A 61,951-nucleotide genomic window follows, 5' to 3' on the forward strand; every position below is an offset into this window, starting at 1 on the left:
GAAAATGGGAACAAAATTATTATGATTGTTTGGTTTACTTCCTCCCCTTCACACCAAGGTTACAGGGCAGGTCACAGCGATTTAAAACACAACATGAATCACAGTATCATAGAATTGTAGAGTCGGGTCATCCAGTCTAACCCCCTGCGATGCAGAGATCTCAACCAAAGCACCCATGACAGATGACCAGCCAACCTCTGCTTAAAAACCTCCAATGAAGGAGGTTTGAAATAAAGTACAATCAACTGAGCAAGGGACGCGGGTGGCGCTGTGGGTTAAACCACAGAGCCTAGGATTTGCTGATCAGAAGGTTGGCGGTTCGAATCCCTGCAACGGGGTGAGCTCCCATTGCTTGGTCCCTGCTCCTGCCAACCTAGCAGTTCAAAAGCACGTCAAAGTGCAAGTAGATAAATAGGTACTGCTCCGGAGGGAAGGTAAACGGCGTTTCCGTGCGCTGCTCTGGTTTGCCAGAAGCGGCTTAGTCATGCTGGCCACATGACCCAGAAGCTGTATCCCAGCTCCCTCGGCCAATAAAGCGAGATGAGCGCCTCAATCCCAGAGTCGGTCACAACTGGACCTAATGGTCAGGGGTCCCTTTACCCCTTTACCTTTTACAATCAACTGAATAGGGTGAGTCCTTAAAAAATGGCCTCCCAGCCTCCTCCTTTTCCTTCTTCCAGTTGCTTCTTTAGAGTGTGAGATTTGTTCAAGCAATGGCACCGACTGTACAGGACCTAAGAAGACCTGCTCTCTGGAGAAAAATGCCTGCATGATCGCATACACTGAAAATACTGTAGGTGAGTGGGAGAGAGATTATTGAAGCAGAAGTGGAGTCAGATCATTGGTACATTTGGCTCAGTACTGTCTATGTTGGCTGGTCCCATGACCTCAGACAGAGAATCCCTCTCCCAGTCTTACCTGGAGATGGCAGGGGCTGAACTTGGGATGTTCTGCATCCACAGCAGGTGTTCTAACACCAAGCTATGGCCTTTGCCGTGATGGCAGAGGGCAAAGGACAGGATCAGTCAAAGTCACTTACTACTAGTATTGTATGGGCCCTCCGCCTTGTTAATTATCTCTAGCAAACCACCCCAGGGAACAAACTAATTGACTCATGCCTTCAGTCTGACACAAACTAAGGTGATTTAAGGGCCAATTAAGTGTAGCTGCTCTGCTTTAATAGTGGGTTTCAGTGGGTTTGATGCTACCCCGCTGGGTGCCACAAGAACCCATTGCTACCAGATTCCAGGCAGCAAATGGAGTAGGTGGCTGTGGCGATCACACAGGGTCCCCAGACGTTTGACGGTCTATTGATCCCTGTGCCACCACTATGATCACTTTCCCGCTGCCACCAACCTGTTTCTCTAGGGTACACACTGAGTCCAGACAGTTGTTAACATCAAAACAAATAATCAAGTTTATTTTATAAGCGTGAACAAGTTTATGGTTTCAGATAATTTTTCTTGTCAGTTTCTTATCCTTAGTTCCTATACCGGCCTATACCTTCCTAATAACCTTTAACTGATTATTCCAACTGTCTATCAGACTCCTCCTAACAGTTTCTCTCATTCTCACACATCAAAACTAGACCAACCCACAGACTTATCCTCCCTCTTCCTTCTCCAACTCCCAACTGACTTCCAAACAACTCCAACTGTAACTCTAACTCCTCCCCTTGGGTTCCCACTGGCCAATCACTTCACACTCATGTAACCCTTTCCTTATGACCCACCTAGGAGGGCAAACGCCACAGTGGCGTCTTAGAAAATGAGGAATAGAAGGTGCCTTACAGCACCCAGATTGGATTGGACATTGGTTCGAGAAGGATTAGGCTTCAGCACCAAGATACACAATAAATAGCCAGTTCCTCAAATCCAGTCACATCCTGAAGTGACTAACAGACAAGATTGAATACAACATAGGACTACGCTGGAGGAATAGACAATACTAGCCACAGATTTTTCAGAAGGATCAATAATGTCACATGCTTTTCTTAGCTTTGCCAAACCCTGCCTACAGCCTTGCAGGCAGCCATGAACAATGTGATGTCTTCTGGAGGCTGTATAGGTCTTTGCAATATGACTTTCTTTTTTAATCAACCAGTATTTATTGATATTTTTGATGATGTTTTTATGGATGCTTTTGCCGATTTGCTTTTAACGTCTATCGTTTATCACCTTTGTATATTATAATGAAACTGTGGTTTACAAACAAACAAACAAACAAACCAATATTTTGGACAACAGCTCCCATCAGCACCAGCCACAATAGCCAATGGGCAGGGATGACTGGGAACTGTGGTCCACAATATCTCAACGTGACCGTGCTGGGGTCTGCCCCTGTTTTAAGGAATGAACTAACTCTGGGAATCATTTGTAGGAGTTGTGAAACCATTCCCGCTTCCCTACCCCCACCCCGCCTCAGATTTAGAAATCTTAAGAACTAAAGAAAAAAATACTGAAAAATCAATTGTGCTTTTTATTGTGAATTGGCCAGAACAATTTTCACTCCTTTGGGAAAATATAACACAACATGCTACATTTGGAAGACACTATATCCGTCTCTGATGTAGAAATGTGGAGAACTGAATAAGATTCGGAAAAGGGAGAAAAGCCAAAACCGACATATTCACCCATTCCGAATCTTTACATCATCCTTCCAAACACAACCCTGCTCATCATCTTGATGACTGAATAAAATGGAAGCCAGTCTGGCATGCTGGTTTAAGGTGTTGGATTACGGCTGGGGAGACCAATGAAGCTGATTGGATGACCTTGGCCCAATCTCACAGAATAACCAGTCCTGGGGATGGAATGGGGTGAACCATGTCAGCTGACATGCATTCCTAGGAGGAAAGGTGGGAAGCAAAGGTGGTAAAATGAAATTAACCATCTCCCTCCCCCCCATCTTCCATTGCAGACGGAAAAAAGGAACATACTATAGACAAAGACTGTGCAACTGCTAACATCTGTACCAGTTCCGCCATTGAATTGTACTTTGGATCTGGAAGATTCATGAGGACAGTTGTGTACTGTTGCATCGAAAATTTGTGCAAAAAAATTGAATCCAAATGTGGGTATATAATGGGGTTGGGGGCTAGCTCCTCTCCCCAATCTTCTTCCCTCGCCATGTCCTTCCTTCCACCTGTTCCCTGAAGCCAGGTATGCACATGTGATGTGCCCCTGAGTCTCTGATTTTTGCCGTATGGTCTGTAAATGTGGAAGTGGCCTTTAACCTTCAAAGCTACTAGCTCCCTTCCCTATGAATATATCTCGCCCTTTTCACAACCACCTTGAAGGTAGATATAATTAGCGGTGCTTTGGCCTAGTAGTGGCTGGTGCTACTTGGGACCTGCAGGGAGTGCAAAGCAGAGAGTTATGGTCCTGTTCCTTCTCACTCCTTCTCAGCGGCAATGTTGAGAATAAGGAGGAGGAAGCTGCCACAGCCAGTTCCACCTACTGGGTGTAAGCAGGAAGGTTGGGAAATGGCAGATGGCTGAAGGCTGAAAGAGTTTGGTCAGGCAGCAGACCCTCCCTCTACAACCAGGGCTGGGCTGTCCATGAGGAAACGTGAAGTGACCGCCTTGGTCAGTGGGATCCACAGGGGCACCAAAACCCAATGTAGATCTTCCTTTCCCCCTTGTTCCCGATCTAGATATTCCCTGGTGGAAATGGGTGCGCCATTTTGTGGCTCCCTGTAAGGTGCCAAAACGTCTTGGGCCGGTCCTGTCCATAGCTGTAAATGACCAAGCTGCTTCCTTCAAACCCTTAAGCGTTTCCACACCTTGTTTTCAGTTCCACCGATTGAAACCAGAATGAACGGAAAGCAGTGCCCTGCCTGCCACGTGTGGTCGGACACGTGCAAAGAAGAGATGGTGAACTGCACAGGACACAACGTGTACTGCTTTGACGTGTCTTCGCATTCACATGCCCGTAAGTGCTGCCCCAGACATTGTGTCCCTTGAAGCCCACATCCTCCCCATCAATTTTCTAGGTTACGTATCATCATCTTCTTCTTTGGCGATCACTCGTAGCCGAGTAAGGTTGTCTTCCATAAACACAGTTTTAACAATGAGTCCGTAAGTGACTGTGGAGGCCAGTTCTGGATTGTTGGTGTTTATACTACATTTTTTAAGATTTGCCTTGAGACAGTCTTTAAACCTCTTTTGTTGACCACCAGCATTACGCTTTCCATTTTTAAGTTGCTTTGGAAGACGATATCATCACATATAATCTGAGCCATGCTGAGTTCAGAGGAAGAGGCAGGCTGCCACTATTCACTTCCATAAGATGCGTTTTTAAAAAAACAACAAAAAAAATCACCTACCTCTTATCTTCTGAGTTAAATCACACAGGCTTCTTCTTTCAGCTGTTTCTCATGTAAATGCTTTGGTTGCATATTGTTAGAAAGCTGCCTGCTGAAATTTGCATCATGCCAATTTTTGCTTTGCTGTTCTCCAACCCGGGAATGTCTATGAAAATGCATTTATTGAGTATAAACTATGCAAGAAGAAATATGCATATTAGTAAAAATCACATACAAAATCCATTCTATTAGGTAAATTTCCAAAATATAGAAAGGTGTATATTTGGCAAAATTTGCCTACAACCCAGTGTATATTGGAGGAAAGACTGAAATGGTCATGAGTTTTCATGGGGAATATTTCATGGGGAAAATAGCAATCTGATGTGCAAATGTGGAGAACTGAATTTAAGACTGGAAAAATGAGAAACTGAGATGGACTGATTTGCTCATCCTTACACTGGATCATCATTGAACTCCACTATCCAGGAAAAATGTGCGATTTGGAGAATAGCTAAAAGGCGTTATGATTCCCGTAATCCCCTCTCTTCTCTTCCATTTCCAGAAACAAGCAGTGTGGACAGAACCATGAAAGGCTGTACTACTAAGTCTGTTTGTACCTCAATAAGAAGTGGCCGCAGTCCCATTTTGGGAAATTCTGATCTGATTAGGAGAGCGACATGCATTCCAGAGGTTTCTCGCGGATCTCGATGCTCTGGCTTTCTCCTACCAACCTTCTCTGGGCTCCTCCTGCTCTTGAAGATCCTCGTGTAAAGGGACCTGCATGGGGTTGCATCAGCTCTGCCTTCAATCAAGCCTTCCACCTATCTATAGGCGACTTTTTCATGCTTCAATTGGGCCTTCCAGATGGATTTTCTCTGATTCACTGAGTGAAAATAAACCTCAGGTTGAAATCAATTGCAATTGGAATCAGGGGTTTTCTTCTCCTTTATACGTAAAAAATGTGTTTTGTGTAAGGAAGCTATTCAGTGAAGCATTCTGTACTATTGCTTTTCATAGGTTCGAGGTCCAAGCAATAGGGCTATATATTCACGTTGAACAAGGCAGAAGCAAATACCCCCACTTTGGGGGTATTCACAGACCACCTTGGATTCTGAGGTGGTTGCCGATGAAGCAGGGGTGGCAGCGATGTTTCAGAATCAGCCTTCAAAAAAGTTTTGTGGCAGGGAAGTCCTTCGGGCTCAATTTGATCCACTTTTAACCCCTCTCAGGATTTTCATAAATGGAAAATGATAGGGAGGGAAAGAAGGGGTTAAGAACACAGGACAAGCCCTGTTGCATCAGCTCAGGTGCTCATCTCGTCTTGTGCTCACGTTTACCAGGGGAATTTACTATGGGGAAAATGCAGAAAACAACATTATCATTATTATTATTCATTAAATTTGTATACTGCCCTATACCCACGGGTCTCAGGGTGGTTCACAAGATAAAAAGACATTATATTAGGGGAAATTACTTCAAAAATGTGTACATTAGCTTCAACTGCATACAAAAGTGTGTTTATTGGGAGAATTCTACCCCCAAATGGCAAAGAGTGCTTTAAAAAAGGGAAATCTGCCACAGAAATGTGGAGAGCTGCATTTAAGACTGGGTAAACAAAGAGACTGAGAGAACCGATCTTAGCTGATGTTCCTATCCCTAGTTTGGGTGGAGGAAAGAGAGGGGTGAGTGGAATTGGCAAAGGTGGAATTCGCATTCATGGCTCTGCACAGTTTCCCCTCTGGCCTCACCCACCACTCGCAGGTGTCCCTGAAAGGTTGGCTCAGAAGGTATTCCAGCTGTTGGGCTGAAAAAGATTCCTCCCCTCCCCTACTTTAGATACTCTAAGCTGATTAGGGCAGGTGTAGAAAAGCTTTGGTTCTCCATATGTCACTTAGCTATAGCTCCCTGTATCCCTAGACTTTGGCTATGTCTGCCAGGGCTGATGAGAGTAGTCTTTCAGCATCATGGAGGGCCAAAGTTGCCTCACACTTGATTTCGGTCTTTCAGAGTTGTCCCCTATATTTTGGACTGGAAGCCAAAGGAGTTTTTTTAATACTGCCAAAGCATGCTTCCGACAAGTTGTCTCAGTGAGCTGTGTTCAGTTCTAGCTTCAGTTTCAAAAGCACCTTCAAGGAGAGCCCCACGTGCAACACTAGAAGTTACGAAGCATGGATAATGGATGACTTCTCCAGCAGATGATGATGATGATATTCATTCATTCATTCATTCATTCATTCATTCATTCCCTGTCCATCTGGCTGGGTTTCCCCAGCCACTCTGGGCGACTCTCAACAGAATATTAAAAACACAATAAAACATCAAACATCCCTAAACAGGGCTGCCTTCAGATGTGTTCTAAAAGTCAGATAGTGGGCATTCCACAGGGCAGGTGCCACCACCAAGAAGGCCCTCTGCTTGGCTCCCTGTAACCTCACTTCTCGCAGTGAGGGAACTGCCAGAAGGCCCTTGGAGCTGGATTTCAGTGTCCGGGTTGAACGATGGGAGTGGAGACGCTCCTTCAAATATACTGGGCCAAGGTCATTTAGGGCTTTAAAGGTCAGCACCAACACTTTGAATTGTGCTTGGAAACGTACTGGGAGCCAATGTAGGTCTTTCAGGACAAGTGTTATATGGTCTTGGCAGCCACTCCCAGAGACCAGTCTAGCTGCCGCATTCTGGATTAATTGTATGCCACCATTACAGTCCATGACAGTGCCATCTAGTGAATGCGCATAGAATGATTTCAATGGAAGAGCGATCTCATTTTATTTTATTTTTAAATTTTTAAACTTCAAACAAAATTAAATGTTGTAATCCAACTTTGTCCGTTGCTACAATACTATAAAATGATCACAAAAAGCATTAATTATACCAGAGCCTTTTTTCTTACAAAATGTTTAAGGGTGCTCTCATTTTGACTCAAGAAAAACACCATTTTATAAGCCGCCATCGGGGGTAGCAACCGAACTGACAATTCACCATGCTAGAGAAAAAACTTAATTTTTAAAGTTTCTTCTCCTGTTAGATTCACAAAATGTTTAGGGGTATGTGTATCCCTGCTTCCCCCCAGGAAAAAAAAAAGCGCTGAATTATACATTACTGCCATGTTGGCTCATTTAGTGTTTTCAGTCGATATCTAACTCTACTTCCTCAGATGTTTTTAAGCAGAGGTTAGATGGCCATCTGTCATGGATGCTTTTGCTGAGATTCCTGCATTGCAGGGGGTTGGACTAGATGACCCTTAGGGTCCCTTCCAACTCTACAATCCTATGATTCGAACTGCCACAGTGGCTCCTTTAAAGTTTTCAATCAATATACCCTGTCCATAAGCATTCTTCCAATGTTGATGGCATTAAAACATTTTTTTATTATTAATAAAAGGAAAAGGAGACAAAATAGTGCCAAATGTATCTTTTTTGGAAATGCCTTGGACTACTCGACGTGTGAGGTGTTCTGACAGAGCTATGTTCCAGATATTGTCAACCTAAGCCTCAATTAGTCTATTAGAAGCTTCCTTCCATTGCTGGGCAATAGCTTGGCTGCTGTGAACAAGGAGGAAATAAATTCTTTAGATGTGAGAGTAGAATTTGGAATCACTTCTGGCTTCTATGGAATCTTAGGGGGGGTTTCCTAATAAAAGTCACGATGATAATGCTCCTGTCACCTTAGGAGGCATGGAATCTTAAAGGCTTATACAACTGCTGTTGGGAGGTAAGCTGAACTCTGGTTTAAATCCAGTTATTTTCTTTTCACAAGAACAGAAGGACCTGAGAAGAGCCTTAATGAATATCTAGTTTGGCACACTCTTTTCCACTGTGGCTATTCTGTGTGCTCCTGGAAACTCAAAAGTTTCCCGATAGACTCAGCCCAAAAGCAGGGCACAAGCACTTTATCCTTTCCCCATCCCCAGATGACTATTCAAAGGTTTGCTGCCCTGATACTGGAGGAAACATGTGACCATAATAGCTAGTGGCCACTGATAGCTTTAAAGGTAAAGGTAAAGGGACCCCTGACCATTAGGTCCAGTCGTGACCGACTCTGGGGTTGCGGCGCTCATCTCGCTTTACTAGCCGAGGGAGCCAGCGTACAGCTTCCAGGTCATGTGGCCAGCATGACTAAGCCGCTTCTGGCGAACCAGAGCAGTGCACGGAAATGCCGTTTACCTTCCCGCCAGAGCGGTACCTATTTATCTACTTGCACTTTTACATGCTTTCGAACTGTTAGGTTGGCAGGAGCAGGGACCGAGCAACGGGAGCTCACCCCGTCATGGGGATTCGAACTGCCGACCTTCTGATCAGCAAGTCCTAGGCTCTGTGGTTTAACCCACAGCACCACCTGTGTCCCTTACTGATAGCTTTACCCTCCCTGAATTTGTTTAACCCCTGTTCAAATCCATCTAAATCGATGGTTATAGCCACATCTTTTGGCAGCAGATGCCATAGTCTGATGACACACTGTTTGAAAAAGGACTTCTCCTCTTGTCTTTCCCCGAATCTTTTCTTCCTCCAGGTACTAAAGGTTAGGTGTGAGAGGAAGAAAAACCTCTCTCGGGATGCAAACATTTCTCAGTTTTCTTTCTTCTCCTTTTGTACTGCTTAGTTATTCCTGGGGATGACACGTACTTACAATCAGTGGTGATGGTTGTAGCTCAACGTTAGAGCTAGAGGTGGGAAGGCCTGGAAAAAAGCCTGGAACAATTGGGGGGGGGGGACAGGTTTCCCCCTGTTTTTCCCCAGAAAAATTGAAAAAAATAGTTTGATATAGTTTGAATATTCCACACACTCTCCCCCCCCATTTTTCCTGGGGGGGGGAATGGCTTTGGAAAAAAATACAGAATAAAACCTGTCCGCCCCCCAATTTTTCCGCCCCCCCGGCCTTCCAGCACCCACACTTTGAAGCTCCCTGCCAACTGATACAAGGCAGGTGCTCTCACTGTAATCTTTCCAGCAACTGCTCAAAACATTTTCATTAGGGCCAGCCCATCTGAACACATAGAAGCTGCATGCGATTACTTCCTTTTAACCACTGCTGACTTTAATCATCTTTTGAACACTCTTAAATACTTGCTTTTAACTGTGTCTTATCAATCATGTAATGTTCTGTTGTATATTTTTGTAAAGCGTTTAGAAGCTCTCTTAGCATCATGCGGTTTATAATATATAATAACAAATTCAATTTAAAAGACACTTTCAAACAGAGTTTGAGCCTTAGTGCAACATACTACAGTACAGTGGTACCTCGGGTTAAGTACTTAATTCGTTCCAGAGGTCCGTTCTTAAGCTGAAACTGTTCTTAACCTGAAGCACCACTTTAGCTAATGGGGCCTCCTACTGCTGCCGCGCCGCGGGATCACAATTTCTGTTCTCATCCTGAAGCAAAGTTCTTAACCCGAGGTACTATTTCTGGGTTAACGGAGTCTGTAACCTGAAGCGTATGTGACCTGAAGCATATGTAACCCGAGGTACCACTGTAGTACCACCGTTCAGCCTTGACACTGAGGTCCAGCTCCGAGGGCCTTCTAGTGGTTCCCTCCCTGCGATAAGTGAGGTTACAGGGAACCAGGCAGAGGGCCTTCTTGGTAGTGGTGCCCGCCCTGTGGAACGGCCTCCCATCAGATGTCAAGGAAATAAACAACTATCTGACTTTTAGAAGACATCTGAAGGCAGCCCTGTTTAGGGAAGTTTTGAATGTCTGATGTTTTATTGTGTTTTTAATATTCTGTTGGGAGCCACCCAGAGGAACCTCTTCAAGATCCTCTGGGCATTTTACCCAGGTCAGCTGACTGGGCTCCCCCCCCCCCCCTGTTGTTTCAGGTCCTTTCAGCCAGGGTATTCAATTCACCTCGGACACAGTTTCTCTGGCTCTCCCCTCACCATCACCATGCAGGATCTCCTGAAACTCTCCACCTTCTTTGTCCTCCTTACAACAGGTATGGAAGGACGGCTCACTCGCGGGAGATTTATTCCATTGGGGTAGCTGGGGTCAGATGCAAATTGGCATCATGAGACTGGCAGGAGTATCCAAGATCTTTTTAATCTTTAATTATTATTTTTTAAATTTGATTTATTTTTAAAAGAAACAGCTTTGGAAGCAATTTAGAATATGGCATTAATAACCATTTTCAATAAAGCGTAATCACACAAATAGGGTTAGTCATTTTTTTTTTTAAAAAAAGGCCTGCAACCTTCCTCTTTCTCCAGGAGCTTCTATAACATGTGAAGTTTGTTCGGCTGAAGGATTCATCTGCAATGGCACGTGGACGACCTGCCCTCCCGAGAAAGATACCTGCATGATTGCATACTTCGAAAATACTCTACGTGAGTGGGGTCGAGGTTATTGAAACATAGGTAGAGTCAGAACGTTGGTCCACCTGGCTCAGTATGGTCTATGTGGACCTGTCCAGGATCTCAGACAGGGAATCTTTCTCCAAGTCCTACCTGGTGATGTTGGGGAGGGAACTTGGGATCTTCTGCATCCACAGCAGGTGGTCTACCACTGAGCTATGACCCTTGCCCTCAGGACAAGTGGGCACAGGACAAGATCAGCCAAGGTCACTGACTGTTAGGGCAGGGATTGCGTGTTGGACGGGTCCTCGCCTCATGTTATCTTTAGTAACCACCTCAATGAACAAACTGATTGAGTCATGCCTTAAATCTTGGCATCTACTGTTCTAACGGCCCATTAGTTTTCAAGTCCAATTCAAAGCACTGGTTTGGACCTATCAAGCCTTAAACAGCTCAGGACTGCAATACCTCAAGGACCACCTCTTTCCATATATACTGATGCAGACACTGTGGTCATCATCTGAGGCCCTTCTTCATGAGACTCCTTTGCGAGAGGTCTGGAGGGCGGCAACATGGGAACAGGCCTTTTCTGTGGTGGCTCCCCACTTGCGGAAGTCCGCTCACTCTTCTTGTTTAAATGTTTCTTTGGTTGTCCTTGACTCTTCACGACATGCTTGCTGCACTGGTTTAGAGTATTGGAAGGGACACGGATGGTGCTGTGGTCTAAACCACTGAGCCTCTTGGACTTGCTGATTGGAATTTCAGTGGTTCAAATCACCGTGACAGGGTGAGCTCCCTTTGCTTTGTCCCAGCTCCTGCCAACCTAGCAGTTCGAAAGCATGCCAGTGCAAGTAGATAAACAGGTACCACTGAGGCGGGAAGGTAAACGGCATTTCCGTGTGCTCTGGCTTCCGTCATGGTGTCCTGTTGCGCCAGAAGAAGCTTAGTCATGCTGGCCACATGACCCGGAAAGCTGTCTGTGGACAAACGCTGGCTCCCTCGGCCTGAAAACGAGATGAGCTCCACAACCCCATAGTTGCCTTTGACTGGACTTAGCCGTCCAGGGGTCCTTTACCTTTTTACCTAGTGTGTTAGACTAAGGCTGGGGAGACCAAAGAAGCTTATTGGGTGATCTTGGCCCGATCTCTCAGTCTAACCATGGAGGCTGACTTGAGTTCTTTGGAGGAACAGGTGGGATATAAATGTAGGAAATGCAGTGAAATCAAATTGACCCACTCCCTCTCATCCATTGTAGGTGAAAACGTTGAACGCAGTGTAGACAAAGACTGTGTCACTCTGGAGGAGTGTGCCAATATTGCCATGGAATTATACTTTGGACCTGGGAAAGCCTTAAGGACAGTTGCCTCCTGCTGCAATGAGAAGATGTGTGGCATAGTTAACCCTAGTTGTAGGTCTATCATTTGTTGCTGTGTGTGTGTGTGTTTGATCCTCTCCCCATGCTTTCCCCCCCATCATGGCATCTCAGATTCAAACCCTGACATTTCCAGATAGGGAGCAAAATATCTTAGAAATACCAATTTCTTTATATCTAGAGATGAAAGCAAAGCACTGCCTCTCCAAACCACTTGCATTGCAGCCTGAGGCTGTGCTCTTAGAGAGAGAATGGCTTAAACATTCTTTCTCTTCCGTGCTTCAGAACCAAGAGCTAATTCGCATGCCCAAAATGGAGACCTGTAACACAATCCTTTCTCATGTGATCTTAGTTAAACACCTCGTTGCAGAGCTAGCAGAGCTGCATTCTCAGTTAATTAATCATTTCCTGTTAGGCTCTCGGCAGCTCTTTTGCTTAGCTTCAGTGGACAAACGTTTCCACATCGTGCTTTCAGCGGTACACAGACAGACATATATAGAGAGTGATTTTCTATTTCAACTGTTCAGTTAAACAATTATGCCTAACGGTAGAATGCCGGAGGCAGGGACCCTGTGCAAAAATAGTAAGGAGTCCTCAACCCTCTGCAACCACAGACCGCAAACCACAGATCGCTAACCTCTGACCCTATCCCATGAAAGCACCTCTGATGTGCACTGTCAATGAGTCCCTCTGGAGGTTGTTTTGGAGGAGTGGTATGGATTCGAACTCCAGACAGCTTGCCAGTTTGCAGGGGAAGAAATGTCCATTTGCAGGCACAGTTTGAATCCGATTGAAACATTATTATTATTATTATTATTATTATTATTATTATTATTATTCATACCCTGCCCATTTGGATGGGTTTCCCCAGCTGCTCTGGGTGGTTTCCAGCAGAATATAAAAACATAATAAAACGTCAAGCGTTAAAAACTTCCCGATACAGGACTGCCTTCAATAATCTCACTCGGCTACGAGTGATCGCCAAAGATCTTCTAAAAGTTGCATAGTTCTTTATCTCCTTGACATCTGATGAGAGGCCTACCACCGAGAAGGCCCTCTGCCTGGTTCCCTGTAACTTCACTTCTTGCAGTGAGGGGACGGAACAGACCTTCTTCATTCAGCTGATCAGTGCTTACTGCAAGGCCTTTTGAAAGCACGTTGCCAGTACCAATCAGCTGCTTGGTGAGCCTCTTTGATGGACAGGTGATGACAGGACTGTGGCCCAGCCCACCTAGTAAAGTTGGCTTATGGTGATCAGGGGTAGGTCCAGTCCGCCACTCTTACCAACCAGCCTCTAAACATGGAGGTGGCATTTAATCTGGGAGGTTACTAGCTGCTGGTGGATGCCTCCTCCACTAGTGAACCTCATCCCCTTTCAAAATTTCTCTAGCATTGCTTTCACCCACCGGTAGCTGGTGCTATTTTGGACTGGGCATTGGCAACGGAATGCCAGGATCAGTGGCGTAGCGTGGGGGGTGCAGGGGGGCCCGGCCGCACCGGGCGCAACATCTGGGGGTTAGGGGCGCAAATCCACGGGTTAGGGGCGCAAATCCACGGGTTAGGGGGCGCAAATTACTTGCCTTGCCCCGGGTGCTGACAACCCACGCTACGCCACTGGCCAGGATCATGGTCCCCCAGGGCGCAGCAGAAGGGTCAGCCTCGGAAATTGAGCAAGGAGCCGACTCTTCAGATGAGAGCTGTCTGTCTGAGTTAGAGAAGACAGCCCGGGCTCCTTCCTTCCCAGGCAAGACATTCACTGTTAGCTCTCGGGGTGAAGGAGAGTTGGAAGGCAGCCAGAGCAAAGCCAGCCTGCCAGCAGATAAGCAAGAGGCAGAGACGGTGTCCACTGAGAGTGAGCAGGGGGAAGGCCAGCTTTTCAGTCCCCGTACCAGGAGATTGGAGAGGCTCAGAGAGTTGCGGAAGGGGAGGAGGAGAAAGGCACGGTTCTGGCGTCCTTCCTGTTGGGGGAGGGATTCTGAGTCGGACTGAGCAACTCCTTTGCCGAGAGAGGGCGGGAAGTTTTGCTGTGGAGATGTTTGTGTTTTTTGTAAATAAATGTACATAAAGCTGACGGACAGGGCCGTCTTTAGCATATGCTCCGCCGGGATGCAAAGATCCGCCCAGCGCCCCTAAATTCAGTTTAGCCACCCCCAAATTTTAAGGGGGGGGTGTGAGCTCAAAGTTATTGAGCTTTTTTGGGGAGGGGGTGGAAATAACTGCTTTTGTTTCCTGACTTGTCATATTTGACACTACGGAGTAAGTAACAGAGCAATGGGGTGAGGGGGGGGGCAGGGACTTTTGCTCCATTGCTTTCCACTGCCGCCAATCGAGAGGGACCGGTATACAGTAGGTATACATTTGGTGCCACTCAGAATTCAGCGCCCGGGTGCCCTGCACCCCTTGGACCTCCTGGGTAAAGATGACCCTGCTTAAGGAGACGCATTACTGCTTAGCGGACTGGTTGCATGCCAGGGATCATTAGGCGGAAGTCAGAATGGAGCTGGATGGGCAGCACACCATCTGCCTCCAAAGCTGGAAACTCTGAGCTGCCTCTTTCAGATCCTCGAGTGTTTCTACACTTGTTTTCAGTGCCGCCATTAGAAACGAAATGGAATGGAAAGCAGTGCCCTGCCTGCCACGAATGGTCAAACACATGCAAAGAGGAGGTGGTGAATTGCACGGGAGCCAACATATACTGCTTTGATATATCGGCACACGTGCATTCTGGTAAGTGCAACCCCAGATGCAGCATGACTTGGGACCCCAAATCCTCCTTTCCACCTGTTTTCACACAGGATCATGTGTAAGCCGAGCCATGCTGATTTAAGGCATGCCACTCTTCACTTCCCTAAGACGTGAGCTTTTATAGAAAACAAAATACCTACCTCTAATTCTCTTATTTAAATTGCTCCCATTGTGTTTGCTTCTTACGTGAATGCTTTGATCTCATTTTGCAACACAAAATTTTGTCCTTCGGAATTGGCACTTTGCTAAATTTCATTGTGCAGTTCTCCAACCAAGGCGTGTGTACAAAAACGCATTCTGTTAGGGTAATTTGCTATTATTATTATTATTATTATTATTAGGGGCAAAATTGCATGCAAACGTGTGTGTATTGGGAGAAACATACTAAATTTGTGGTGCGTTTTCATGGGGGATGTTAAAAAAATGCAAAGTGATATGAAAACGTGGAGAACTCGATTTAAGATTGGAGAAAAGAGAAACTGAAATTGACATATTTGCTCATCCCCACAGGGTTGATAGCCATTTTTTTTTAAGCTCCATTCCTTAAGTACCAGATTTGTTTAGTGGCAAGGAGAGGGTAAATTTCATCTAGGTGGGATGTACTGGTTTGGAGAATAGCTGGAAGAAATTAATGTCTTCTCCTGTCTTCCATTGCCAGAAAAAATCGTGGACAGGACCCTTAAAGGCTGCACCAGTAAGTCCTTCTGTCTCTCACTAAAAAGTGGCCGCACTCCCATGTTGGGGGGTTCTGATGAGCTTAGGAAGGCAGAATGTTCACCAGATGTTTCCCGGGGAGCTCAGGGCTCTGATCTTCTCCTTCCAACCTTCTCTGGGCTCCTGCTCCTGAAGATCCTCTCATAAACAGGCACTTGCATGGGATTGCATCAGCTCTATATTCAATCAAGCCTTCCTTCTATCTATAGGCGACTTTTTCCAACTGGCCTTCCGGAGGGATTTTCTCTGAATCACAGTGAAAATAAACCTCAGGTTGAAATCCATTGCAATTTGAATTGTAATTCTTTTTTTTAAAAAAATGTAATTTGAGTCAAGGCCCCCATTGTTCAGCCCGGACATTGAGATCCAGCTCTGAGGGCTTTCTGGCGGTTTCCTAACTGCGAGAAGTGAAGTGTCAACCATGGCAACATTGAAGTTGTGTAAGGAGCTTGATCGTTACAGTTGTGTTCTGAGAAGCTCTGGGAGTCTGCTGGCTGAGGCTGATTGAACTTATTGAGTAGAATCACTTTCAGGGTTGGTGTTAGACTCTGGATATTAGACATCGTCTGAATCACCAAGGGCTGAGTCCCAGGTTTTTTTGTGGTAGCAGGGGGGTTATTGACAGACTTTGGTGGTCTGCCCCATGTGGCTATAGCAATAATAATAATAATTTATTATTTATACCCCACCAGTATGTCTGGGTTTCCCCAGCCACTCTGGGCGGCTTCCAACAAAGTATTAAAATACAGTGGTCTGTTAAACATTAAAAGCTTCCCTAAACAGGGCTGCCTTCAAATGTCCTCTAAAAGTCTGGTAGTTGTTCTTCTCTTTGACATCTGGTGGGAGGGTGTTCCACAGGGCGGGTGCCACTACTGAGAAGGCCCTCTGCCTGGTTCCCTGTAACTTGGCTTCTTGCAGTGAGGGAACCCTCGGCGCTGGACCTCAGTGTCCGGGCAGAATAATGGGGGTGGAGACACTCCTTCAGGTATACTGGACCGAGGCCGTTTAGGGCTTTAAAGGTCAGCACCAACACTTTAAATTGTGCTCGGAAACGTACTGGGAGCCAATGTAGATCTTTCAAGACTGGTGTGTCTTGAAATATAGGGCTGTATTCTCACTTGATGGGTCTCAAGTCATCCAAGCTTGGTACTTGAGGGAGCAGCTAGGGCTGACCAATGGCAGAGTGAATTGTCAGCTCCCTTTCATAACCTCCCACAGCTGTCTGGTTGATTCCATGCCAAGGAAGGCACCCATCTGTTGTGGTGACTTACGGTTCTGTCACTTTAAGAGATGTGGAATCTTAAAGGCCTATGTGTCAGTTACTGGAGGTAGGTTGAACAGGAGTTTAAATGCAGTTCCTTCCTTTTCATAACAACAGAAGGAGAAGAACCCTACTGAGTCAGGGGAGAGCAGACTTCCGCGAGTGGTGGTGGACTCTCCTTCCTTGGAGGGTTTTGAGCAGAAAACCATGGCCACCTGCCATGGATGATTTAGTTTGGATTCCTGCACTGCAAAGGGGTTGGACTGGATGACCCTCTGGGCCCTTCCAACTCTACAGTTCTACCATTCTATGAGAGACCAAAAGCATACCTAGCCTAGCATCATCTTTTGCACGGTGGCCAACCTGGTGCCTCTGGAAGCCCACCATGGTCAATGGCCAGGGATGATCGGAGCAGTAGCTCAAGAACAAGTGACAGGCTACAGGTCTCCCGTCCTTGGTGTAAATGCACACTGGTGAAAGCTGCCAGTTGTCAAACATGCTTCCTCTGGCTGTCATTACAGGCTCTTTGAGCCAAAGAAGTTGATTCGTCACATGCATTTCTCATCATCATTACCATGCAGGATCTTCTGAGGCTCTTCCCCTTCTTTGTTATTCTAACTACAGGTAAGGAGATGCTGGTAGCCTACTGGAGATTTCCTTTCCTTTCCTTTTACAGTGGGGCAAATAGGGCCAGGGCCAAATTGAGGTTGCTCAGGGTTGGCATCAGTAGTTGGCATTGTTAGGCAACTGTGGAGGCTCATGCCTGTTTGGAAACCCACTGCTGATTCCCAGAGCATCCTGGTTCTGCTCTTTCTCCTTACTGCCTCCCCCATGGTTCCCCTGCCCTCTCTGAGCATTCCAGCAATGGCCAGAGGAAGGACATGAGGCAGCAGCCTCCACCTGCCTTGTGCTCTCTCTTGCGTGGATTAGGGCTAGAGGGTATGTGAATGGGCAGAGAAAGGAGGAGGTAGGGATGGGGCAGAAATTGGGCTAAGCTTGCATTTAATATAATAATAACAATAATAATTTATACTCCACCCATCTGGCTGGGCTTCCCAAGCCACTCTGTGCGGCTTCCAACAAAATATTAAAATTCAGTGGTACCTCAGGTTAAGTACTTAATTCATTCTGGAGGTCCGTTCTTAACCTGAAACTGTTCTTAACCTGAAGCACCACTTTAGCTAATGGGGCCTCCTGCTGCCGCCGCGCTGCCAGAGCACGATTTCTGTTCTCATCCTGAAGCAAAGTTCTTAACCCAAGGTACTATTTCTGGGTTAGCGGAGTCTGTAACCTGAAGCGTATGTAATCCGAGGTACCACTGTACGGTAATGCATCAAACATTAAAAGCTTCCCTAAACAGGGCTGCCTTCAGATGGTCATTTATAGCCAGACCTATCTAATTCACAAAGCTCGAGACACCATCACCATTTGAAATTCACCCTTCTCTGAATTTGGCAATGCAATTTCCCCAGCCAAGGAATGTGTGGGGAAATGCATATAATACAAGAAAATGCACTCAGGAATGCATATGTTGGTGACTGGAACATTAAGAAAATGTGTTACATTGGGGGGAACTGATTTGCTCAATGAATTGAATGAATGAATGAATGAATGAATGCATGCATGCATGCATGTAAGGAGAAAACCACAATAAACGCTGCTGAATTTTCATGAGGGTTTGTGTGTGTGTGTGTGTGTGTGTGTGTGTGAGAGAGAGAGAGAGAGAGAGAGAGAGAGAGATGTGGAAATGTCCAGAATTGAACTTAAGATTGGTAAAATGAGAAGTCGAAATTGACAGATTTGTCCATCACTAGAAGGAGGTGCACTCACTCAGAGAGGGAGGTGGTGGGGATGGGGGGTGTTGTTGATGGCATCTTGCCCAACAACACAGCGATAGAGCATTCCCCCCCCCCCCATGCAGAATATCCCAAGTTCATTTCCCAGCAACTATAGGTAGAGCTGGGAATGTCTCCTGCTTGAAACCATGGAGAGCCACTGCTGGATCAATGGATCTGGTGAATTCCAAGGCAGCTTCCTATGTTCGAGGTTAGCTATCACATGATTGGCATGGCTACATGATGGAGGATATGCCCCAACCTTCCCTTCTCTCACCCCTTCTCTCTCTTTATGCCATTCCTTCCTTCCTTTCTCTTCTTCATCTCACCCTCTGTGTTTTCACTTCTTTTCCACCTACATGGAATTCAGCTTGAAGGTGCCTCGGGCCATAAGTTGTTGGAAGTCAATGGATTTATATATAGATATATACAGTGGTACCTCGGGTTACAGACACTTCAGGTTACAGATGCTTCAGGTTACAGACACTGCTAACCCAGAAATAGTACCTCGGGTTAAGAACTTTGCTTCAGGATGAGAACTGAAATTGTGCGCGGGTGGCGTGGCAGCAGCAGGAGGCCCCATTTGCTAAAGTGGTGCTTCAGGTTAAGAACAGTTTCAGGTTAAGAACGGACCTCCGGAACGAATTAAGTTCTTAACCTGAGGTACCACTGTACTTATAGAAAAGCATATGAATGGATTCCCTCTCTGCACCTCCCTTTTCTTTCCTCTCCCAGGTACTTCTCTGGAGTGTGAAGTTTGTTACGGCCTTGGGACCAGATGCAGTGGCAAGATGGCAACCTGTTCTCCTAAGAAGGACACCTGTGTCGTTGCATTTGCTGAAAGTACTGTGGGTGGGTGGTGTTCGAGTTGTTGCTGGCGGAATCCCTGATCCAGACTTTGAGCAGAGTAGAAATGGATATGCTCTCTGCCGCAATAATGACTTTCAAAGCTTTGCTGCAGAACAGTCTTAAAATGGTCACTAATAAATGTTGCACAGTACAAAATGCACAGTCAATCTCTACCACTGAACTATTGCCCTTCAATTTCCCCTTGAGACTTGCAGGTTATTGTCCATTTCCTTGGACCTGTTATTGAGTTCATAATCTGTGGTATGTGAAGCTGGTAGGATATGTTCTCAATCATTAGGGTCTCTGGGAGAGGGGCAGAAGTCAGATTGGACTGTGCCTTTTTTAACAAAGATATGCCCTTCAATCCAAGAGGAAATTGTGGGGATACTCCCCCCCCCCCCCACTCCGCTGGCTTCCAAATACTTGCCATCAGTGGTAGAAATCTCAGAAATCTGAGAAATGTGCGTCTTTCAGCCAAAAACACAATGCTTGACATAATGATGTTTTGCTCATCACTGAACAAACCTGTCTTTTTCTCACTCTCGTTTCTCCCATAGAAGGACATAAAATTCGCACTGTAGAGAAAGCCTGCGATTCTTCAAAGGTCTGCTCCACTCCCTCAGCATACTTTTATCTTGGGTTGGGGAGAACCTTCAGGATGTACTTGGTCTGTTGCACGGGGGACAACTGCAAAAATGCCAAGCCTAAATGTAAGTATTATTATTATTATTTATTATTATTATTACATTGTTATCCCACCATTCCTTCAAAGAGCTCAATGTTGTGTACTCACTTTTCAATTTCTTCATTTTATCACCGCAACAATTGCATGAGGAAGGTTAGGCTGAGAGACAGTGACTAGCCCAAAGACCCCCATGGCTGAAAAGGAACTAAAACATGGTCTCTCAGGTTCAAGTCCAGAACTCTAACCATTACTCCACACTGCTTCACCTAAATGCATTTATTTTAAGCACTTTTTTTTTTTTACTTCACTTGTTATTCATAAAAGATTCCCAGAGAACAGCATCCTCAGAAATAAGGCCACATATACTGAGGCCTACTGTAGACATGTCCATTTCTTTTAGTGGGTGAACTCTGAGTAAGACTAACACTGACTACACCCTGTTCCAATTTCCTTGTTGTGCTTCCACCCTCCACCATTTGTCAACATAGGAAGCAGCCTTATATGGAGCCAGACCATTGGTCCACCTGGCTCACTATTGTCTAATAATAAAATAAATAATAAAATTTTTATTTATATCCTGCCCTCCCCAGTCGAAGCCGGGCTCAGAGCAGCTAACAACAGTAAAATAATACAGCATTCTAAAATCAATTCATTATAAAATCAGTTCAAATCAGATTAATGGCAACCATTGGGGTAGAGTTTTGTGAGGATTGCCAAAGGAGGGAGTCAGGCTGTGCCCTAGCCAAAGGCCTGGTGGAACAGCTCTGTCTTGCAGGCCCTGCAGAAAGATGTCAAGTCCCGCAGGGCCCTAGTCTCTTGTGACAGAGCATTCCACCAGATCGGAGCCACAGCCGAAAAAGCCCTGGCTCTGGTTGAGACCAGCCTAACCTCCCTGTGGCCCAGGACCTCCAAGATGTTTTGTTTGAAGACTGTAAGGTCCTCTGTGGGACATACCAGGAGAGGTGGTCCCATAGGTACGAGAGTCCTAGGCCGTATAGGGCTTTAAAGGATAACTCCATAGCCTATGGCAGTGCCTGTTCAATGTTTCGGGAAGGGGATGTTTCCCTTTCTGCCTGGAGATGCTGTGGATTGAACCCGGGATTTTCTGCTTGCAGAGCAGATGCCACACCACTGAGCCATGACCCTTCCTTTCCTCTACTCCATCACATGTAGTCTAGGGTGGGCCACCACAATTGTCATTCTGTAATCATTTCAGTTCCATTCGTCATCAACATCTGTCTCTAGCACAGTCTCTCCTCAACCTGAAGACCTCCAGATGTTTGGGCCTACAGCTCTCCTCACCCCAGACACATTGGCCCTGCTGGCTGGGACTCATGACAGACCCTCCAAGTGTCCCTATTTTCCAGGAACAGTCCCTTATTTAGAGAAGCCGTCCCGGTTTCTGATTTGATCCTGTAATGTCCCACTTTCCCTTAGGATGTTCCTGTTTTCATTGGAGAAATGTTGGAGAGTATGGAGTTATCCAACACCCCAGCAATCCTGTGTAGGGAAGATTTAAAAAAAATATAAAAAAATAATGTTTGATTATTCTTTTATATACGTTGAAAGCTGCCCAGAGTGCTGGGGCAACCCAGTAATATGTGTGGGGTATAAATAGTAAAAAATATCGTGATAGAATGGGACGTCCCTGTTTTCATCGGAGAAATGTTGGATGGTATGTTATGAACGTGGAACTCAAACAACATCCAGCGAGCACTATGTGCGGGAAGGCTGTTCTAGGCTACAGCCACCTATAAATTAAATGTATTTAGCCTTTAAAGCTTTATTAACCAAGATAGCAACAAACCAGGATGGCTTTAAAAGAGGACTGGAGCAAATTCATAGGTGACTGTCCCCAGTCCAATCTACTTGGCAATGGGCCTAGGCTAGAAATTGCCATTTCAGAGGCAGCCCAATACATAAACGACGTAACTCGCTCCCAAAGAAGGAAGTGATGGCCACCAACTTGGATGGCTTTGAAAAGAGGACTGGACAAATTCATACAAGGCTACCCATAATAATAATAATAACAACAATAATTTATTATTTATATCCCACCCATCTGGCTGAGTTTCCCCAGCCACTCTGGGCGGCTTCCAATCAAGTGTTAAAAACAATACAGCATTAAATATTAAAAACTTCCCTAAACAGGGCTGCCTTCAGATGTCTTTTAAAAAGAAGATAGCTGCTTATGTCCTTCACATCTGAGGGGAGGGCGTTCCACAGGGCGGGCGCCACTACCGAGAAGGCCCTCTGGTTCCCTGTAACCTCACTTCTTGCAATGAGGGAACCACCAGAAGGCCCTCGGTGCTGGACCTCAGCATCTGGGCAGAACGATGGGGGTGGAGACACTCCTTGAGGTATACAGGACCGAGGCCGTTTAGGGCTTTAAAGGTCAGCACCAATGGCTACTAGCCATGATGGCTATGCTCTTCCACCATGGTCAGGGACAGAATACCAGTTGCTGGAAGTTTTAGGATGGGAATGGGCTCATGTCGTCAATCTAGCTGGCTACTGTGAGAGCAAGATCCTGGGCTAGATAAGCCACTGGCCTGATTCAGCTGGTTCTTCTTATCTTCTTAGCCTCTGCCTCCCACTTAGTCCATTCCTGAAGCTGATTATGAATCCTATTCTTTGGCTTGCAGTACCCCAAGTCGAAAAGAAGGTCAATGGAAAGCAATGCCCTACTTGTTACTCCTCGTCAGGCGTGTGCCATGCGAAGGTGGTGAATTGCACCGGCTTGGAGAGCTACTGCTTTGATGTGGCCACAACCACCTACATTAGTAAGTTTTGCTTCATGCACAACGTGCCTTTGAGTTCAGTCGGTGGAGCATGAGACTCTTAATCTCACGGTCATGTGTTTGAGCCCCATGTTGGGGGCTCGTGGTCCCTCCCAACTCAACCATTCTGTGATCTGTAGCTGAGCTGATCCTCAGTGCAATGGCATCTTGCCCTTGCGTAGCTGGAGACACAGAGCAAACTGGTTCTGCTGCCTTGTGTCAGGCACAGTGTGGGGGCATTTCTTCCTGACAAGGCCATGCAGCAACCCCAGATGCTTGGTGGGTAGAAGGGAACACAATCACCCTACCAATGGATCCATATTAGCCAGCTTGCAAATTTTAATTAATGGATATTTTTAAATGTTTTGATGGAATTTTATTGCAGATTTTAATGACGTGAGGAGCTCAGTGTTGTGTGTTCAAGCCCCGTGTTGGGCAAAATATTCCTGAACTAATGGGGGGTTGAACCTCGTGGTCCCTTCCAACTGTATAATTCTGTGATTCCACAATTCTATGTGTGGATTTAATACTTGATTTCATAATGGATGGAAACTGCTTAGAACTAATTTATGTCATGGAAGAAGTATACAAATTAGCATAAAGTAATAGTAAAAAAAAAAAATATGGGACGCGGGTGGCGCTGTGGGTAAAACCGCAGTGCCTAGGACTTGCCGATCGTATGGTCGGCAGTTCGAATCCCCGCGGCGGGGTGAGCTCCCGTCGTTCGGTCCCAGCTCCTGCCCACCTAGCAGTTCGAAAGCACCCTTAAGTGCAAGTAGATAAATAGGTACCGCTTTATAGCGGGAAGGTAAAAGGCGTTTCCGTGTGCTGCGCTGGTGCTGGCTCGCCAGAGCAGCTTTGTCATGCTGGCCACGTGACCGGGAAGTGTCCTCGGACGGCGCTGGCTCCCGGCCTCTAGAGTGAGATGAGCGCACAACCCTAGAGTCGGACACGACTGGCCTTCGGGCAGGGTACCTTTACCTTTACCTTTACCTAATAGTAATAATATGCAAGTAACTTGCAGACAACAATGAAGTACAAAGTACGGAGTACAAATGAGCAACAAGTGATATTAATGAAGCCTTGAACATCAGCACATCCAACCAGGATAAAAGCCAAGGGATGCAGTTAGGACTTCACTATTGGGTTGACCAAAACGCTTATTTGGAGGCGACATGTTGACTGGCGACAATGATTTCCCAGGCTACCCAATCTTATCTTCCCTGTTCAGATGGACAACGGCAGCGCAGTATCATGAAGGGATGCACTACTAAGTCCATCTGTGCTTCAATAAACAGAGGCCAGGCCGACCTCTTAACAGGTGCGGACGTTGTTGAAAAGGCCAGCTGTACTCCAGAGATTTCAAGGGGATCTCAGTCCTCTGCGCTCCTTCTGCCAACCTTTCCGGTGCTTCTGTTGCAGAAGATCCTTTCCTAAAAGGCTCCCACGGGGGACTGTGTCAGCTCTGCATCCGTCTATGCTTGCCTTGTATCCGCTTAGCACTTTCTCTTAATGATGTTGGGGCTTCCAGATAGATTTCCCTTGGTTTCCTCAATGACAGTAAAAAAACAACCCAGGATTCAAACAAAATCTGTCTGAGCGATTTCCTTTGTCCGCCTTTACGAAACGAGTACCCACCATCACAAATTGGCAGCAAATCTAAATTCTTTGTCCCTTTACCCTCTCTCCTCCTTAAACTCGTGGGTATCCCCCCTTCCCTATTCAGCCACTGCCTTCTTTCTTCTTTCCGCTTCTTCCCTCCTTGTCCTGCGTTCCCTCGACGTCCTGCTCCTCCCACGTCTCCTACAGCTTCTATGCTTTTCTCCACGGCTTCTTTCTGCTATGCAAGCTCTCCTATGTCCCTTCTCCTCTCTTCTTCCCAGCTCAGCTATTGCTTCGCTTCCCCCTCCTTTCTTAATCTCGCTTTGTTTGATGCACTGTTAGTCAATATCCCTTTCCCTTTCTGCAATCTCCGTCGCAGGGTTCTTTGCTTGATTAAATCCCCACACGGTGAGCCTCATTTATAATTTTTTGTTATCACTGTTCTTACTTAAAATAAAGCTTACCAGACCCCCTTTCTGTTGTTGCTTGTTCTCTCCCCCCCCCTTTTTTTTGATGGGGTGACTTTTCTCAGCGTCAGTTAGTTTAAATGAGAAAAACCTGGTGCTTGCTCTGCCGGGTCTTGAGGAGTCTCACGGTCGAGAGTGTAGCCTCTTTAGCGCGAGGTTCTCCCGTCCTCCTACCTCTCTGTTTTTATTTCTTTTTCTGTGGCATGAAGTAACAGGAAACCCCCTTTTGCGCCGCTCGATGCTTCGACTGGAGACCTCCCCTCCAGTTTTTTTCAGGGGTTAGCGTCGTCTTCGCGCCCCCTCCCTCTCGTTTTCTGCGATAAGTGTTCTCCACTGAAGAAGAGCACTTTCCCCGACTCTCTCCTCAAGCGCACCAGGGCAAATATATTTTAGGATTTTTTGAGCTGCTCCTGCGAAGATGGCAACCTTGTTTGCAGTGGCATCCTTGTGGTCTGCCAACAGATAACACACAATATCAGTCAGGGTCCAGCCTGATTTGGCTGTTGAAAGATGTCTCAGGGAACAAGCTCTGAGATCTGTATCATAGCTGTCAACTTTTCCCTTTTCTTGGGAGGAATCCTATTCGGAATAAGGGAATTTCCCTTAAAAAAGGGAAAAGTTGACAGCTATGATCTGTATATAAGGGACTATTGCACCCCCCCCCAAAGTGTCCCTATTTTCCAGGGGTGTCCCTGATTTAGAGAAGCTGTCCTGGTTTCTGATTTGATCCTAGAATGTCCCACTTTTCCTTAAAATGTCCCTGTTTCCATTGGAGAAATGTTGGAGGGTATGGAGTTATCTGACCCCCGAGCTGTCTGAAAGCAATCCTGTATTAGGGAAGTTTTTTTTTAAAAAAAAAGTTTAATGTTTCATTGTGTTTTTATATATGTTGGAAGCTGCCTAGATGTGGCTGGGGCAACCCAGTAAGATGTGTGGGGTATAAATAGTAAAATCATCATTATGGCATGGGACCTCCCTATTTTCACCGGAGAAATGTAGGAGGGTATGCTATCGTCCTTCACCTCCCCACAAACGTATACCTGCCATACATAGGAAATCCCTTTCTAATTTCCCTACAAATAGGCTGAAGACATTGTATGGAAACAAAGAACAATAAAAGCTTTGCTAAGTGCAGCAGAAGTTGAAATGCTGTTGAAAATGCTGTTGAAAATATTGATCTCCCTTTAGTAAACCAAACCAAGGGGGGAAATGCTTGGGTGTTGGTGGGCAAAAACATTTTCATGAGAATCTACCTCAGAAATTCTTGTTTCTTATGAATTTTTTTTCCTTATGGACTAAGGAAATACAGTACATAAATCCGAATGCATGGTATTTTTAAAGTAAATGACTCCACAGTTCATGAAAACATTTCACCTTACCTGAAATTGCCTATAGTGGGGGTTCCCAAACAGTGGTCTAGGGACCACCAGTGGTCTGTAAGCTTCATTCAGTGGTCCATGTTTTTTGTGTGAAGAATGGTGGGAACAGCAGACTGAGCGACTGATTCATTGCTCTTATAATCCAATGGTCCACCTGGATGGTGAGCAGGGTGAATATTTTCTCCTTTACCCCCTCTTTTTATCACTTTATTTCTTTATAGCCGAAAACTTTTCAATAAAATATTAATATCAAAAAAGAGAGAAATGACTGGAGGGCAGCTGGTTGGGGGTAAGGAAGCACTGGGAAGGAGTGGAGAGGATTAGCAGTGAAGTTAATGGGAGTCTAGGATGAATAATTTTAATGCTAAATCTGCCTTAAGACTCAAGCTGACGGATGTTACAATGAAGAACTTTGCTTAACACAACAGGTCCACCCATTGCATTATGCTGATTTTTATAGAATTCAATTTGCAGTGCAATAAAATGCAATACAGTAAACCTGCAATTTACATGGGGGCTACATTCCAGGGATCATGGCTAAAGACAAAATTGTGTATAGTAAAAACCAGCATTTGAAATTTGCCAGGTGCCTGGTGCATTTTGCAGCTTGGATTTTGCCTGTTTTCACACACTAACAACACATCCTGTAGCATTCTATCTCTGGTTGTTTGTCTGCACAAACAGAACAAATTTCAGGAACTACAGGCTAAGGTGATCAGCGTGCATCCTTTATCAAATTATCTTAAGCTGTTATGTTAATACTCACCCATTGCGCTTAGTTTTTTTTTTTTTAAACTTGTCTTTTCAAAAAATGTTTCATACAGAATTTCTTCTTTAAAAACAACAACAACCCACATGTCTTTTCAAGTTTTCCAAAGAAGAGCAGCTTTTCAAATGTTAAAAAGGGGTGGGTGGGTGGTTTATCAAGTTTGCTTAAAAAAATGTGGGTAGGGTTACACTGCATGTTATGACTGCATATTTGTATATGCCTCCTCCTCCTCCTCCTGTCACCTCCCTCTTTGTGAGTAACGTAAAGAGCAACCTGCTCATCCAGATAAAAGGCTGCAGGATGTTGTGATGCAGTGAGAGAGCTGCCCCAGGCAGCTGTCCTTGGGTGTCATGAAAGGCTTGCAAATTCGTTTGTTATTTTATCTGTTCTTACTGTAGTTATGAGCAATTGGGGAATCTTCTGCCCCAGGGGCTAAATTCACTTGGGTTAGCTTTGGGACCTATGCACCTGGAATTGGGAGGCAACTACCATTTACTGCTTTGTGTTAGGCAGAAAAGTGTCATAAGAAGATAAGAAGATCCCGCTGGATCAGGCCAATGGCCCATCCTGCTCTCACAGTGGGTGATCAGATGCCCATGGGAAGCCCGACAAGAGCTCTCTTCCCCTCCTGCAGCTTCCAGATCCTGATATTCAGAAGCGTTGCTGCCTCTTGACTGTGGAAGCAGAGCACAGCTATCATGCCTAGTAGTCACTGATGACTTTCTCCATGAATTTGCCCAATCCCTTTTTAAAGCCACCCAAATTGGTGGTCATCCCTGCCTCCTGTGGGAGTGAGTTCCATAGTTTAACTATGTCTCAGGCTGAAGGACGCGGGTGGCGCTGTGGGTTAAACCTCAGCGCCTAGGACTTGCCGATCGCATGGTCGGCGGTTCGAATCCCCACGGCGGGGTGCGCTCCCATTGCTCGGTCCCAGTGCCTGCCAACCTAGCAGTTCAAAAGCACCCCCGGGTGCAAGTAGATAAATAGGGACCGCTTACTAGCGGGAAGGTAAACGGCGTTTCCGTGTGCAGCTCTGACTCGCCAGAGTAGCTTCGTCACGCTGGCCACGTGACCCAGAAGTGTCTGCGGACAGCGTTGGCTCCCGGCCTCTAGAGTGAGATGAGTGCACAACCCTAGAGTCTGTCAAGACTGGCCCGTATGGGCAGGGGTACCTTTATCTTTATGTCTCAGGCTGGGACGTGGGTGGCGCTATGGGTTAAATCATAGAGCCTAGGACTTGCCGATCAGAAGGTCGGCGGTTCGAATCCCCATGACGGGGTGAGCTCCCGTTGCTCGGTCCCTGCTCCTGCCAACCTAGCAGTTCGAAAGCACGTCAAAGTGCAAGTAGATAAATAGGTACCGCTCCGGCGGGAAGGTAAATGGCATTTCTGTGCCCTGCTCTGGTTCACCAGAAGTGGCTTAGTCATGCTGGCCACATGACCTGGAAGCTGTACGCCAGCTCCCTCGGCCAATAAAGCGAGACGAGCACGCAACTCCAGAGTTGGTCTCAACGGGACTTAATAGTCAGAGGTCCCTTTACCTTTACCTATGTCTCAGGCTGGCTCTGAAATGGCCCATGCCATGGCCATTTCTAGCCAAAGCCTATTGCCAAGTAGATGGACATGGGGCCAGAGCCATCTATGTATTTCCCCTTCAACGCTTGGCAGCGCCCCAGACTTAGAATCATAGAACTGTAGAGTTGGAAGAGACCATGAGGGGCTTCTAGTCCAACCCCCTACATTGCAGGAATCTTTTGCCCAGGGTGGGGCTTGAACCCATGACTCTGAGATCAAGAGTCTCATGCTCTGCCAACTGAGCTGTCCCATGATTTTGCTTGACTTACGTTTAAAGAGCATGGTGAGTTTGCTGCCAACAAACACAGAATGGTGCCTTGTGCTAATCAGACCATTGGTCCATCTAGGTTAGTATCACTGGCACTGGCCGGCAGCAGCCCTCTGGGATATCAAACACAGCATCTTTCCCAGCCCCTCATGAAGATGCAAGGGATTGACGCTGGGACTTTCAGCAACTGAGATACAACGCTAGATTGCAGTTAGGTTTCGAGTACAGTTTATAAGCTAAAGGTTTGGTGCACATCTCTGTTTAATACAAAAATCCAGTTTTTAAGTTCATTAAGAAAGAAGAAACATGCATGACACACGCAGAGGCTTTTACTGAGTCAGATCATTGTGTTCTCAGAGGGGCTCAAACCGCCCCCCTCTCTTTACTCCCTCCTTCATTATTATCTCCTTCCCTGTTGATAGTAGTCATCATAAAAATCAGCATTCCCAGGAGGCTCAGCTGATTTAAATCCCGCTTTGAATTCCCACTCATTGCTGGTGCAGTCAGTAGTCTAAACACACCCACCCACACCCATTTCTTAAAGAAGTCATCCTCATCTCATTGGCTGCAACAGAAGTGCAGGCAAACTAGCCAAGGGCATACAAGTAAGAAGAGCAGTTTGCAAGAGAGCAGAAACATCTCAGTCCCAGTGGAAAAGCATCACGGGAAACAGCTGGCCTGTCGGAGGAGAAGGTAGGGAACTCCAGTTTATTCAATGTATTAGCCATCATTTGTAGCAGAAACCAGGCGATTGCATTTCAGGAGATTAATCTTGGAGAAACGTGAAGATCAGGAGAAGGTCCTGTAGAACAGCCTCCCCCAAACTTGTTTTCTTCCAGTGGGTATTTCTTTGACCACTATGAGAACAGAGTTTTGAACCTGATCCGGAACACCTCTTCTAATGTTCTTATGGCGCCTTCCTTGGGTTTTTGGCTACAACTCCCATCATTCCCAGCCACCACATCTTTGCTAGGTATGGCTGATGAGAGTTGTAGTCCAAAACATGGAGGACACTAGGTTGGGGAAGGCTGATGGAGAAACCTCCAGCTTAGGAGCTGAATCCTGAGTTATCTAGTTCTGTAGAAATATATCGTTCTTGTAGCTCTGCTCCAGCAGAGAAGCCTTGTCTTGCTGTAGCAAATGTGAAGCAGCAACCTTTCCTGATGCGCAAAGGCAGCAGCTCATATAATAGTTCTCTTCTGACAAAGCCCACAATGAAGAAATAGGGAGAGGAAGCTGATGCATAACGGATAGGCTCAGCCTTCACTTTAAGATTGGCTTATGTTAAGCTTTCCAGGCCAGAGATGGGGAACCTGTGGCTATCAACCAGAGAAAGCACAGCATAGTGGGAGTCCAATGACATTGCAAGGGTCAAAGACCACCTACCCCTTTTTAGAAGCTAAATCACGGAACGGTAGTCCTCCCTTCAGTTTAAAAATCTGCCAAGTGAATCTTATGGAATTAATCTCCAGAATTTAAATCTGTTGCCAGAGCAAAGAGGGGAGGGGCTTTATTATTTCTCAAACACGTGATCATGCACATGCATTTCAAAACAATAGAAATTATCCCTCTATAGTATCGTTTTAGACCTCATCAGAAGTAGTGCTCCCAACATGAGATGGCGGGGAGCAGGGCTATGCTAGTTAGGAAACAGGTTTGCCTTCTTGGTATATTTCTCCTTCCTTCCTTCCTTCCTTCCTTCCTTCCTTCCTTCCTTCCTTCCTTCCTTCCTTCCTTCCTTCCTTCCTTCTCTCTCTCTCTCTCTCTCTCTCTCTCTCTCCCCCCCCCATTTTTAAAAAATAATTTTGGATGTCTATTTAATATAACATTCCCTAATAAATCTGTTTTGCTCCTTACCCCTTGCCCCTCCTGTTTGCTTTTTAAACATGTGTCTTTGCTGGGGATTTGTAAGGTAAAAGGTAAAGGTACCCCTGCCCGTACGGGCCAGTCTTGACAGACTCTAGGGTTGTGCGCCCATCTCACTCAAGAGGCCGGGGGCCAGCGCTGTCCAGAGACACTTCCGGGTCACGTGGCCAGTGTAGGGGGATTTGTAGTGCAGTGGTAAACATTGCTTACTCAGAAGTACCGGTACATCCCAGTATCCTTAACAGGACTTTGTTCCAGGGAAAGGTTTCTAGAATTGCGGGCTGAATCTCTGATCCCTCTCCCCCCAGAATTATGAGCATGGAATATCTTTCAACACTTGCGAGTCTGGCAGTGTTCTTATTTTCAACCAGAAAAGGAATTTTAAGCTTCTGAAAAGGCATAGGTTGACCCAGGCAGGCACAACCTGTGGCCCCGTGTGGTGAAATAACTGGGACAGGATGCGGGGTTGGGTAAAAATCAGACCAAATCTTTATAGACCACAGCATAAAGTGGGGTTGGCATGGCAGTAGGGCAATGGTCCATTGCTTCAGTCCTTGCTGAACAGAACTGAGTTCTCCTCCACGAGAATATTCCAGGTGGAAGCCAAATGTCCAGGGTCTCACTGGGTGCCTGGGGTGAGAGATTCCACCCATGCGGGGGCCCTAACCTGATCTTAGGGTGTGCATGGCCAATATTTCCCCCTAGACACGTTATGGAGGCTCCCATTGCTTTACTGATCCTACCCAATGCCATTTCTGCTGATATACAGACCTTGGTTAGTTGGCATCCATCTGTCTCAGGAGACAATGGAGAAGCGCACCTTTGGGGGGTGAAATCAAACCATTGGAGAGTTAATCGCTGCTGTGGCTGTGCACCCAAAAGGGAAATACATGTTTTGCTGCTGTTCCGACCATTGCCTAACAAAAGTACTCCTTAGGTCACTGAGGGATAGGTGAAAACCCCTCAAGGTTGGAAGAAAAAATTCCTTTGCTGGCCTGTCAACCAGCAACCCAAATAGCCTAGTGAAGTTCTCATGCAGAGGGTGGATGGAAAGTTCACTACAGACAAAGTGTTCCCATAGCCCACGTGAGTGAGACCTTTTGAGGCCTCATCCTTCTTCCCTCTTGCAAAATCCCACGGGACGACCCACCGTGTTTGATCTCTCTAGAAGGTGAAGGAGGTGCAAAGGTGCCCCCCCCCCCCGCCGGCCGGATCCTGCACTGCCAGGTACAGTCACTCTGTGTGCGGTGGCACCCAGAAACATGCTTCTTTTGTTCTTGTTTGTGTGTGTGTTGTTTTTGTTTAGGTTGCATGGCAGAGCTCATTCACTGAGCATTCATTCTGTTTTGCTTGTGCAAAAATTGCGAGGCGCTCCGTCAGCCTTGGCTGCTTAGTTTTATTGGGCATTTGTTGAGATTTGCTTGTGGGAAGGCTGTACAATACTGCATCACCAAAGTGTTAGCGCACATTTCCCCATGCTTTTCTCTGGCACTTCCCTTATGGAAAAGAAGTCTGATTTTGTGTGTGTGCAAGGAAGGGAGCTAGTTTGTTTCTCAGATCAACTGTCTGGGGGCTGGTAGGAAGTCCAATAACATCTGGAAGGCCAGGGGAATCCCAATTCTTGCAATCTTGGATTTCCCCCAGATAATTTGGTGTCACCTGGCTTTTTACGTGTTTTTGCGTGCGTAAATGCACATTTTGGTAAGCTAACAGCTGATGTTGACACTTCCTCTGTATGTCATTGCAGGTCCTTTGAACCAAGTATTTTGATGCATCGTGGAGAGAGCTTCTGTTCTTGTGCTCTCTTATTTCCTTTCACCATGCAGGCTGCCCTGAAATGCTTCTTCTTTGCACTTCTAAAGACAGGTAAGGAGGGTCTGGGAGCCTCCTGGAGGTCTGTTCCATCCAGAATGAATAGATTTGGAGCCAAGCTTGTGTCACATGATTGGTATGGATGCAAGATGGATAATGCAGCTTTCTGAAAAGTCTGTAGCTCATTGGTATAAGGCAACTTGTATTTTCTGGGATTTCCCCCCCCCCCCACATTGTGATTTTACATTGCAAAAGATCTGTGGGTATTGGATGGTACGCAAATTTCAAAAATAAAATAAATAATAAATAATAAACGGCTTTGCATGCAAGAGGTCTCAGGTTCAGTTCCTGGCATCTCCAGATAGGACTGAGAACATACTGTGTCTGAAATCCTGCTTTTGGGTTTTTTAAAAAAATCACCTCAAAGTAGCTTTAAAGTATTTTTAAAAACCCAAAAACAAACCAGAAGCCACTCAGAAGAGGATATGGAAAGGCCTGCCAGAAGTAGAGACATCCATGTTATCTCAAGATGTGCACCTAGAAACTTCAAAGAAAAGAAAACATTAAAAAAAATAATTGTGACCATTTGCCAGTAAGAAAGAAGGATCAGGTACTGCTGGGGAACACCATTCAAGCTGAATGTGTGGATGGGCAGAGAGAAGATTGTAGTCCACAATACTGATCACTCGTGGCAGTTATTAGGAATCATTGAAGCCATGCTCACAATATGCTCCAGCCCACTCCGTTGGGAATGAAGGGACAAAAAGCAGCCAAAGATATGAAAATAAAGAAGCAGGAAACCCCCACTTAACTCCCCCTCATCAATAATAATAACATCACCTGTTTTCACTTCTTAAAACCCCCTCAAAGTAGCTTAAGAAACACTAAGAAGTTGAAATACTTCATTGTCACTTGTACAACTTGTATACAGTGAGATTACATGAGCACCCCCCACTCAGCTCTCTTAGTCTTAATTTCCATCAGTCTCATTTGTTGAGACATTAGGGGGGGAAAGGGGGGGAAAGATGGGTGGGGTCGGGTGGCGATGTTTCTATTTTGCTTAATGTATGTAGGGTTTGGTGTCAGCGTTGCTCGTGCAGGTTCTCTGCTGTTCATTTGTGTTTCTTTGGTGGTGAGAGAGGTTGGGGTTGGCCTAGGGTGTAGTTGTTTGTTTGTGATTGGCTGTGGTGATCTTTGTTTTTGTGTGTGAGTGGGGTGGGTGGGTGTTTTGGATCAGGTTAGACATATTGATTTGTATGCTGTGGATCTTTTCATTCAGCAGCCTAACAGCCCACGGATAGAAGCTGTTCACAGATAGAAGCTGCGACTAATCATGCTTCTATATCTTCTGCCTGAGGGCAGGAGATCAAGAAAGTGCCAGCCAGGGTGTGAATCATCCCTGAGAATTTTCCTCACTCTCCTGAGGCAACGTTCTTCCGCTATTTCATCCAGCGGATTCACGGGACAGCCCATAATATCTTGTGCTGTATTCACCACCCTCTGTAAGCACTTCCTATCAGTTGATGTCAAACCAGCGTACCATACTGTGATGCAACAAGAAACAACAATTAAAAATCATTCATTTCCTTCCTCTGTTTTACCACTTGATGCTTCTCCTTAAATCCGTGTGTAAACTCCTACTCTCTGGCTGATCCCCGACCCCTGCAATGGGCACAAACAGGGGTACCCCGAAAGTAGGTGACCCATGGCTTATTCCTGCACAAAAGTATCTTCATTTGATCTCATTTTTTAAAAGTGTCCTTCCCTCTTCCAGCTGCTTCTCTGGAGTGCGAAATCTGTACCGCCAAGGGGACCAATTGCACTGGCAGCGTGCGGACCTGTCCTGGGAACAAAGAAACCTGCCTTATCACGCTGACGGAAAGCACCGTAGGTGGGTAGGAGAGGTTGCAAGCCAGATCAGGGCAGTGGGTGGGCTTAGGCAAGACCACTGACAGCTGCTGCCTGTATAGATGGCACAGTGGACTTTTCAGCTCAGTATGGGGCTCTGCATGGCCGGGGTGGCAGATTGCGTTCTGCTTCACGATGCCTTTCCAGAGGCTGAGATTGAAGCTCTTATCTTTTGGTCAAGAAAAGTGGTGATGGGGAGGACCCATGGTCCTCTGGATGCTGCTGAACTACAACTCCCATCAGCCCCAAGCAAGCATGAGCAATGGTTAGGGATGGTGGGAGTTGTAGTTCCGCAACATCTGGAGAACAAAATGTTCCTCACATTTTGGATCTATATCATCTGTATGTCATCCACCTTTTTGTCATGGAAGGTCAACTATTTGGGTGCACAGGTACACAGATTGTACACTAGTAGACCTGGGCGATGTTTCAATTGATCGTCTGAAACCTCTATGAAGTTCAGGTCGTGATACTGGCCAGACTTTTTGAGCTGGTGATGCATCCATCACAGGTCCCTGGCCACTGCAAGTGGAGTGCATCTCACTCCAGACTCTCCAAGTGTCCCTATTTCCCAGGGATGTCCTTGATTTAGAGAAGCTGTCCCAGTTTCTGATTTGATCCTGGAATGTCCCACTTTTCCAGAGGATGTCCCTGTTTTCATTGGAGAAATGTTATAGGGTATGGCGTTATCCGACCCCCGAAGGCAATTCTGTATAAGGAAGTTTTTTAAAAAATGTTTAATGTTTTATTATGTTTTTATATATGTTGGAAGCTGCTCAGAGTGGTTGGGGCAACCCAATAAGATGTGTGGGGTACAAATAATAAAATTATTATTATGGAATGGGACGTCCCTACATTCATCAGAGAAATATTGGAGGGCATGTCACTCCCATCTGGTTGCCAGCCTGTTCTGTGCATGCGGCGGCCGGGGAGCCATGATGTACTGCCAGCTCAAATTGCCTGTTCTCCCGACCAGGAGGAAAAAGGCAGCCTGCCCCACTTGCTCAGGTGAAGGCAGGCAGATGGAGCACCTTCTCGGCCTTCCTCTGCCAAGGCTGGGCTGCGAAGGGAGGGAATGAGCAGGAGCTCCTTCACCTGAGCAAGCGGGCAGCCCCCTTCCCTCCCTCCTGGTTGCTCCTCCCTCCCTCCACAGCCCAGCCACTTTTCAGCCTTTTTCTGTGTTATTTCAGACACCGTGATATATCACTCTATCACAATGGTAAGCTGGTGGTATATCATGATGCTGAAAACCAGATATCACCCAGCCTTATACAGTGGACACTCGGGTTGCGAACGTGATCCATGCGGGATGCACGTTCACAGCCTGCAGCATTTGCAACCCGCAGTGGCACGTCTGCGCATGTGCGGGTTGAGATTTGGTGCTTCTGTGCATGCATGACCCCCCGAAACCCGGAAGTAACCCGTTCCAGTACTTCCGGGTTTTGGTGGGTCCATAACCCAAAAAATGCAACCTGAAGCGTCTGTAACCCGAGGTATGACTGTATATGAGTTGAATGTAACTTGTGAATACTCCTCGTGCGACTCACACATAAGTGACCGAGAGCCTGTGTGTTGGCTGGGGGAGAGCACCCCTGGGTCTTTGCAATATGCATCCTACCAACAAATGATGGGCGTTCTGCTAGTCTACTATGTATTGTGGAAAGTTCTTGGATGGACTAAGTGCCCCTTAGGGTCCCTTCCAACCTTGCAATTCTATGATACCCATTCAGACACTTCTTAATACAGTGGTGCCCCGCAAGACGAACGCCTCGCAAGACGGAAAACCCGCTAGACGAAAGGGTTTTCCGTTTTGGAGGCGCTTCGCAAAACGAATTTCCCTATGGGCTTCCTTCGCAAGACGACAGCCCATAGGGAAATCTCCGGGACAGCGGGGAAGCGCAGCACGTCTTCCCCACTGTCCTTGGACCTCCTCCGAAGGCTGGCGGCGGGCGGAGAGACCTCCTCCCGCCGCCAGCCTTCGTTTCTCCGCTATCCCGGACGGCTTTTGAAGGCAGGCGGGGGGGGGGGGAGCAAAGACTTTCGTCCCCCGCCGGCATTCAGAAGAGGTCCTGGACCTCTTCTGAAGGCCGGCGGGGGGCGAAAGTCTTTGCTCCCCCCTGCCTGCCTTCCCGGGAGAGCGGAGAAACGCAGCTTGTTTCTCCGCTGTCCCGGACGGCTTTTGAAGGCAGGCGGGGGGGAGCATAGACTTTCGCCCCCCGTCCGCCTTCAGAAGAGGTCCTGGACCTCTTCTGAAGGCCGGCGGGGGGCAAAAGTCTTTGCTCCCCCCTGCCTGCCTTCCCGGGAGAGCGGAGAAACGCAGCGGGTTTCTCCGCTGTCCCGGACGGCTTTTGAAGGCAGGCGGGGGGGAGCAAAGACTTTCGCACCCCGCCCGCCTTCAGAAGAGGTCCTGGACCTCTTCTGAAGGCTGGCGGGGGGCAAAAGTCTTTGTCCCCCCTGCCTGCCTTCCTGGGGGCTTTTAAATCACCCCGGGACAGCGGAGAAGTCCCCCGCTGTCCCGGGGCTTTTTAAAATGCTGGCGGGAGGCAGCGGAGGCTTCGCTCCTGCCCACCAGCATTTTAAGATCGCCCCGGACAGCGGAGAAGTCCCCCGCTGTCCCGGGGTTTTTTAAAATGCTGGGGGTGGGAAGAAAAGCCCTTGGTCCCCCCCCAGCCTTCAGAAGAGGTCGGGGGACAGACTGTCCCCGGACCTGGTCTGAAGTCGGTTTCCATAGGAACGCATTAATTGATTTTCAATGCATTCCTATGGGAAACCGTGCTTCGCAAGACGAAAAACTTGCAAGAAGAAAAAACTTGCGGAACGAATTAATTTCGTCTTGCGAGGCACGACTGTATATTGATACCAATTTTTCCACGATGGTTCCCGATATCAAGGAGTAGGTTTTGGGTCTTTACTGAGTACAGTTGGAAACCATTTTCAATCAAGGTGGGGAAAGGAACCTTTCCAAACTCTGCTGATTTTTTTATTTGTTTTATAATTCCTAAACAACAAAAGTGGATGGTTAGTCCTTATGGTTGCTAAGAGACCTATAATTTAAGCCTGGAAGGATAAATGCCCTGTGTTTGGTTCACAATGGGCTGAGGATCTCACGGCCCTGCCTGCATTTGAACATATTTCCAATAGGCCTCAATTCTGCATCAATTTGCACATATGAAGGGCTTATATTAACTTAGATGTTAAACTTTAAGACACGTGTTGATGGTTGATGCACCTGCAGTGAGAATGGATATTTTTTGTGTGTTCCTATTATTTTATTTTACTTTATTATTTATTAAATTTATATACCACCCTTAATCTGATGTTATTCTTTCTTTCTCTTTTTTTCTTTTATGGTATTTAATTCTCTCCCCCCCCTTCCTTTTCTTTGTTAAATTTGCAAATAAAAAAAAATACTATCAATAATCAGAGCTACTCGGGAGATGAAGCTGCTAGTTGCTAAATAAACCTCTCTCCTCCTTTTTTTTTTTGGCCACTTAAGATGGAAAGGTGGTTCAGACTGTAGAGAGAAGCTGTGCTTCCACTTTTTGGTGCAATGCCCCACCACCTTACTTCGATATGGGGGGAGGAAGAACCTACAGGTCCAGTTGGGTCTGCTGCACTGGGAAGACCTGCAGACAAGTCACTCCTCAACGTACGTATATAAATTTCATGCTGGTCCCTCTCCCCAAAATTTCCTTATCCTTTCCTTACGTTCACTCCCTGTAACCAGTGGTGCAGGGGTCATGGAAGGTTGAAGACCCACTGCTACTTCTGCAGAAGATGTAATGACCAATTAGGTTCTTTTAATCTGTTTAGGTGTTTAATATAGATGAGACCCAGTACACTCTAGGAAGGCACAAGTAAACCTCAGACAACCCATATTGGATTGTCTCTATAATAAGTTTTATTGATTAACTCACATGTCAAGGCAAGGAATATGCACTCAACCATACATCCATTCATACACCTTTCATATTCTCCACTCTTCACTGAATTGATCAGGTTCAGTAAGAGCCACGGGTGGCGGGCGACAGCGCTGTCAAATGTCTGGCACACATCTGGAGGGCTTTGCCATACATACACCTTGTTCATCTGATTCTTGGCATTACACAAGTCCTTACTCTTTGTCTTTGGCATCTCACATCCTTGTCCTTGGCATCATCTCACAACTCTTATCTTACCTCAAAGGTAATGTTGTGTAGCCCATCTCCATGCCTTCTTGTATGTGCTGTTCTGTACCATTCCTAGCACACACCATTTTTGCCAAAACATCATGATGTTTTCCACATTCCATTAGCTCTTATACAACACAGTTCACGATCAGTTCACTGATAGTTCAAAGACATCACATCCATTTTGTGGTGTTCTTCAGCCATCTTTAGGCCCACACAAACCATGCCATTCGTTACAAAGGGTCTCCGTGTCCAGCAACCTAGAGTCACCCAATAGGCATGGGTGTCAGAATGGTGGAGACCACCTCCCCCTCCTGAACCTTATAGAGAAGAGGAAGACAATATAGATTTACAACAGTTGTTTGACAAAGGTTACGGCTCAGAGGCAGACGAGGGGCAAAGTTGGGAAATAATGGAAGAGGAGGAGCGGGAAGGAGAGCCGGAGCAGCTGGCTGACACGTTATCTCTAGAAAGCATTCCAGACCCGCCTTCTCCCAGAACCCGACGAGTATTGAAAGTAGGAAAGCAAAAGGCTTGGAGGCAAATGGCCCTAAGCGGGCATCATAAGGTGGGTGGTGCTGTTGATGGTTGAGGAGAGAAGTGGGGTGGAGATTACTCAGAGCAATGTCATTACTCCAAGAGGCTGCATTTCTAAGCCTCGTTCTGTGAATATTGAATAAAAGACCTTGGTAAGAGCTTTCCTTATCTATCTATTCCTGGCAGCCCACTGTGGCGGTGTGTGTGTGTGTGTGTGTGTGTGTGTGTGTGTGTGTGTCAGATTAGCTGGCGCCTGACAATGGGAGGGGAAATTTTAAGCCACTATGTGCTCCAAGGCTCTGCATTCAGGAAGACCAAAAGCAGAAGGTGCTTCCATTTCAAGAGAGTTCCCTGGGAAGTGGGGTTGACTGTGAAACCGCCCTAGGAATTGTAGCTCTGAGGGTGGGGGCCAGGAGATATGTGACAACTTGACTTAAGGAAATGGTGAAGGCTCAGGCTGTTTGCTCACATGACCCGCAGGCTGAAAAAGGTCCCCACCTCCCCACTTCCCCTGCTCTTCATTGCTTTTTGGTCCAGTCCTTGAGCTGACCTGGAGTATCTTTTGTTTCTGTTTTCAGTGCCACCACTAAAGCCTGGAGCCAATACAACGCCAAACCCATCCAATTCCTCGTGCTCAGGCACTTACAGCACTGAGATGGCAAATTGTACCAAGGTGGAAACCAACGGCTTTGGCAGGGCCTCCAGTAAGTGGTTTCTTCCGCAGTGCAGCTTCATTTCTTCCGCAAACTGTAGGCGGGTGGATTTTTATTGCAGATATTGATATAGCACGGTTTGGAGCAACTGGAAGCATAAGGATGGGCTCCTTTTGGAAATATGAAGCATTGTCCAGACCCATCAAAATATAATTTGAAGTTTTACTGGCAGAACTCTACAAAAAAGCATCACATGAGCATCAAAGATACACCCCAAATATCCATGCAATGTCTCGTGTTGTCCAGCACAAGCTCAGCATCTTAGAAATAAAAGATAATTTCATAAATCAAAACATCTCTCCCCCCCAACTCCATTTAGGAGTGCTGTCCAAGGACACTGAATCTGCCAGCTGTCTCTCTTCTAGCGTTTCCTCTTCTAGCTGCTCCTCACCCAGTATTTCCCAGCTTTCCCCCTCTGGACTATGCCCTTCTGCAAACCACTGTTCTAAATCAATACTATCCTCCTGCGCTTGGGAAGGTTCAGAAAAAGGGGGCGGCAGCTCCCACCATTCCTCCTCAGTACAGTCCCTGATAGGTGTTCTCCTCTCTGTATCCTGGGATACCCTACACTTTGAAAATCTAAATAGCAGAGCTACGTCAGTTGTGTGGGGAATCTCCAGATTTAGGGGGCGGAAAGTATGGGTGCGGATGGTTCCAACACATTGTAGTATTTTGGTTTTGCCATTTACTTGTTAAGATATTGTTTTATTTTAATGTCTTATTGTGTAAACTGCTCTTGGGTTTTTAATGAAGAGAGGTCTTTGCAAGTATTGTTGTTGTTATTACATGAAGGTTCTTCCTTGAGGCAAGGTGAGACAACTGCTGCACATACTGGATTTGGGTTACCCTTAGGTGGCAGAGCAAGGGAGATTTGAGGCACGTGAGACACAATCTACAGGAAGGTCTCTTGCAAAAAGTCCCATTGGAATGAAACGACCTTAATTGCCAGAAATTGCAAAAAGGAATTCGTGCCTACAAAAATGCAATGGCAAGATAAATTTACTAAACTATATCGAATCGGCCAGATTAACAGAGGCAATTAGGGCACTCCCCAGACAAGAATTTCAAAAAGAATGGGGAAAATGTAAAGAATTCTTCACAAAACAGTGCCCTAAAATACACACCTGGACTTGTTTTGATTAATGTCTGCAGGAGACTTTGTGGTTTTCTTTTTAAGTCATAATTTGAAAAAAGTCTTAATAATAACCCATAAACAAAACAGTTCACAAGAAGTAAATAAGAAGGCCATGTACAGGTTAAAGGAAGTCTTTTATTTTGTTGTTTATGTTAATGTTTATTTTATGTTATGTTCATGTCTAATGGTGGTGGATTCGTTTATTTGAGTTGTGATGGATTTATGTTGTAAATAATAATTTTAAAAATGGAATGAATGGAGCTGGAGCTGGGTTGTGGGTCATTTCCACGCAAGTCAATGGCTTTGGATAGATGGGCTGAGCTCTACTGGTGAGCAGTAGATAGGCCTCGCTTTGTGGCAAACACAGGGTTCATTTCAAACAGAGTAGATGGGGCAATTTGTAGAGCAGTCGCAAGCAATAATGTCCCGGCAACCCATATCTTGTCTTCCATATCCAGATGAAACCCCCACGGAGAGGCTTTCGAATGGCTGCACTACGAGGTTTGTGTGTGCTTCGGGAAATAGCAAACACTCTGAGTTTACGGTTGGCTATGATTTCGTTCATAAGATGGAGTCTTCCAAGGCGTCTCAACCCACTGCTGTCCTCTTGCCAAGCTTCTCTGGGCTGCTGCTGCGGAGAATCCTGTTGTAAAAGTTGCCTGCATGAGATCGCATCAACTCTCCCATTGAATTCTGCCTCCTCTTTCACCCATGAACCACTTCCTCTGAATGCACTTTGGCCTTTTTTGCTTTCCTCAGTGAAAATTAATATTGGGATTAAAACAAATGACATGTTAAATGCATGGCAGCTGTGTTTGTTAGGAAAAAATTAGACCGTTGTGGCAGAAAGACATTTTATTTTAGTGCAGAGTTCCTCCAGCTCCTCACAACTGACAGTAGTGAATCACAGAATTGCAGAGTTGGAAGGGACCCTGAGGATCATCTAGTCCAACCCACTGCAATGCGGGAATAGGCAGCTGTCCCTTACGGGGATCGAACCTGCAACCTTGGTGCTATCAGCACCACACTCTAACCAACTATCCAGGCAATTTAATCAGTCTTTTATTTCTCCCAATGGCTCGAAGGAATAAGCAGAGACCCAGTTGGTGTGGGGCTTAATGCCATCTGGTGACTAAAGCATGCAATTATTTCTCAAGCACCAATGAATTATTCTACTATGTTTTGGAAAGTTGGTTATTCTCTATGCATTTGGACACCAGTTCAGATATTGTGGCCAGATTTTGCATGATCCAAAATCCAAAGTCAAGGATTAAGGTTTTGTCTATGTTTGAATATGGGTGGATGCCATTTTGAATCATAGTAGCGGACTGAACCTTTCAAAACTACACTGATTTTAACCACCACCACTGATTTTTTTAATTATTATTATTTCTTAGAAGTCTCAAGGAATGCTTGGTATGAGGATCCTAGTTGAGTATAAGCACAAACTGTTGCTGCATCAGCCTCAGCAACAGTTTAAGGTGCAGAAGGAACCATTGTTTGAAAACAGCTTTATGTTTTAGTCACTAGATGGCAATATTGCCTTCATGACTAGTGATAGATAGGTGTCAGCACTATTTCAGGAGTGGGGAACCTCCGGTCCACAAGCCTACTTATCCCCACCAGGCTTCTCCATTTAGCCTGTTGAGGCCATTTCATCCAAGCCACATCTACCTGCCCCACACGTCAAATGTGAGGTGGGCAAAAACCTGGCTCAACCGAAAGGGGGTCTGCAGGCACTGTCAGTCTTGGTTTCAAGAAGGAAAGTCATTCATAAAGAAAGGCAAAATGTCAGATCTTCAGAAGAGCCTTTCAAAGCACTGCTGTACAATGTAGTATTTTGAACGGGGCTTCTGAAGACCCCTTGTGGGCATAAAATGTCACCAGGTGCCATTGTGATGTCAGGTGAGTTACCCCACCCACCTGCTGAGCTTGGCCTATGATGGGAGGGGGAGCTCATTGTTGGCTTCTGCCTCCCTCACTGAGCAGCAGCTGCATGTCACAAGACAATGTTTACACTCCACAGTTTAGTTACTGTTGGGTTCTCACAGGAAAGGGAGACTGGATGTGACGTACACTGGTTTCCTGTTCCTTTGTTCTGTCGTTTCTTTGTTGAGAGAGTTGCTCTCTGCTCTCACAGAGGCAAGATGTACATTTGTGTGTTCTCAGTATAGTGAAATAAAATAGCAATGTAGCCATACCGGTCTCATCCTTTCATTGCGGACTACACTCTGCTGGGCTCAGGACAGATGAGCCGTATCAGCTCCAGATGGGCCGGAGCTGAATAAACTCACACTCATGATCTGAACTGCCACCCAGTTCCCCACCCTTGCCTTACATCGACCAAAGCAGGAAAATAATAGTGTGCAGCAGCAATAATAATAATAATAATAATAATAATTTATTTATACCCCGCCCATCATCTGGCTGGGTTTCCCCAGCCACTCTGGGCGGCTCCCAATCAAATATTAAAAACACAATACAGCATTAAACATTAAAAACTTCAGATGTCTTTTAAAAGTAAGATAGTTGTTTATTTCCTTGACATCTGGTGGGAGGGCATTCCACAGGGCAGGCGCCACTACCGAGAAGGCCTTCTGCCTGGTTCCCTGTATGACTTTCCAACATTTAATATAACTCAAAGTATTCAAGACTGCCCCTGCAGAAGAAAAAAACAACACTTCAGAAATGCATCGTGCCCTCGGTTTTAGGTCAAGTTTACTGAGGGGATGGATTGCTTCCTGCAATGAAAAGTCCCAAAGTGATTTATAACCACCTCACAAAACCATGTAAACATATTTTAAAATGCAGTCAGATTAAAAGCGCCTGAGAGTTTGACCTGCTCAAATGCCTGGGGAAATAAGAACATCTTTGTGTGGTGTCAAAACAGTGGTAAAGTTGGCACCAGAAATGGAAGTTCTTGCAGAAAAGGCCTGCTCTCTCATTACCATCCTCTAGCCATCCCTTGGAGGTGGCCCATGGAGAAAGGACTCAGATGACAATCCCAGGGCGCAGGCCAGTTCACATGGGGGTGAAATATCTAATAATGTTTGGCACTTTTGAGAAACAATATATTCCTTTGTGTCCGTTGGTGTGATATGTCCTTGTGCCAGATGCTGAGATAGCGTACAGGACTGGGCTGGTGGTGCTTGCAAATGATGGGTCACAGATGCTCCAAGCTTGACTCCAGTGGTGGTTGGTACCCATTGGGACTTGTGGCTTGGGAGGCAGGGACCAATGGTAGAGTCACCCTCTGATTGGTTGTAAGAAAGCAAGTGCAAGTGGGGACTAGCTGAAAGCAGGCTGACGTTGGTTGTCCATGCCCCGTTCACTCCAATGCACCAGCCTTTGTTCCCAAAGCCTGCAGAACCAGCTTGAGATGGACCACCAGCAGAGTGGACCTCTCTGTCCCCTGCCATTCACCTTTTCCCTCATCATGAAAACAAAAAGGGGGCTCTCACTTTAAGGAACGTGGAATCTTAGGAGCCTTTGTGACAGTTGCTGCGGTTTGCTAGGCATGAGTTTCAAACACCAGGAGTTCCATTCCATCAAGATGAAGGCCTCCATCTAGAGGTGAATTTAGATGGCTCTTGAGTGGGTTGGGGAGACTTCACGCTGTGTTGATCTACTCTGTGGCCTGTATGACATGCCACCACAGAGCAAGGGAGATTTCCCTCACCCCTTTGCTTCCTTAGGCTTTTTTTATTCCCCTGAGCCAAACCTACCTGCCAATCAGCTGATGGCATTCCAATGGGCAGGCAACAAGAGTTGATGAGTAGGGCATGCCAGGGTTCAATTCTGCATTGGCTGCCTGCACCCGTTCTCCACAGGGAATGGGCATACACATAGGCAGAGCAGCAGGATTTGACCCACCTCCTCCTGGATGCTCCTTCACCCATGGGTTCCTTTTGGAGAGTGCACTGGCGAAGCAAAGTCCCGCAGGGAGCAGGATGGAAGTCTCCTCTCCTCGGCTGATGAGCAGGGACTCCAATCCTGCTGGGTGCTGCTCTGAAAGGCAGCAAAAGGGCTGTTTGAAAGCCCTTCTGCGCGCAGTCCTGTATGGTTTTGTGGAGGCTTAAAGAGCCTTTCGTTTTGTGGAGGCTTAAAGAGCAGCTCAGGGCTGTTTGCCAAAGGCCTTCCAATTAGCCCAATGCTGCACTATATATAATTTTAGTAAAATTTCCAAACTTTTTCACAATAACCTTGCTTCATAAGTGGACTTCCCACCCCTGCCTACACAATGTTTTTACTCAAAACTTTTCTACTGCATTGTATCTTTATCTATTACAACAAATTCTCTATTACAATTCTTTTGCCATTTTTCTTCCACTTTTATCTCAAATCCTTCCTGCAATTTCATTTGACTGTAACATTTTAAAATATAATCAATGAACGGCCTCCATTCTTCTATAAAAACTTCATCATTTTGATCTCTTAGTTTTGCTGCCTGCTTTGCCATTTCTGAATAGTCCATTACTTTCATAAGCTATTCCTTCGTTGGAACCTTCTCTTTTTTTCCATTTCTGTGCACATAATATTCTAGCTACTGCTGCTGTCACATACATAAATAGTTTAGTCATCTTCTTTGGAACATCCATGTCTATTATATATGTAAGAAAAGTTTTGGGGGAATAGCCCATTTAAACATTTTCTTCATTTCATTATATATCATTTCCCCAGAAAGCTTTAGCTTGTTTTTTCACATGATTACCACATAGGGACCCAATGCTGTACTTTCAAGTCTCACTGACAATCAGGAGAAACATCATCATCTAACATCATAGAGACATTACATTACAGACAGGTGGTGGCCTCAACCATCAGTCAATTTTAGCCTGCCAGGTGTGGGAGGAAAAGGATCTGGCCTGCCGGACAGGAAAGGTTCCTTTTTGTACTCCCATGAGAGAGTGTGGCCAACACCATCTAGAGAACAATTGGTTTCCCCATTCCTGTGGTAGTGCCTCAGGGTACCATATGATGCCAGTTTTTCTGATTGCTGGAATAAGGGTAAGAATGGCTCCAAGTACCTTGTGTGAACTGGGCTATCACCATCAAAGGCAGCCTCAGATTCTGTCAAGCGATGGCATGTGGTAGTATGAGTGATGTGTTACAATATAGAGGGCACCTTGGATTTTCAAGCAGCTGACTGTATGTTCCAGGAGCAGACCTCAATGTGGCTTTCTCCACCATATTCCAACAGTTTCTTGGAGTGGAGCTCACCATTAGGAGGGGCATTCCCAGGGCTTTCATTTTCTCCTAGGGGCGAGAGCAGGAGCAATAGCTGTTGGCAGTCTGGTTATCATTCCTTTGCAGTACTGTGGACCTAGAATTCCAGGGCATGGTTGGTGGATAGGAAGGAGGAGAGAGAAATGGCGGCCACGATAAATTAAGAAATTGTGGAAAATATTATTGGAGAATAAATGAAGATGGGGTTGAGAAAAAGTCCTGAGAAATTTTTACTAGAGAACATTTCGCTGAAGTTGAATGCTTGTATCAGAATCCTAGCAATTCTCATTGATCTCCAACCATCTGCCCTTAATCATTAACAAGGATTTATAAGGGAGCTGTGTGCAATTGCACTTTGAATAAATCTTCCTTCTGGATGCCATTGCAGGCCCACTGAAGCATTGCAGAAGGAGTGTCTGTACTTGCTATACCGACCACAACCACCATCATGCAGACTCTTCTGAAACTGAGCCTCTTTTTGGCACTGGTAACATCAGGTAAGGAGGCGCTGCAGGTAGATTAAAAAGGAAGGGGAGATACCAAGTGAGCATTTGCGGGGTGGGTGTTCCCAGTTCTCTCCACCATCCAAGGCAGTTGGGGTCTCCTGTCTTTGTGTGTGTGGATGGGAGTGTGGGACGATTCAGGCTGGGTTCCAGCTAGTGTGTGGTGGGTGAAGAATTGAGTTCTTAAAACAACTCTTAGAACAGGGCTTTGACTCTGACTCTCAGTTAAAAGCAAATGAAGCAGAAGAGAAACGTCTTCTGCAGCAGACATGGTCTTCATTCTATGACTTCTACTATTCACTGAGCAAGCATATAATGCAAAAGGAAGTAGGTTAAACATGATATTTTATTAGGCAGGCAATTGTGGAGACGGGGGGGGGGGGTAAGAGAGCAAGGAAGACACCAAGGTCCCATTTGCACTATATGTTTAAAGCACCATCTTATTGGATCAAATAGTTGTGGCTTCCCCAAAGAACTCTGGGAACTGCTGTTTGTTAAGGGTGCAGAGAGTTCTCAGGAGAACACCCCCTCCCATTCCCCTCACAGAGCTACATTGTTTGGGGTACTTTAACAACCAACCCCTCTTCCAAAGACCCTGTAAGAAAGTAAGTGTGCTAAAAACTGGCCACATCTTTAGTAGCTGCAACAGGGTGGCTAACACACAACCCCTGACTTTTTTGCACTCCCAAATTCCCTCCTCCAAATTTTTATTTTTTAAATAAAAAAAATAGCTTGAAAAACCCTTATTCATCATTACTGTCGTTCCACTGCTGTGATGGCAAAACGTTTTTCATTCCCCCGTCCAATTTTCCCTTTGAAAACATTTTTTTTTAAAAAAAAACAGCAACTATCCTGACTGCTCCTGTATGTCCCTCGTTGTGCTGTGATGCCAAAAGGTCCCCCCGTCTCTGATTTGGGCTCACTTAGAAGTAGCACCCATATGGAGTCCAGCAGTAGGAACTGGAAAACTCAGACTGCTCTGTTTGGGGCAATGGCCTCAACAGCACAGAGGCAGCGTTTCACAGCTACCTTGGACAGCTCCACGCAGGGCTCAGGCTGGAGAGTCTATTCAGGCGGCATCTTCAGACTGAGCATCAAATAAGAGCTGTACCTCTATCTTTACATTACTAGCTCTGCTTTCCACGAGAGGAGCCTCTGCATTTAACAGGACCTAGCCTGCTTCTGCAGTCATAGACTGACAGAGCACACATGGCTGACACGTGGACCAGATGGCCTTGCTGCCTTCCTGAACTCTTGTTGTCCAGTTCTTCTTCCACACCCAGTGACAAGTTAGCAAGGATTAATGCCTAATGACTGGATGAAACATGCATTCATTATGTTTCGTCCCCCCCCCCCCCAGGTGCTTCTCTGGAGTGTGAAACCTGCTTTAGCAATGCTACCACTTGTACAGGTGACAAGAAGACGTGTTCAGGCACTGAAGAGACCTGCATCATCATCCTGACTGAAAGCACCGTAGGTGGGTGAGAGAGACCATAAGTCAGATCAGTGGCAAGGCCATGGATAACTATCCTATGTGTGGATGACACACTGGGCTTGGGAGCTCAGCACCAGTTGGGATGGGGTGGTGTTTTTGCCCTGCTTCATATTACTTTCTGCAGTCACTCAAAGGAATAAGAAATGATGCCCTCAATTTGATTTGAACCAAAGTGGATCCATGAGTCATGGGATCTTGGAACTGTAGAATTGTAGAGTGGGAAGGTAGTGCCTCCCCTGGTCATCTTGTTCAACCCCCTGCAATAGAGGAATCACAGCTAAAGAACCCTGACAATTGGCCATCCAACTGTTTAAAGAAACCGAATGAATGTGAATCCACCACTTTCCCAGGTAGTCCGTTCCACTGCTGAACAGCTCTTACCATCAGAAAGTTTTCCCTAATGTTTGGTCCTGCCCTCTGGAACAGCCAGCGAGAAACACGCTTGCCCCATCTTCAGTGTGATATTTGAAGATGGCTAACAAGTTTGATTAGTTTTTGCATTTTACTCTCCCCCATTTCTTCACTGTTTTTCAAATCTATTCATTTATAAGAATACAGCATGCCACTAATTCATGACGGAGATATCGCTCACAACCACAGTACATAAAAACATATGATAGAAACCATAAGTAAAAGTTAAAAAATAATAATCGGATGGCTATTGTGGAAACATGTATAGTGGTACCTCGAGTTAAGTACTTAATTCGTTCCGGAGGTCCCTTCTTAACCTGAAACTGTTCTTAACCTGAAGCACCACTTTAGTTAATGGGGCCTCCTGCTGCCGCCATGCCGCCGGAGCATGATTTCTGTTCTCATCTTGAAGCAAAGTTCTTAACCTGAAGTACGATTTCTGGGTTAGTGGAAGTCTGTAACCTGAAGCGTATGTAACCTGAAGCGTATGTAACCTGAGGTACCACTGTATTCTTAATTGCCTGCTTAAGCCTGATGGAACAGAAACGTTTCCAGTGGACTTGAAACAAAAGTGCCCTGCTGAATTTCTGTTGGCAGAACATTCCATAGGACTGGACCAGCCACTGTCCTGCCTTGCTCCCACCCTAGGCCTTTGCAATATTCATCTTCAAGGCAAGCACACCATATTTGTTTATTTGTTTTTTTAAAAAACTATACACTGCAAAGCTTTTTTTTACTAAAAGAATAAAACAATACAATTATTGGTAAAAACAAAACAACTGTTTAAGACATTAAAAAAAATAAAACAGTGGTTGACTAAATAATAATAATAATAAAAATAAAAATAAAAACAGCAATCTGCATATCTGGGAAGGCTTGCTTAAACAAAAATGCTATTCAGCAGGTGTGGAAAAGAGTACAGTGAGAACAGCTGCTTGCCTGATACCAATAAGCAGGGAATTCCAAAGGGTAGGAGGTGCCATACTAAAAGATCGGTTTCTTGCAAATGCAGGCCAGGCATTGTGTGGCATTTGTAACAGAGCCAGTTCCGCTGAGCAAAGGGGTGGAGTGGGCACATGTGGAGCAAGGCAATCATAGAATCTTAGAGTTGGAAGGGACCCCAAGGGACATCTAGTCCAACCCCCTGCAATGCAGGAATTTCAGCCAAAGCATCCATGACAGATGGCCACCCAAACTCTTCTTAAAAACCTCCAAGGAAGGAGAGTCCACCACCTCTTGTGGGAGTCTGTTCCACTGCTGAGCAGCTCCTATTGTCAGGAAGTTTTTCCAAATGTTTAGTCGGAAACTCCTTTCTTGCAACTCGAGGCCATTGGTTCGAGTCCTACCATCCAGAGCAGGAGAAAACAAGCATACTCCCTCTTCCATGTGACCTCTCTTTCTTTTTTCTTTTCCTTTCCCCTCCTGCGATGAGGCTACATTTTAATATTTTGTTGAATACTTATTGAAATATATACATCCCCCCAGGATTACAAAGACTGACTTAACAGAATTTAGGACCTGAGGTAATAGACGGCATTGAATGTCTGAAACATCCTTTGTGAACTGGATTAGGCCGACAAGTGGCTGAAATTACAGAATTTGATAGAGACTGAACAACTTTCCGTGGACTACCACTTTTGATTTTTGTCTATATTTTTGTTCTTTGCTGTTTTGTTTTTGGAACTAACATACTAACATACTAATACAATCAAATTTATGATGGCATAAAGGTTATTGATAAGGCTAGTGGGATCGGACAATATTGAATAAGTTAATGAAAGACTTCTCTTTTCTTTTGGGCGTAAAATCTGGATTGAATTTAAGGGGGACGCGATGCTAAGGAAAACAAAGAGATATAAGGAAAGTGATATAAGAACAGATAGATAAAAGTGTTGAAAATACAGAAAGGGTAAAAGAGAGATTGTGCACCCCCTAGGGGAGAGAGTCGAAATTAAAGTTGATTACTGAGAAATTAACCGCAAAATGTTGGGGGAAAATGGAAAAAAAGCAGGAGGGACGCCAGGAGAGAGAAGGGCATCCCGACAAGAGGAAATCAGAGATTTAGACATTCTATGGTTAAAGATTAAGGAGGAATTTAAGCAAAGTGAATTACATATGGAAAGCAAATTAGGAGAGATACAGGAACAGATAGACAGGAAAATTGAAGGTGCTGTAGGAGAACTCTCTAGTAAGATACAAGACTTGACAGTCAAGTCAAAAATAATTGAAGAAACAAATAAAAGAACTCAAAAAGAATTGAAGGACCAAAAGAAAGAGACAGAAAAATTAAAGAAAGAAATAAAAGACTTAAATAAAATGCAAGATCAATTATGGGACAATCTAGCCATGACAGAAATGCGTCAGAAACAACTCAATTTAAAATTTAGAGGTGTAGCAGAAGAAGTAAATGAGAACATAAGATAAAAAATGATCAAAGAACTTGCAAAATGGTTGGAGATAAAAGAAGAACAAGTAGCATACACGATAGAAAGTACGTTCAGAATAAGAGTGAAATCCCAACAAATTAAGTCAAAAAAACTCCCCGATGATTGTTTAGTCATATTTAACTCAATTGAAATGAAGAACACAATACTAAGAACAAGCTACCAAAGAAAGTTAAGGATTGGAGGTTGCCCAATTATTATTTTTAAAGAAATTCCAATCAGGATTCTGCGCAAAAGGGAAGGATATAGACGAATAACATATGTTCTGAAGAGAAATACAATACAGTATAAATGGGAATTCCCAGAAGGGATCTCCTTCTTTTATAAGAACAAAAGGTTTAAATTGACAGACACACAAGAAGCAGAAAAGTTTCTGAGAAGATATGAAAAGGATCTTGGAAAAGAAGAAGAAAGACCTGGAGGAGGAGAGATGAGCATAGAGGAGAGGAGGGGAGGAAGGGGAAAGGAGGCTGAAGGGACGGAGAGGAGAGGAAGAGAGGCAGAGGAAGAAGTAGAGGAGCTGGAATCAGGGGAGGGGGAGGAGGGGGAAGACAAAGAAGCCATTGGAAATAGAAGTACTAGAATTTAAATTAGAAATTAGGGAAAAGTGTACGCGAGTTAAATATTGAAATGACCCTTAAGTTTTTGTCTTGGAATGTGAACGGTCTTAACGAACAGTCTAAGAGAAATAAATTTGAGAAAATTGTAAAGGGAAAAAATATTGATGTGATTTGTTGCCAAGAAACGCACGTCGCCAAAAAACACAAACATATTTTAATAAATAAAAAGTTGGGAACAGAGTTTATCAATTCAGATTCTAAGAAAAAAAGAGGGGTAGTAATTTATGTGAAGGAGAAATTAGAACCTAAATTAGTATGCAAGGATGAGGAAGGAAGAATCCTAGGAGTACAAATTAACTACCAGGGAGAAAAACTCAATGTTGTAACGGTCTACGCGCCAAATACAAACAAAGCAGAATTTTTAAAGAAATTGGAACAAGTTTTACTGGATCTAGAGAATAATAAATTGGTTTTACTTGGAGATCTAAATGGAGTGCCTATACCAGAACTAGACAGAAGCATGAAAGGGAAGAATTTAAATCAAGGGAAACTTCCAAGATCGTTAAACTTAGATTTAATAGACATATGGAGACATAAAAACCCCACGACAAAACAATTCACCCACTTTTCAGAGCCACATCAGAGTTGGAGCAGGCTGGATCAGATTTGGATCTCAAGAGAGTTAACAATAAGAGTGGTGAAATGTGAGATACAACCCAGAACACTATCTGACCATAGCTCAATAATGTTACATTTAAAATGGGAGACCCAGGGTATGTACAGATGGAGAATGAACGATTATTTATTTGAAAAAGAGGAAGTGATTGAAAAGGCTAAAACCACCTTGAAAGACTACTTTGATCTAAACATTAATAAAGAAACAAATATGGACATAGTCTGGGATGCTAGTAAGGCAGTGCTAAGAGGTTTTTTGAAACAACAAAATAGTTATAGAAAAAAGGTGAGAGCTTCCTTAAATTCTATGAAAATCTATATAAAAGAGAAGAAGAAGATGTAACAGAAATAGGAAAATATCTAGAAGAAAACAGAATCAACAGTCTATCGGAGGAGGAAAGAAGTCTATTAAATAGACCCATAAAAGCAGAGGAAATTCAGGAGGCGATAAAGAAGATGAAACTGGGGAAAGCTCCGGGGCCAGATGGCTTATCGGCCAAGTATTATAAAGTCCTAGAAGAACTCTTAACACTGGTGCTTTGTGAAGTAATGAATGAGATTTTAAGAGGAGGAAGAATACCAGCGTCCTGGAAAGAAGCATACATTACGCTAATACCTAAACCTGACTCGGATAAACTTAATATTAAGAACTACAGACCGATTTCATTATTAAATAATGATTATAAGATCTTTGCAGATGTAATGGCGAGTCAACTTAAAAAGTGCTTAGTCAATCTCATTCATAATGATCAAGCCGGTTTCTTACCTAACAGGCAAATAAAAGACAACATAAGACATATAATAAATCTTATTGAATACCTAGAATGCAAAAATGAAATCCCCGCGGTATTAATGTTCATAGACGCCGAAAAGGCTTTTGACAATGTATCCTGGCATTTTCTAATAAAATGTTTGGAAATGGCAGGGATAGAGGGCACATTCCTGGAAGGAATAAAAGCAATTTACTCACAACAAAGTGCTAAATTAATTATTAATAATAACTTAACAGAATCCTTTGAAATTTCGAAGGGAACAAGACAGGTGCCCTCTGTCACCTCTTTTGTTTATTATGGTGTTAGAAATAATTACAAATAAGATAAGGAAAACTTCAGAGATACGCGGAATAAGAATTGGAGTGAAAGAATATAAATTGAAAGCATATGCCGATGATCTTATGTTGTTGCTGGAAGATAAAAAAAAAAGTGTCGGTACAGTGTTAGATTTGCTAGAAGAATTTGGAAAGTTATCCGGCTTTAAACTAAATAGAACAAAAACTAAAGTGATGACTAAAAATATGATAGAAGAGGTAAAAAATCATCTTGAATTACAGACCGGGATCAAAGTAACAAAAAAAGTAAAATACCTCGGAATCTGGCTAACGATGAAGAATATAAATTTAATGGAAGACAACTACACAAACACATGGAAAGAAATAAGGAAGGACCTGGATACCTGAAACAGAATAAAACTCTCTTGGTCGGGAAGAATGGCAGCAATTAAGATGAGCTTATTACCGAAATTGTTGTTCTTATTTCAAAATATACCGATAATCAGGGGGACCTCAGTATTTAACGATTGGCAGAAAGTACTCTCTAAATTTATTTGGCAAGGAAAGAGGCCAAGAATTAGATTCAAATTACTCACAGATCAAAGAGATAGGGGAGGATTTGCGGTTCCAAATTTGAAGTTGTATTATGAAGCCTCGTGCCTTTGCTGGGTTAAAGAGTGGATTGTCATCAAAAACACAGATCTATTAGATTTAGAAGGTTTCAAGATAAGATTTGGTTGGCACGCTTATTTGTGGCGTAATAAGGAAAAGGTCCACAGAGGATTTTCTAATCATATTATTAGAGGACCACTGTTGGAAGTATGGGAGAGAAACAAAAAAATATTGGAAAGAAATACCCCCTGGTGGTTATCACCAATCGACATCTTAACAATAAAAAAAATAAATATTGAAGGAGAAAGATGGACCTATGAAGATTTGCTAGTAAAAACAGGAAATGGATGGAAGATTAGGCCATATGAGGAGATAAAAAATAAACTGACAGGTTGGATCCAATTTCATCAAATTAATGCTATGTGGACTGAAGATAAAAAGAATGGGATGAACGAAAAAAAATCCGGATTCCAGGTAGAAATATTAGAAAACAAATCAAAACTCCTATCAAAAATGTACAGCCAGTTGCTTGAATGGGACACCAAAGATGAAGAAATAAAAGAAGTAATGGTGAAATGGGCGATAGACCTTGGATACAACATAGAGTTTGATAAGTGGAAGAAACTTTGGAATAAAGGTATGAAATTCTCGGCATGCACAACACTTAGAGAGAACATGAATAAAATGATGTACATCACGCCGGTAAAATTAGAAAAAATGTAGAAAACCGGAGACAAATTATGCTGGAAATGCAAGATTAAAGAAGGCAATTTTTACCACATGTGGTGGTCTTGTGAGGTAATTAGAAAATTTTGGGAATCTATTTACAATGAACTAAAAAAAATATTTAAATATACCTTCACAAAAAAACCTGAGGCTTTCCTTCTGGGGATAATTGGAGAAGAAATTAAAAAGGAAGACCAAACACTTTTCCAATATGCAACAGTGGCTGCTAGAACACTAATAGCACAAAACTGGAAGACATCAAAAATCCCAACTATAAATGAGTGGCAATTAAAATTATTTGATTATATAGAATTGGCAAAAATGACACAGAAAATAAGAAACCAAAAAGGTACAAAGTTTAATAATGAATGGAATAAATTTATGACATATATTGAAACAGATGTAAAAAATCTAAAAATCACAGTAGGCTCGACATAATGCTTGCGACGCAAAGAGTTTTAAGAAAACGAAACTGCAGACAGAAAACCTTTTGAAACATATTCCAAAACCGAGTTGAAGGGAAGTCAATTATTGTTGTGTGATTTAGTTATTTAGTTATTGTAAGTTTAACTTGTTGGTGTTTTATGTTATGTAATGTCTTTTTTGTTGCTCTCTTGTGTTTTGTTTGTCTTTTTTGTTGCTTTAATGTTTAGTGTTGTATAATGAATTGAAACTAATAAAAAATTAATAATTTTTTTTTTAATGTTTCAATATTCTAATGTATTTTAATCTTGTTTTTAAGTTGTAATCATTCAACTTGTTTTTATTATTGCTTGTTAGTCGCCCTGAGCCCGGCCTTGGCTGTGGAGGGCGGGGTATAAATAAAAATTATTATTATTATAATTATTAAACATACCCAGCTCCTTCAAGTGCTCCTCATGAGGCTTAGTTTCCAGACCCTTGATCATCTTGGTCTCCCTCCTCTGCACACATTCCAGCTTGTTGACATCCTTTTTAAATTGTGATGCCCAGAATAGGATACAGTATGCCAGGTGTGGTCTGACCAAGGTGGAACAGAGCGGTACTATTACTTCCCTTGATCTGGACCAGGGCTCAGCAAACTTTTTCAGCAAGGGGCCGGTTCACTGTCCCTCAGACCTTGGGGGGCGGGGGGCTAGACTATATTTTGAAAGAAAAAATGAAGAAATTTCTATGCCCCACAAATAACCCAGAGATGCATTTTAAATAAAAGCACACATTCTACTCATGTAAAAACACGCTGATTCCCAGACCATCCGTGGGCCAGATTTAGAAGGCGATTGGGCCGCATCCGGCCCCCGGGCCTTAGTTTGCCTACCCATGATGTACACTATACTTCTGTTGATGTGGGCAAACTGGTCTCAAGTAGCCAAGGACTTTGTACACTAATACCTTCAACACCTTGAACTTGGCCTGGTAGCAAATCAGCAACCGGCATAGATCTCCGAGCACAGCTGTCATATACAGACAATGGTGAACATTTTTCCTGGTGACTAAATAAACCTCTTTGTCTCTCCTTTCCCTGCCCTCCTGCTTAGATGGACCATCAGTGACAAAAGTAGAGAAAAGGTGTTCAACTATGTCTCAGTGCTCCATGCCTCCGTTTTACTTCACTTTGGGGGCTGGAAGAAGAGTACGCCAAAGCTGGGTCTGCTGCACTGATGACTGCGATAAAGTTGTACCCGTCTGTAGGTATACAGTGGTATTCCCACTTCCTGCTTCCCTTCCTTCACTACTTCCTTCCATTCACCCTCCAGAGCCCACTTCCTTCTTCCATAGCTTCATGCAATATGGCACCTGCATATTGCAATCTGCAAACTGTAATCGGGCCCCTTCTCACTTACATTTCGCCCTGAGCATTCTAGGCACAGCCCCACAGTTTAAAGCTCTGTGACTGGGCCTGTACCCAGAAATGTGGCACAAAAGGAAGTCTGGATGAACCCTGCATTTCTAAAAGCCAGCTGCCCTGAACCCCTGGCCTACCCGGCGGCAAGTCAGTATGTCAAGTCTGAAGTCCAAGGTCTGAGGCTCAAGCCACACAACCAAAGTTCAAAGGTCAGGAAATGTAGTCCAGGGCCCATCCAAGTAGCTAAGTCTGAAGTCCAGAAGTCAGGATACAGTCAGGAAGGGTCAAACCCAAAGCGCACTCACATAGGGTATCCAAGCCAAGGTCCATCGACATGGGCAGTTGAACAGGCACAGCACCTCAGCTCTGCTTCCCTTTTGGAATTTGCATGCTGACTGCAGCATCTGGGCTTGACAAGGCATGTGGCCCTCACCTGTTCCTACTCCAACTGAGGAATCACATCCTCCAGAGCTAGCAAGCCCCATCTGGCCAGCTAGGGGGTCGGGCTGTGGGCCCTTGCCTGCCTCAGCCTCCTAGAATGCCCCTCCTACTGCTCCCTATGCCTTGGAGCCTGCCGTGTTTGTGGGGACAGGTGCTCCTCAGGCTCTGGTGATGGGTCCTGCTGTTCTGGTTCCTGTGCATTGATCTCCATGCCCTCGCTATCCTCCGTCACCCTGTGAGTACTTCCTTCCCCATCCCCTGCTTGCCCCGGTGTGTCCCAAGTTACACCCCTCACTGGGATCCTCTTCCTCCTCTTCCTCCTCCCTGTGGTCCTGCCAGTTCATGCTGGTGTCCTCCTGATATTGTATGACTACGAGTCCCCTCATCCTTGACTGTTGGCCATGCTAGGCTGGTGTGTTTGCGTTTCTGTGTGTTAAATCCTGTTGCTTTGACTCTGAGTGGCTATTCCCCGCTGTGAACAGGCACTTGCAGCCAAGGTAGAATAGAACCCTGCCCTTTCTCCCACCAGCTGGAAAATTAGGCCAGCTGATTGGGAGGTGGGCATGGCTTGGAGGAAATAGCCAAATTGGAACCCCTGGCTGGCCAGTATTGGGTTCCCCATCCATGTCGTCGGCACTAGAAAACATTTTGGAACAAGACAGGATTGTGCAAAAGGCACGGGCGCCACTTGAGCTAGGATGGGATTAAGACTGAAAAACATGGCAGAGCACCTTGTACAAAGTGGTCAAGGGCGCCAACTCTAGGGGGGTGGAAGGAACTTTGGCCCCCCTCAATATTTGTGGGCAGGGGGCTGAACTCTCCACCCCAATATTGAAGGCTCCCCCAAACAGAATGGCCTCCTTCCTGCAAACATGCCCTCTGCACTCCCCATCCCCCTCTGTTGATGGGCGAGCAATCGTGTGCCAAGGCAGGAGCAGGGCGATCTTTACTCTCCATGCTTTCCAGCTCCTGCCACCAACAGGGTGCAACGGGGATCTCTGTGGGGGGCATCTGGTTTGCACCCCCCAGATTGCGTGCCCGGGCAACAGCACCCAACCACATGCATGATGTCGTTCATATGCTGCCAAGTGACACCGGGGCCCCTCAATGTGGGGGGCAAGTTGGCACCCCTGAAAGTGGTTGTGAGCATAAAACCTTTGTCTGTGTATTACCTCCTCCTCTGATGAGATGACGGACAAATGCTTCTCTCCCCCCCATGCCCTCTTCTTTCAGTGATACCAGTACAGACTCGATCCAACGGAGTAATGTGTCCTGCCTGCCATGAATGGAAGGAGTCATGCAAGACAGAGATGGCCAATTGCACTGGAATGGAAACGAGCTGCTTTAAGATAACCTCACATGTAGATACCAGTAAGTGGTTTCCTATGCAGTCGTTCTGCTTCTCCTCTATCTGGTAGGTGGGATGAGTTTCATGGCAGGGGCATTTTGCTGGGTAGACAGAGCAAAACCTGGATGGCTCCGGCGGGCTTATCTGAATGATTGCCTCATTACTACTACTACTACTACTACTGTTAGTATTACAGTCACAAGCAGTGACTATTTTATTTGCCTAGCTATAAACCATAGCAAAGGGGGGAAAGACATCCAGTGTCGAGCCACTGGTTTTACTGGTATGCTTTTTCATACTTATACCCCAGCTTTCCTTGAAAGAGCTCAAGGTAGCGAACAATTCCCCTCTCCCCATTTCATTATCACAACAGGCTTCTGAGGGAGGACAGGTCGAGAGACAGCAACTGGCTTAATCACCAAGCACGTTTTCACAGCTGAGTTGGGACTTTAACCCAGCTTTCCCACCTGCAAGATGTGGTGGCTGATATCTGAGAGGAGGCTCGGATGACATCAGTGTTCAGATCTTTTGGTTGTGACCTGACAACCTTTTCATTCTCCCAGTCCTTTGAGCATCTCTCAGTCCTTGGGGCAAATTCTTTTAGCCAGTGTGGTGTAGTGGTTAAGAGCGGTGGACTCATAATCTGGGGAACCGGGTTCGCTTCCCCAGTCCTCCACATGCAGCTGCTGGGTGACCTTGGGCTAGTCACACTTCTCTGAAGTCTCTCAGCCTCACTCACCTCACAGAGTGTTTGTTGTGGGGGAGGAAGGGAACGGAGAATGTTAGCCGCTTTGAGACTCCCTAGGGTAGTGATAAAGCGGGATATCAAATCCAAACTCTTCTTCTTCTTAGCTGTGTTTTTTTAAAATGCAGTTTTAGAATGCATCTATGCTGCTGCTGCTGGTTTTTATGTGGATTACTTTTAACACACCGTATTGCTTTGTCGTGTCCCTTCCTCCCCCCCCAAAATGTTATATATATTTGGTTTTTTTTAAAAAAATATTGCAAACCATCCAGAGGATGTAGCTCTGGATACATGTCATTAACAAATAATTTCCAGAGTAGCCCCTGTGTTTGTCTTTTGCATTTAAACCCATAAAGAAACTTATAGAGTGTTTGAAGACTTGTGTATTTATTATCATACAAGCTTTCATGAACTGCAGCCCACTAAGGTTGCTACTGTTAAATACATATTTATCGCTGCTGCCTATTCTCTTCTGCCATAGTAGGAGCCAAACCCTAGGGGCAGAAGTCCCTTTGGTTGTCCCAATAAAATATTCGAGGTGTCATTAAAATGGTGCAAGTGTGGCACAACTTGTGATTGTTGCGTGGGGTGGGACTGTAATTTCTTAAAGAGTTGTTTGGATGCCGCTATTCCCCTCACAGAACTACAGTCCCCAGAGTGGTTTAGCAATCCATCTCCCTTCACAGGGAACTCCCGGCATTGTAGCCCCTTGGAGGGGAAACAGGGATTGCCTAACACCTCTCAGCCCTCTTCAGAAACTACAGCTCCCAGACTTCTTTGGGAGGGGGGCTGTTTAAAGTGGTATCACAGGGCTTTAAATGTATGGCGGGAATGTGGTCTAGTTGGAAGCAACACTTCATTTTCACAAGAGCTCTGGAAAGATCGGCCTGCCTGAGCGCCACTCCTCTGTGTCCAACTGGACTTTGAGTAAAAGGGAACCCTTCCTCTCAAGCAGGCAGGGCAGAGTGGTTTGGGATACAGAGGCAAGCGGCAATGGTTCCCCTAGCAACCCATCTTGTTTCCCATGTGCAGATGGAACCCACATTGACCGGACTATGATGGGCTGCACTACAAAGTACACCTGTGCGGCAATAGAAGGCGAAGCCACAAATTTCCGTCCCATGTCGTCTGAAGCTGTCCAGGTGGCTGAATGCACACATTCTACGGGATCTCGATCCTCCGGCCTGCTCCTGCCAATCTTTTCTGGGCTCCTGCTGCTGAAGATCATCTCGTGAAAGGGACCTGCATGGGATTCCATCTCCTCTGCATTCATTTATGCCTGTCTTTTATCCACTCGCCACTTTCTCTGAATGCAGTTTAGCCTTTCCAGGAGGAATTCTCTGTTTTCCTCAGTGAAAATAAACACCAGGAGTAACAAAAGTGACATGTGGTCATGTTGTATTATTATTAACAAGAACACATAAACATTTTCTTCTAACTCTAACTCTAACTCAAAAGGTCCACAAACCGCAGCAGAATAAGACAGCAGACAAGGCAACCCAAACTTTCACAAAGCTGCAGAAATCGCAATTAAGATAAGTAGTTAAGAGTGAATGCATAAAATCAATGCATGTCTTTGAGGTCTAACTTAGAGGTTGCCAGAGCATAGGCAGAAATTATGGGCTCTAATTCGCAGCGGGTCCCAGGCTGGGAAAAGCTCTTCTCTGAAACCATGAAAAGCCACTAGATGGAGTGGTAGCGTAAAATCCAGTGCTATTTAAAGGGCTTTAAAAGGCCGTTCTCAGTCCAGCAAAGCTCAGTTACCCAGGAACCTTTTTCCAATTCACGGAGAGCTCCACTTGCCAACGAGCCGCCCCACGTAATGCACCTTAATGGATGCTGCTGCAGTGACTCATCCCTCAGCCATGCTTTCCTGGGACTGAGTTTCATTATCGTTGTTTTGTTGAATAAAAGTAATGGATTTCAGGAGGAAAGCGAGAGGAAATTCAGAGCCTTCACATGAATCAATCAATATTGGTGTTATGAGGGCGCTGGGCGGTTTGGTGCCGCAATAAGGGACCGGTGAAATCTGCCAGTTTTAGTCTGCCTCAAGTTCTCATTTTTTCCAGTCTTTAACATTTCCACATCAATTTTCATTTTTAAAAAAGAAGAAGCCATCATGGAGACAGGCCAGATTGATGCGGAATTGTAGCAAAATGAATTTAAAGGCGGGCTGGTCCCAGGTTAAAGTGCCGATGGTGACCCTTATAAAGCCCTAAATTTTTTGGAACCAGGGTAGTTGAAGTACCAACTTTGGAGTACCAATTCCATCTGTATTGCAGCAGCCCCTAAGCTGTGGAACCTGTTCCCCACAGTGGCATAGGGCTTTCATCTGTGGTCTAAACCATTGAGCCTCTTGGGCTTGCCGATTGGAAGGTTGGCGGTTCGAATCCCCATCATGTAGTGAGCTCCCGTTGCTCTGTCCCAGCTTCTGCCAACCTAGCAGTTTGAAAGCATGCAATGCAAGTAGATAAATAGGTACTGCTGCGGCGAGAAGGTAAACGGTGTTTCCATGTGCTCTGGCTTCCGCCACAGTGTCCCATTGCGCCAGAAGCGGTCTTGTCATTCTGGCCACAGGACCCAGAAAGCTGTCTGTGGACAAACGCCAGCTCCCTCGGCCTGGAAGAGAGATGAGCGCCACAACCCCATAGTCACCTTTGACTGGACTTAACTGTCCAGGGTTCCTTTGCCTTTTTACACACACACACACACACACACACACACACACACCAGAATAGTGCCCCAAATTTCATTGCTCTTATCCCACGATTCTCTGAGTTAATAGGACTGCAAATGGATTTTTTTTCTTCCTGGGAGGAATTAGCCTGGAAATGAGTACTAAATTTCTACTCTATTCTGTTAG

At 45.2% G+C, this 61,951-nt stretch overlaps 4 protein-coding genes across 5 annotated transcripts in view; all 4 read left to right on the forward strand.

The window, feature by feature from the left end:
- The window catches only part of LOC114603448 (phospholipase A2 inhibitor NAI-like), a 20,555-nt gene extending 15,335 nt beyond the window's left edge, over positions 1-5,220 (forward strand). For both annotated transcript variants that reach the window (XM_028742445.2, XM_028742451.2), the window contains 4 exons: positions 681-797; positions 2,920-3,072; positions 3,795-3,932; positions 4,868-5,220. In XM_028742445.2, the coding sequence (XP_028598278.2) occupies positions 681-797; positions 2,920-3,072; positions 3,795-3,932; positions 4,868-5,076 (617 nt within the window). In that variant the 3' untranslated portion in view covers positions 5,077-5,220. The remainder of the gene's footprint in view (positions 1-680; positions 798-2,919; positions 3,073-3,794; positions 3,933-4,867) is intronic.
- A 9,036-nt stretch (positions 5,221-14,256) lies between these two features.
- Positions 14,257-15,653, forward strand: LOC144328544 (protein RoBo-1-like). The gene is made up of 2 exons (XM_077932500.1): positions 14,257-14,688; positions 15,365-15,653. The coding sequence occupies exons 1-2, from the start codon at positions 14,427-14,429 to the stop codon at positions 15,565-15,567; spliced, it is 465 nt and encodes a 154-aa protein (XP_077788626.1). The 5' UTR covers positions 14,257-14,426; the 3' UTR covers positions 15,568-15,653.
- A 1,146-nt stretch (positions 15,654-16,799) lies between these two features.
- Positions 16,800-25,365, forward strand: LOC144328576 (phospholipase A2 inhibitor NAI-like). The gene is made up of 5 exons (XM_077932584.1): positions 16,800-17,305; positions 19,252-19,368; positions 19,923-20,075; positions 22,696-22,833; positions 24,062-25,365. Exons 1-5 carry the CDS (start codon positions 17,257-17,259, stop codon positions 24,265-24,267), a joined length of 663 nt encoding a protein of 220 aa, XP_077788710.1. The 5' UTR covers positions 16,800-17,256; the 3' UTR covers positions 24,268-25,365.
- Positions 25,366-31,057: 5,692 nt separating this feature from the next.
- LOC114602278 (uncharacterized) lies at positions 31,058-60,446 on the forward strand. The gene is made up of 10 exons (XM_028740287.2): positions 31,058-32,621; positions 34,342-34,458; positions 37,972-38,124; positions 39,760-39,885; positions 41,488-41,677; positions 46,652-46,752; positions 48,119-48,235; positions 56,247-56,396; positions 58,229-58,366; positions 60,121-60,446. The coding sequence occupies exons 1-10, from the start codon at positions 32,525-32,527 to the stop codon at positions 60,321-60,323; spliced, it is 1,392 nt and encodes a 463-aa protein (XP_028596120.2). The 5' UTR covers positions 31,058-32,524; the 3' UTR covers positions 60,324-60,446.
- The last annotated feature ends 1,505 nt before the right edge of the window (positions 60,447-61,951 follow it).

This window comes from Podarcis muralis, chromosome 7, assembly GCF_964188315.1.
Source record: "Podarcis muralis chromosome 7, rPodMur119.hap1.1, whole genome shotgun sequence".
NCBI classification, from domain to species: Eukaryota; Metazoa; Chordata; class Lepidosauria; order Squamata; family Lacertidae; genus Podarcis; species Podarcis muralis.

Coding starts and splice junctions, on each gene's coding strand:
- LOC144328544 (XM_077932500.1), top strand. CDS start 14,427: ATGCCAGGGATCATTAGGCGGAAGTCAGAATGGAGCTGGATGGGCAGC. Junction 14,689..15,364: donor ATCGGCACACGTGCATTCTG/GTAAGTGCAACC, acceptor TTCCATTGCCAG/AAAAAATCGTGGACAGGACC.
- LOC144328576 (XM_077932584.1), top strand. CDS start 17,257: ATGCAGGATCTTCTGAGGCTCTTCCCCTTCTTTGTTATTCTAACTACA. Junction 17,306..19,251: donor CTTTGTTATTCTAACTACAG/GTAAGGAGATGC, acceptor TTCCTCTCCCAG/GTACTTCTCTGGAGTGTGAA. Junction 20,076..22,695: donor CAAAAATGCCAAGCCTAAAT/GTAAGTATTATT, acceptor TTTGGCTTGCAG/TACCCCAAGTCGAAAAGAAG.
- LOC114602278 (XM_028740287.2), top strand. CDS start 32,525: ATGCATCGTGGAGAGAGCTTCTGTTCTTGTGCTCTCTTATTTCCTTTC. Junction 32,622..34,341: donor CTTTGCACTTCTAAAGACAG/GTAAGGAGGGTC, acceptor TCCCTCTTCCAG/CTGCTTCTCTGGAGTGCGAA. Junction 58,367..60,120: donor AACCTCACATGTAGATACCA/GTAAGTGGTTTC, acceptor TCCCATGTGCAG/ATGGAACCCACATTGACCGG.